Source organism: Polyodon spathula, chromosome 7 (genome assembly GCF_017654505.1).
Source record: "Polyodon spathula isolate WHYD16114869_AA chromosome 7, ASM1765450v1, whole genome shotgun sequence".
In the NCBI taxonomy this organism is placed as follows: Eukaryota; Metazoa; Chordata; class Actinopteri; order Acipenseriformes; family Polyodontidae; genus Polyodon; species Polyodon spathula.
The window spans coordinates 46,259,569-46,331,657 of NC_054540.1; the positions used below are offsets into that span (position 1 = coordinate 46,259,569).

Consider the following 72,089-nt stretch of genomic DNA (forward strand, 5'->3'; position numbering starts at 1 on the left):
CTACCATGGTTTGCAATGTTTGTTAATATGATTTACTCTACCTTTCTGGGCTTTATAATACTTAGCTATGCTTTAACATGCTTCCACTATGTTTTATTAGTTGCTATGCTTTTACTATGGGAAAACTTTTATTAGGGCTGACTATAATTATAATTGGATATAATTTACCATAATACTATAATTGTGTACTAAAGAGGTACTAGCAAATTATTTTTTACACAATTTAACCTAACTATACTATATCTTGTACTGAAACCTAGGAAAACTGAATTATTGTGGGTGCCACTGTATCCTCAAATAATAATTGATACTGTGTGTTTTAAAACTGTCCATTTGCTTAAATGTATGACAGCTTTGCTTCTTTCTGGTTGTCTCATGCTTGTAACAATTTGAATGTTTAAATTGCTTGAATGGTTTCATTGTTTATATACTCAGGTTTTTCAATGGAAAGACAGGATCCAATGTAAATGAATGTTAGTGAATGCAACCAAATTGCTCAGTAGAAAAAGACTCATTTGTTTCCAATAAAAGAGAATGAGCCAGCCCGGCTTTGTTATATTCATCAGATGTTTCATAGCTATGAACAGGTTTCTCTGCTCTGTGGATATTCCTGTGAGAGGTGATGGGGTTAATATAGCCTGGGGCTGTTCATCTGGCCAGTGTTTACCAAGGCCCTGGTCTGCTCAACAGGAAGCAGCATGTTAGGGGTGCATTTAGCTTCAGCTTACTTTGTGAGCTCAGACACACTGGGGCGTTTTATCTGTAACATACTTACAAGACAATTATAATATCTTTTAAACTTATCATTGGGCTATAACATGTCAAGATATGCCAAGGAACATTACAGCAGAATACCAAACCTAAAACAAGTACTGCCCTGACTAAATGATTGGACATCTCAGCTTTCCAGACAGACCTATACAAGTTACAAAGTTACATATCATCCACTTTATAACCTACTTACAAATGAGCCTTGTTTGGAGAAAACAATCATTAGGTAGAGAGAGCTTGTGTGTGTGTGTGTGTGAGGAGGGGAGACAGCGCACAGCCCTTCAACTATTAGAATTGAAATGAAATCTTGGTGTGATGAGTCAAAGGGGTTTCGGTCTGTGATTCAGCCTCCCGACAGTAGATGGCATCAAACCAACTCGGGACTTCCCTTACCAAGATCTCGTGACCATGGCAAAAGTCATCTTTTTGAGGGGCGGCACCTTGGTGAGGGGCGGAAGTACGAGTATGTAAATTCCAGCCACTGGAGTCAAGTGAAGGAGAAGGACACGTGTCGGTTGGGGATTGGTGTTCCACTGACTACAGAGGCGGGACATTACATACTAAAGGGAACGTACTACTGTGTTCGGGGTTGGTCCGAAAGTAAAGTAGGAGGAGTAACGGGTGGAGGGAGAGTCTGGTTTTGTGCAGCGGGATTTTTGAAACACTAACATTTCTTTTGTCTTTTTTTTGTTTATGTATGGTCACCACGAAGACAAATTAAAGACGAGTCATCACAGTTTGTTTTGGATTCCACCCCTGCACTCCTTCCCTCACACCATTTTGTTTTTCTTTTGTTATTTAATCCTTTTGTTGTGTATAGAAAATAAAAATAAATTATTTTATTTCTGTACACATAAATTACTGTCTGGACATTCCATTTAATACACTCTCGCCTCACACGTGGTGTCAGAAGTGAAAATGGATCCAGCTACAGTTTTGACAATGTTTAGGGAGCAGGAGGAGAAGCGAGAGGAGAGAGAGACACGGCACCTGGAACAGCTCGCCCAGTTCTTGGGACAGCTGGTAGAAAAACTATCAATATCAACATCAGAGAGAGCGGTTGCCCGGATGTTTGCAGCTCAGCCTAATCTTCAGAAGATGACCTCGGAAGATGATCCCGAGGCTTTCTTGATTACTTTTGAGAGAGTGGCAGAGGCTGCAGAGTGGCCTAGGGAACACTGGGCCATGAAATTGGCACCCTGCCTGACAGGGGAAGCTCAGGCAGCATATCGAGCCCTGACGGCCACGAATGCAGGGGACTATGTTAAAGTTAAAGAAGCCATTCTCTCACGCCTCGGGATCACGGAGGAAACATACCGGCGCCGTTTTCGGGAATACCAGCTGTCCAAGGGGATGCGGCCCCGGGTTGCGGGACAATATCTTTTAGATCAGTGCACCCGGTGGCTGCGGCCAGAAGAACATACACCCCAAGAACTGGTGCAGAAAATAGTTATAGAACAGTTTGCGTCTATACTACCGCCAGGGAATCGAGAGTGGATTAAGAGGAATAGACCTACCACTCTCGAGGATGCCCTCCTCCTGGCGGAGGCCTACGAAGACGCAAACGAAGGTGCCGGGTCAGACCCCACTCCTGCCCCTAAACTAACTCGGACCAACCAACCAATGAAGCCCAGAGGGGGTAACCGGACCTTCAGACCATGGAGGTCGAGGTTAGCCCCATCCTGGGCGAGAGAGAATCCCCCTAACCTGCCGGTCGCGGACTCGCAGGACAGATTAACTCCGTTGATGCCTCCTAACCAAGTGTGCTACCAATGTAATGAGCCTGGACACATTGCCAGGAATTGTCCAGTAATAAAGGTGGACCTGGCGACAAGATCCTGGTCAGCAGTAACAGGTAGGAACACTGGGGAATGTCGGGAGGGCCCTTATCAGTTAAGAGTACAGGTCGGGGGAAAGAGTACTTACGCATTTGCGGACTCTGGGTGTGCACAAACATTGATTCGGCAAGCTCTCTTGGATGGGGTAGCCTGGGAGCCACAGGGTAAAGTGGCTATCTCCTGTATTCATGGAGAAACTCGGGTTTATCCCACCACTAAAGTTAGACTTATTGTAGGTGATTATTCAGCTTGCGTTAAAGTGGCTGTAGCGCAATGTTTACCATACCCTGTTCTCCTGGGAAGAGACTGGCCGTTTTTTGATCGTATTTTAGGTCGGGAAATGGTCTTAGTTTCTACCAGGGGACAATTAAAGCAACAGGAGAAAACAATTGGCGAGATTTTTCCGTTGCAATCCGACCTGTTTAACCCTAAAATCCGCCCAAGAAAAACAAAAAGAGAGCGTCGGGTGGAAAAATATGAGGGAACTCTGAGACGACAAGGGGAGGGGTCTGACACAAAAGTAAACCAATCGCTTAAACGGCAAGGAAAGGGAGTAGGTATTCAGTGTAACCGGGGCTGCGAGGTTACTGAGGTGGAAGGTCATGTAATAAAAGACACTCCTCTCTGTGTACCTAACCATTGGGACCGAGATATTGACTTGGGATATGAACAACAAAATGATCCCACGTTACAGTATGCTTGGAAACGGGTTAGATATATCGAGGGGAAGGATATGCAGGAAGGACAACCGGTGGTATTTCCGCATTTTTCTGTATCTGGGCACTTATTATATAGAATAACCCGGGCTCCCGGGACGGGACAGCTCGTAAAACAGTTATTGGTTCCTAGGCCTTTTCAGTCAGAAATCATGAGATTGGCGCATGACATTCCATTTTCAGGTCATTTGGGAACTGAAAAGACTCAGGAACGAATTCTGGCCCGGTTTTTTTGGCCTGGGGTTTATGGTCTGGTGCGGAAGTATGTATCGGAGTGTCCTGAATGTCAATTAGCTGCCCCTAAGTCAGTTCGCCCCGCACCTCTGGTTCCACTTCCAATTATTGGGGTACCGTTTGAAAGGATTGGTGTAGATTTAGTAGGCCCTCTGGAGGGAACAGAGTCAGGATATCGGTATATTTTAGTAGTAGTGGACTACGCAACGAGATATCCAGAAGCTGTTCCCTTACGCTCTATGAATGCAATAGCTGTAGCGAATGAATTGGTAAAAATATTCTCTAGGGTGGGAATCCCGAAAGAAATTCTCACTGATCAGGGCACTAATTTTATGTCAGACTGTATTCAGCAACTATATAAATTATTGAAAATTCGTTCAATTAGAACCTCAGTTTTTCATCCACAAACGGATGGGCTTGTTGAACGATTTAATCAGACTTTGAAAAATATGTTGCGCCGCTTTGTAGATCAAGAAAAACGCAATTGGGCTAAACTGCTTCCCTACTTGCTCTTTGCAGTTCGCGAGGTACCACAATCCTCAACGGGGTTTTCCCCGTTTGAGCTCTTGTACGGTCGGCAGCCGCGGGGTATCTTGGATCTCATAAGAGAAGGCTGGGAAGAACAGTCAAAGGAGTCTAAAAATGTAGTAAAATACGTGTTGCAGTTACGCGATCGCTTAGAATTAGTCGGTCGATTGGCACATGACAATCTCAAAGCGGCACAGCAGAAGCAGCAACAAAGCTACAATAAAAATGCAAGAATTCGGAACTTTCGACCTGGAGATAAAGTGTTGTTATTGTTGCCCTCATCGGAATCTAAGTTGTTTGCTAAATGGCAGGGTCCCTTTCAGGTTATTCGAGCAATTGGTAAAGTCAATTATGAGATCCGACAGCCTGGGCGTCGGAAAGAAAGTCAAATTTATCATGTTAATCTCCTGAAACCGTGGAAAGAACGGGAAGTCCATTTTATATCTCCTGTACAGGAGGGAGAGGATTTTGGACCCTCAATTGAGTCAGAGTCAGCAATTGAGGTCCCGATGGGGGAACAATTAACTCCTGATCAGCGTGAAGAGGTAAGCAATCTAATTAAAATGTTCAGTGATGTGTTTTCTAACGTGCCTGGAAGAACGCATTTGATCGAACATGCTATTATCACTCCGCCAGGTCTAAGAGTTAGACAGAGACCGTATCGCATTCCAGAGAGTCGGAGAGATTCTGTTCGAAGGGAGGTGGAGTGTATGTTGAAACTTGGGGTAATTGAACCTTCCCGAAGTGAGTGGTGTAGCCCAATAGTACCAATAGACAAGCCAGATGGGTCACTACGATTATGTATCGATTTTAGGAGGGTGAATGCTATCTCCAAGTTTGATGCATATCCCATGCCTCGAGTAGATGAACTCTTAGACAAACTGGGGCAAGCTCGGTTTATTTCAACTCTGGATCTGACGAAAGGATATTGGCAAATTCCATTAACGAAAGCCTCTCGTGAGAAAACGGCATTTTCAACCCCAGAGGGTCTTTTTCAATTTTGTACTATGCCGTTCGGACTTCATGGAGCGCCTGCTACTTTTCAGAGACTAATGGACAGGGTTTTACAACCTCATCGAGAGTATGCAGCTGCGTATATCGATGATGTAGTCATTTATAGTTCTTCCTGGAGAGAACATTTGACTAGATTAGAAGCCGTCTTACAGTCTCTGAGGAGGGCGGGGCTCACAGCGAACATGGCAAAGTGCGCTATTGGAAAAGAAGAAACTAAATATTTAGGTTTCATAATGGGTAAGGGTAGAGTGAAACCGTTGGTTTCAAAAGTCCAGGCTTTGTTGGATTCACCGGTACCTACCACGAAAACCCAGGTGAGATCACTGTTAGGGTTGGCTGGTTATTACCGCCGCTTTATTCCACACTTTTCCACTATAGCCGCCCCTCTCACTGATCTCACTAAAAAGAACGCTCCAAATAAAATTAAGTGGAGTGCAGAGTGTCAGACAGCCTTTGAATCTATTAAAACTAATTTGAGTCAGGCCCCAGCATTAATAAGCCCGGATTTCAGCCGAGAGTTCGTCCTGCAGACAGATGCATCGCAGACTGGTCTGGGGGCGGTTCTGTCCCAGGAGAGAGATGGTGTAGAACACCCGATACTATACATCAGTCGGAAGTTACTGCCCAGAGAACAGAGGTATTCGGTAGTGGAGAAAGAATGCCTGGCAGTGAAATGGGCAGTGGAATCTTTAAAATACTATCTTCTGGGACGACCCTTTGTACTCATCACAGATCACGCTTCTTTAAAGTGGTTAGACACGATGAAGGATTCAAACGCTAGGATTACGCGGTGGTACCTGGCGCTCCAACCCTTCGCCTTTCAAATAAGGTATCGTGCGGGTAAGTTACATCAAAATGCTGATTTTTTTTCCCGGGAGGGAGGTAAAAGGGAAGGGTTAGAGGTTTCCGAGTGTTCCTTCGGCTCCACTCTGAGGGGTGGGATATGTGATGAGTCAAAGGGGTTTTCGGTCTGTGATTCAGCCTCCCGACAGTAGATGGCATCAAACCAACTCGGGACTTCCCTTACCAAGATCTCGTGACCATGGCAAAAGTCATCTTTTGAGGGGCGGCACCTTGGTGAGGGGCGGAAGTACGAGTATGTAAATTCCAGCCACTGGAGTCAAGTGAAATTAAGGACACGTGTCAGTTGGGGATTGGTGTTCCACTGACTACAGAGGCGGGACATTACATACTAAAGGGAACGTACTACTGTGTTCGGGGTTGGTCCGAAAGTAAAAGTAGGAGGAGTAACGGGTGGAGGGAGAGTCTGGTTTTGTGCAGCGGGATTTTTGAAACACTAACATTTCTTTTGTCTTTTTTTTGTTTATGTATGGTCACCACGAAGACAAATTAAAGACGAGTCATCACAGTTTGTTTTGGATTCCACCCCTGCACTCCTTCCCTCACACCATTTTGTTTTTCGTTTGTTATTTAATCCTTTTTGTTGTGTATAGAAAATAAAAATAAATTATTTTATTTCTGTACACATAAATTACTGTCTGGACATTCCATTTAATACACTCTCGCCTCACAAGTGATCTTGCTAAAAAAGAAATAAATAAGAAACGGGGAAGGTAAAGGCTTTCATATAGTCTTGAAAATCTTTCACTTCACAATACATTCATTTCACTAAACTTACAAAGTAAATGCAAAGCAATGACACAGATTCCCATACAATCCTAGGACTACATTATTTGATTTTGTTGTAATTCAGTGTTTGAAAACTGTAACTGCAGGGTAAGTACTGTGTGTGCACAGTGCAAATACAGGGTAATTAACATGCCTGTATTCTGAGGTGTATTCAACAGTTTTTTAGGGATCGGGGTAATAGAGCAGCCTCTCAGAGTAGAGTGCCCCTCTAACTGCTTCAATAGTAAATCCAAGCACTGGATTTCAAAAGGTATCAAAAGTTCTGATATGTGGCTACCCATACAGGTTACCACAGTAAATTTGCATGGTAGAGTTTGCAGTTTTCCCCATTTGTTATATTATGCAGTTGCCATGGGTAACCATGTTTTATAACATGCTTTACTATGGGAATGTTTTAAAATGAGTATTGATTTTTGAATTAGAATAAACAGAAAGCATGATGGTCTTGTCTTCCCACTCTACTGCTTCATTACCCAAGCAAGCCCGTCATGTTTTCTGTTTATTCTAGTCTGAAATTTATACTCACTTAAAAAAAGACTTTTCTGCTGAAACTGCAGCGGAATTCCACTACCCTCTGACTGGGTGTGGGACTGTACATATTGGACACGGCGAGTCTGCAAGGTGTTTAAATTGTACCAGAGGGATAAGTGACCGTCCTTCAGGGATTGCTTTAGGGAAGCTGGGGTGGAAATCTGCAGCTGCAGTCTGTTCTCCAGAATGGCCAGCTGAGTATCACATTGACCCTGTTCCTTTAGTAATATTAATAATCTGTGCAGACTTGGATACAAAAGCCAGTGCTGAATATCAGCCTTCCCCTTGTAAAACCTGACCATAGTAAAAGCATAGCAAAGTGTAAAGTGAAGTAAAAGCGTGGCAACGCATAGGTAAGCATTATACAGCATGGAGAGGTAAGTATGGTAAATGCATATTATAACGATGGGAAAGAGAGAACTTCAAAATTAGCATGCAAATGTATTGCTGTAAACCTTTATAAGGGTGTGTGGCAGGCTGGCGAGTGGATAGAGGCCCAGAGACAGTCTGCAGTTCAAAAAAATAACAATTTTATTATAAATAAACAAAAATAAAGTGCACAAGGGCAAAATAACAGATACTCAAACACAAATAAAGCAAAAACAAAACTCACAAAAATAAAGTTTCCAGGCTGGGCAATGCCTTCACTGGATTTAGAAAATTCAAAAACCACAAAACAAACACCAACCTGCTTCCTCAGCTCCCTCTCCCCAAATGAGAAGCAGAGGCCTCCTTTTATATCAGGTGGCTGGGCGCTGATTGATCGTTAATCAACCTAATCAACTAATCAACCCCAGCCACCTGAACATAATAAACCCAGACAGGCAGGGGAAGTTAACCCCATCCCTGCCAATTTAAAGGGCAGAGCTTTGCTCTGCCACACACCTCCCCCCATGTACAACGTACACCGGCCGCAATCGGCCAACTCCCCCCTTCCCCCCCCCCCCCCCCAAGAGTCCAATTATGTCCCTTGGGTGGGCTGTTATGGTGGGTGGTGGTGGGCGGGGTTGATGTCGGAGCCCCCAAGCCTTCTTTGGTTGAGGGGGCCCCGAATCTCCAAGGTAGCACGGCGACGGCGGCCCGGCTCCCTCTGGTGGCGGAGGCGGCGACGGCGGCCCGGCTCCCTCTGGTGGCGGAGGCGGCGACGGCGGCCCGGCTCCCTCTGGTGGCGGAGGCGGCGACGGCGGCCCGGCTCCCTCTGGTGGCGGAGGCGGCGACGGCGGCCCGGCTCCCTCTGGTGGCGGAGGCGGCGACGGCGGCCCGGCTCCCTCTGGTGGCGGAGGCGGACGGCGGCCGGCCCGGCTCCCTCTGGTGGCGGAGGCGGCCCCTCCCTCTCGGGCTCTGAGAGCGGCGGCGGCGGCTCCTCCCTCTCGGGCTCTGAGAGCGGCGGCGGCGGCTCCTCCCTCTCGGGCTCTGAGAGCGGCGGCGGCTCCTCCCTCTCGGGCTCTGAGAGCGGCGGCGGCGGCTCCTCCCTCTCGGGCTCTGAGAGCGGCGGCGGCTCCTCACCCCTCTCTGGCTCTGGGGACGACGGCAGATCCTCCTCCCTCTCTGGCTCTGGGAGCGACGGCAGCTCCTCACCCCTCTCTGGCTCTGGGAGCGACGGCAGCTCCTCACCCCTCTCTGGCTCTGGGAGCGACGGCGGCTCCTCCTCCCTCTCTGGCTCTGGGAGCGACGGCAGATCCTCCTCCCTCTCTGGCTCTGGGAGCGACGGCAGATCCTCCTCCCTCTCTGGCTCTGGGAGCGACGGCAGATCCTCCTCCCTCTCTGGCTCTGGGAGCGACGGCAGCTCCTCACCCCTCTCTGGCTCTGGGAGCGACGGCGGCTCCTCCTCCCTCTCTGGCTCTGGGAGCGACGGCAGCTCCTCCTCCCTCTCTGGCTCTGGGAGCGACGGCAGCTCCTCCTCCCTCTCTGGCTCTGGGAGCGACGGCAGCTCCTCCTCCCTCTCTGGCTCTGGGAGCGACGGCAGCTCCTCACCCCTCTCTGGCTCTGGGAGCGACGGCAGCTCCTCACCCCTCTCTGGCTCTGGGAGCGACGGCAGCTCCTCACCCCTCTCTGGCTCTGGGAGCGACGGCAGCTCCTCACCCCTCTCTGGCTCTGGGAGCGACGGCAGCTCCTCACCCCTCTCTGGCTCTGGGGACGACGGCAGATCCTCACCCCTCTCTGGCTCTGGGGACGACGGCAGATCCTCCTCCCTCTCTGGCTCTGGGGACGACGGCAGCTCCTCCTCCCTCTCTGGCTCTGGGGACGACGGCAGCTCCTCACCCCTCTCTGGCTCTGGGGACGACGGCAGCTCCTCACCCCTCTCTTGCTCTGGGGACGACGGCGGCTCCTCACCCCTCTCTGGCTCTCGGGAAGGCGGCTCACCCCTCTTTATTGGAGTGACTGGGGCATCTCCCATGTCTACCGCCAGGTAATTAACCACCATGAGAGCAACCTCTGGGAAGGACATTGGGTGGTGTTGTTCCTCCCACTGTTCCCACCTCTCCCCATCCCGACGCCACAGCGTGTTGATAACTATGGGGAGATCGTGGACGAGGTCTGCCTCAGGGTGCATCAACCAGTCCCAGATCTCCTGGGACGGTGGTGAAGGTGGTGGTGCTGGAGGTAGTGGGGTGGCCCCTGATGCCCGGGGTGAATACTGCACCTCTTCCTGGGCCTGGTTGTACGGGCATCCTGCCCAGTTGTGGCCGTCCTCCTCACACCGGCCACACCAGTTTGCCGGTGGCACATCTGGGCAGGACCGCCAACGATGGTCCTCCTTCCCGCACCAGGAACACCAAGGGAAGAGGCTGGCCGGGTCCTCCAGCGGTGGCTGCAGCAGCTTACATTTCTTCAGCTGCTGCTTGTCCTGCCTTTTCCACTGTCTGCTCTTCTTTCCCATTTTTTAAAAAAAAAAAAAAAAAAAAAAAAATAAATAAATACTGCTCTGAGCCTCTAGGTGGCGCTATCCCACTTCTAACACCAAATGTGGCAGGCTGGCGAGTGGATAGAGGCCCAGAGACAGTCTGCAGTTCAAAAAAATAACAATTTTATTATAAATAAACAAAAATAAAGTTCACAAGGGCAAAATAACAGATACTCAAACACAAATAAAGCAAAAACAAAACTCACAAAAATAAAGTTTCCAGGCTGGGCAATGCCTTCACTGGATTTAGAAAATTCAAAAACCACAAAACAAACACCAACCTGCTTCCTCAGCTCCCTCTCCCCAAATGAAAAGCAGAGGCCTCCTTTTATATCAGGTGGCTGGGCGCTGATTGATGGTTAATCAACCTAATCAACTAATCAACCCCAGCCACCTGAACATAATAAACCCAGGCAGGCAGGGGAAGTTAACCCCATCCCTGCCAATTTTAAAGGGCAGAGCTTTGCTCTGCCACAGGGTGTATCAAATTTGTCACAACTGGGGTTTTGCCTATCATGAGTGAAGCTGCAAGAGGGAGATGCAGCTGTTATATAGCGCAGAATACATGTCAGGAATCGTGTCTGTAAAACAAATGAATCAGTCATGCGAAGGACAGTGTACAGGTAGATACACTAAGTGTGTGCTACAGATATATGTTTTATTTGTTGTATTATTTGTTTTCCAACCCCTGCACATCAGAAATGTAAAATACCACCCCCCCCCCCCCCCCCCCCCCCCCACACACACACACACACACACACAACTGGAATCTAATGATGCAATTATCAGCCTTTTCACTGCAGTAATAAAGTCTCTGTTAATTTTCCTTCCTGCCATTTGTGTGGCATATACTGTAAAAGCCTGCCAGCAACGTGGCCGGCCTTCTCTTTTTTTATGGGGTGATATATCACGTAGAGGCAGCCTTGCTGATTGGAAGAGAAGAGCCAGCAGTCTTCAGGCACAGGGGATCAGAAGGTGAAGGCAGCAGATGAGGGGAACTGAGGTCATTAAAATAGTTTTACTGTGACATCATCAGAGACCTGTTTTATATAAACAAAATAACTAACTAGTATAATTCCTCCTAAGAGTTATTCAAGAATGGAGTACACACTGTATTGTCTGGTACATTGAAAACAATGTAAACAACGTTATTGAACTAAAACAAAGTGCCTAAAAGAGCTTTTTAAAATCACTGCAGTGCTTTGATCACACGTGCTTGGTTAAGAGCCATTCCTTGCTTAACAGTGACATCTGTTGGACAGCATGGATGCTTTACGAGTTTTCAGAGTATTGGCACAGTAAAACAAAATCGGCCAAAAGCAACATGTCACTTTAAATTTGTAGTTCCCAACAGTCTTAGTTGAAATGTAGAAAAAAAAGAGTCAATACCTGTCAGACAGTGACAGAAATCAATCGGCAAAAGTAAAATGTCCATCGCCTTTTTCTCTCAACATATTTCTTTGCAGACCGCAGGCACGTTTCTCCACACATATTACAGGACATCTGAGTTTAATGACAATTAACTTGTTTTTATCAACATGGAAACATACAGGAACGCATTTATTTTGACATCTGTATAATTTATAGTAAACGATGTATTGATATTTTAGAACGGGCTTGTGGCAGGCATTGTAGGCAAAAAAATAAATAAATAAATAAAACACCCCAAGCACTTTTATCCGCGCATATGTATATCTGAAACAAAAACACACTGGAAATGTGAAAAAAAGGCCAAGTTATCAAAGTGTCCAGTCCAATTGTTTCTTCTAACTTGTATCAAAAACACAAGCGAAGTTAGAAGAAACAATTAGGGCAACCTTGGCCCCCATGGGTTTGCCAGCTGTGCCTATTTGCTTTGTGCTGGGCAAGGTCGCCCCAACGGTTTCTTGAATGGCTGGGCACTTTTGATAACTTGATATTTTTTCACATCTCCAATGTGTTTTTGTTTCAGATAACAAGAAACTTGACAGCAATTTATTTACTTGCTTCAGCACTGGGGCAAATATAGTGAACCTTTCCCACCTGTATAGTTGCTTTTTTTATTATATATATATATATATATATATATATATATATATATATATATATATATATATATATATATATATATATATATATATATATATATATTGTTTTTTTTAATTGTGATAGTACTAAATGGAACCAGAATGTACAAATGTTTATAGACTATAATAGTATTCTGAATAATAATCTTCATTATTATTAAAACTTCCATTTGCTCTGTATCACATCACAAGCTGATGTGTGTGCTATCCCAGGAGAATGGCAATCCAGCAGGGTACTCATCAGTCACTAGAAACACTGCATGATTGATAAACCATGCTATCTGAACAAGATGGAAGCCAAAACATTGTAGCTAATAATTTTTTCAGTTTATCAATTATTTTTGTGTGTGTGCGTGTGTGTGCGTGTGTGTGTGTGTGTGTGTGTGTGTGTGTGATTTCCTATTATGACTACATTCATATCATTACTGTAACACACAACCAAATGCTACACTCTCTGACATTATGTGACATTTTGAGAGTATTGTTTTGTACGTTTTGACAACCCAATAATTGATTCACTGGTGCCCTCTAGTGGTATATATGAATATTACAATATGTTCTGAGAGCAGGTGGATTCAAGCAGTCCTTGATATCATGCTCAATTAATCAGAGCCTGTGAATGATTACATGACTAATCACACATCTTATCAGTCCCATAGCACCTGAAATTATAATAATATTATGTCTAAAACATTCAGTTACCTTGCCATTGAAATTAGAGCCTACAATCCAGGTCCATCGCAGCTGTGTCATTAAAATCATTGATATTTCTAAACTAATTATAGGTATTTGATGAAGGATTTACGTTACTTCAGGATATGCAAATATTTCAAATGCTGCTCTACAGATTTATTCTCTCTTTCTCTTTCTTAATTACAAATAGAAAACAGAAAATAATTGATTGCATAAGTATTCACCCCCTTTGCTATGACACGCCTATACAAGCTCTGGTGCAACCAATTGTCTTTAGAAGTCACATAATTAGTTGAATGGAGTCCACCTATGTGCAATTAAGGTGTTTCACATGATTTCAGGTTAAATACACCTGTCTCTGGGAGGACCCACAGTTGGTTAGTACAATTCCTAACAAAAACTACATCATGAAGACGAAGGAACTTTCAAAGCAAATCCGGAATAAGGTTATTCAAAAGCACCAATCAGGTAGGATATAAGAACATCCCAGGCATTGAATATCCTCCGGAGCACAGTAAAGTCCATTGTTAAGAATATGTCTAGAATAGGCTGTCCTCAAAAACAGAGTATCCTGGCGAGAAGGGCACTAGTCAGGGAGGCCACCAAGAGGCCTATGGCAACTCTAAAGGAGTTACAGCCTTCCACGGCTGGGCTGGGAGACACTGTGCTTACGGCAACAATAGCCCAGGTGCTTCACAAAACTGGCCTTTATGGGAGATTGGAAAAAAGAAAACCATTGTTGAAAAAAACTCAGCTCATATCTCGGCTAGAGTTTGCCAGAAGGCATGTGGGAGACTCTGAGACCAAGTGGAAGAAGAGTCTATGGTCTGATTAGACCAAAATAGAGCTTTTTGGCCTCAACGCTAAGCGCTATGTTTGGCGCAAGCCTAACAGCGCACATCATCCTGAGAACACCATCCCTACTATGAAGTGTGGTGGTGGCAGCATCATGCTATAGGGATGCTTTTCTGCGTCAGGGCCTGGAACTCTCGTGAAGATAGAGGGCAAAATGAATGCAGCAAAGTACAGAGAAATCCTGGAAGAAAACCTGTTGAAGTCTACAAGAGACCTGGGACTTGGGAGAAGATTTGTCTTCCAGCAGGACAATGACCACAAACATACAGCCAAAGCCACACTGGAGTGACTTAAAAACAAAAAGGTCAATGTCCCGGAGTGGCCCAGTCAAAGCTGTTCACTAAAGGTCCCCATTCAAGTTGACGGAGCTTGAGTAATTTTGCAAAGAAGAATGGTCAAAAATTGCAGTGTCCAGATATGCAAAGCTGGTAGAGACTTATCCAAAAGGACTCATGGCTGTAATTGCTGGTGGTGAATACTTATGCAATCAATTTTTTTCTGTTTTGTATTTGTAATTAATTTAGAACAATTTGTAGATTTTATTTTACACTTTGACATCATGGACTTTTTTGCGTTGATCAGTGGCAAAAACTAATTAAATCCATTTTGATTCCATGTTGTAGCACAATAAAATGTGGAAAAGTCCAAGGGGGTGGATACTTTTGAGAGCCACTGTGTGTGTGTGTGTGTGTGTGTGTGTGTGTGTGTGTGTGTGTGTGTGTGTGTGTGTGTGTGTGTGTGTGTATATATATATATATATATATATATATATATATATATATTAGTATTAGAACAGCTAAAATTAGACAATGCGACATATAGAAGAATAAAAGAAAGTAAATGGATAAATAGACTGAACACAATTATGCCAGCGGGACTCAACAGAAAAGAATTAACTAATTAATTCCAATAAATATATAAAGGTAAAAAATAATTTAATAAACAAAATTAATTCAAAAGTTATGCATGCTGATGCGCTGGGGAGACCAAATCAAGGCTGATCCTCAGAGCCAGCATTGCATGATAATATAAATATAAGTTTATATAAAATAATGTTAATTAGAATTAATATAGATTTAAAGATATAAGTAAAAATGATGTCACAATATATAGAACACCATTACATCATGTAAGAATAAATCATGGATTTGAATATAAACAATAACAAGTAGTTGTCATGCCGTCAAAAACCTATAAATACCTCCAATGTTTTGATTCAAACACAGGCTCCCTTGAGAAAGATATGTACAACATATCGAACGTTGGGCAGCTGGTTGGGCAGCTGGCTCTCTGAGCTAATATATATATATATATATATATATATATTATATATATATATATATATATATATATATATATATTATATATATATATATATATATATATATATTAAATGCTGTGCTTCGATCTTTGAATGTTGATTATACAGAATTATTGGTAAACCGCATTTTTAGACTATTTCCGACTCTGGTGAAGTTAGGTTGATATTGGATATTCGGGTGGATATTCGACATTCGAGCAAAACACTAATATTTCACCCAAGGAAAGATGTTATGCTAATGAATAATTTAAGTCATGTCTCGTTGATTTGCGAGTAAGCAATCTCTAGTTATGAACATGAAAAAAACGCATTCATATTCACTTTACATTGTACAATAGGTTACGTCATATAATGGTACACAGCTCCTGCATAAAAACTCGGAAATAACTGTTATCTTACCTCATGAAATATGCCATGCTAAGGAATAATTTAAGCCAGATCTCGTTGATTTGCGAGTTAGCATTCTCTAGTTATGTACATGGAAAATAACCATACATAATCACTATACAGTGCCTACAGAAAGTCTCTCATTGCCTCAGAGTTTCATACATTTAAATGAGGATTTTTTTCGACTTATCTACACACCATACTCCACACTGTTAAGGGAAAAAAAGTTTTTACTGAGAAAAAAATTATATATTAAAAATACAAAACTGAAAGTCTCCACCCCCCTGAGTTAATACTTGGTGGAAGCACCTTTGGCAGCAATTACAGCTGTGAGTCTGTTGGGATAGGTCTCTACCAGCATTGCACACCTAGATTTAGCATTTACCTTTTTGTTCCTTAGCCACAGAGTAGCTTTGGCTGTGTGCTTTGGGTCGTTGTCGTGCTGAAAGGTGAATTTCCGTCCCAGTTTCAGCTTTCTTGCAGATGGCAGCAGGTTTTCCTCAAGGACTTCTCTGTACTTTGCTCCATTCATTTTCCCTTCTATCCTGACAAGTGCCCCAGTCCCTGCTGATGAGAAACATCTCCATAACATGATGCAGCCACCACCATGCTTCACAGCAGGGATAGTGTTATTTGGGTGATCTGCTGTGTTGGGTTTGCGCCAAACATAGCGCTTTGCATTTAGGCCAAAAAGTTAAATTTTAGTTTCGTCAGAGCACAAAACTTTTTGCCGCACGGCTACAGAATCTCTCGAGTGTTTTTTTGCATACTTCAAATGGGATTCAAGATGAGTTTTCTTGAGTAATGGCTTCCTTCTTGCCACCCTAACATACAGGCCAGATTTGTGGAGTGCTTGGGATATTGTTGTCACATGCACACTTTGACTAGTCTTGGCCATAAAAGCCTGTAGCTCTTGCAAAGTTGCCATTGGCCTCTTGGTAGCCTCTCTGATCAGTCACCTTCTTGTTCAGTCATCCAGTTTGGAGGGACGGCCTGATCTAGGCAGGGTCTTGGTGGTACCATACACCTTCCACTTCTTAATGATCGTCTTGACCATGCTCCAAGGGATATTCAAGGCCTTTGCTATTTTTTTACACCCATCCTCTGATCTGTGCCTTTCAGCAACTTTGTCCTGGAGTTCTTTTTGAAAGCACCTTGGTGTTCATTGTTGGGTATTTGCTTTGAAATGCACTTCCCAGCAGAGGAAACCTACAGGAACTGCTGAATCTATCCTGAAATCATGTGAACCACTACAATTTAACAAAGATGAAGGCTACTTAACTTGGTGTGTGATTTTGAAGGTGATTGGTTACACCTGAGGTAATTTAGGATTGCTATTACAAGGGGGGTGGACACTTATCCAACCAAGCTATTTCAGTTTTTATTTTTAATTAATTTTCTACAAATTTCTAGAATATTTTTTTTTACTTGGAAGTTGTGGAGTAGGATGTGTAGATAATTTTTTTTTTTTTTAATGCATTTTAATTCCAGGCTATAAGGCAGCAAAAGGTGACAATTTTGATAAGGGGTGTAGACTTTCTATAGGCACTGTACATTGTACAGTAGGTAACGTCATATCATGGTTCATAGCGCCTAAATAAAAACTCGCAATACAATGCCATTTCACCTCATGAAAGATGGCATGCTAAGGAATAATTTAAGCCATGTCTCATTGATTTGCAAGTTAGCTTTCTCTAGTTATGAACACAGAAAATAAACATACATATTCACTTTACATTGTATAGTGTATCAGGTTAGAAATAGGACATAAAATGAATATGTAGCATCAAATGACAAAACAGGATTAGGGTACTATATGTTTTAAATTTTTATACGAAACAAGAATGGGGATAATAACAAGCACAGCAAGAAAAGCATCAACAACAATACTACTACTACTACTAGGACTACAAAGAAGAAGAAGAAGAAGAAGAAGAAGAAGAAGAAGAAGAAGAAGAAGAAGAAGAAGAAGAAGAAGAGCCAGGTTTTGCTTTTAAAAAATATAGGAGCTATTAACTATTATATAAATATGCAGAAAGGAGCAGCAACTGGATATGATTGAGACGGAAAGATTCTGGATGGGGATCTCAAGCATAATAGAAGGAAAGCAACGCTGATGTACAGGTAAATAATCTGGGCTGAGCTGAGTGGGGGATGGAGGGGGGTGATGCTGGGACGCCAGAATCCCTGTTGAGCCCTCTTGGGTGTCATGGGCTAGTCAACGAAACACAGAGGATGGAAGTGCACACTTGAAGACCCCAGAGATGTACCCTACTTAGCTCAATCCAGACGGTTGTCATGCTGATGCACTGGGGAGACCGCACTGGGTTGATCCCCGGAGCCAGCATTGCAGCCATTGTGTGTGCTGATGTGCTGGGGAGGCAAAATGAGCTGATCCCTGGAGTCAGCATTACACTTCAGCAATCAACACCAGACAGATGGATATCAAATATCCACCCGAATATCCAATATCCAATATCAGCTTCACCAGGGTCTGTTTACAGTAGGTTTACAGGATGTATATTACATGAGAGAATTATTATTTAATTTGCTTTTCCTCTGCCAGGTAATGCTGATTTCTTGTTGGGGGTGGGGCACTTTGCAGGGGTCAGGTGAGCACCTCCCGTTTTCTGAGTCTCCACGACACCTCGGGAAGGCGCGACAGTGAGGCCGCTGGTAGTCATTCTCAAGCCTATTTCTTTTCGTTAACTGTGTTATGCAAACTTAAGTCATCAGGATTTCAATTGTGCAATAACCACAGGGCTCACTGAGTTTATAAAGAGTGCGAGTGAGTAAAGCCCAGGACAGAGCTGAGGATGGTATAGTAGCGAGGGAAGCTGTGGTCTCCAAACACACACCCTGGCTGTTGTAAGTGTATGGTCTTTCCTTGTTTTTAGACCCCAGTTTAAGAATCAGTCAGGTGCTGCTTCCGGTGTTCAACATTCTACTTGGCAACAGGTTCCTGTTGCTATGCTGTCAATGGGCTCATTATGAAAATTGTACCCTGATAGGATAACAGGCTTTGAAATCCAAATGAAAGCATTAGAGAGATATAATCAAATAATTTTCTCTACATACAAAAGTGAACATCTCTGAAATGCAGAACAAGCTAAATTAAAATACTGACATCTTGATTTTATTACTCTTTTATTAGGATATACACATACATTTTCAGTTGTATACATCAAGCCATGTTTCACGTCAGGCTGAATATAAACATACCATTGATAGACGTATTTAACACATTAGATATTAAACAGCATGAAGCAGAAAAATTATATTCTGATAGAGCTGTAACAATTCCTCCACCTTTTGTGATTTCTTGTCCTTATCATAGGTCTTGAAGCTATACAGGCATAAGTAAATGTTACTGTGAATGCAGTTTGTGTGTCCAATGTGTGTTTCAAGTTACAGACTAACACAGGACATGCTAAAATCTGTTCCTCACAAAAGGCTGTCGCTAATAATCAACTACACCTTTCCCACACATTTATTGGAGACACGCTTAGTGGATAGCACTGCATGCAAGGCAAGGTTTACTTAACCACAATGTTAGTTTTATGTACATTGAAGGGATATTAATGTAGAGCTCAAAAATGCGGGGTGGAACAGTCTTTTCAGAAGCAATTTTTGTTACAATAGCTATTAAGCCAGGCAAATAGTAATCTAGGCAACACTGGAGAATCATACAGGACACACATGTAAAATTAAACAGGTAAGAACTGAAATATGAATCCTTGCTTAAAGTAAATAAACCAAGAACCAAACATTTCTCTACACAATAAAAAGGGGGTTGGTAATAATGTTAGCAAATTAGAAGTAAGAAAATGATTTTGAAATCATTGGTCAGCACTCTTTTAATGTTACAGAACTAGTTACAAGCCCCTTTGGGCACCACTTTGAGTCTTAGTTTATCATTGGTTTTGTGTTCACAAAGTTTGGAACTGTTACAGAATACCCTGCAGTGTTGGTAAGAAATGCATTACTGTACTGTTGCTGTATCCTGTACCTTGTATTGCAGCGAAATACTGTATTTTTCAGCATAATCCTCTTTGTTTTGATCTTTCTCCTGGTGAACGCTCCAGAGTAGAAGTTGTCAATGGTGTGTCCCAGGTGATTTATATCCCACGATTTATGAATAAAAACATCAGAACAATTGAGATTAAGTAGAGAACTACGTTGCTGCCAGACAAACATAAAGCAAGGTTAAAGAAATGCACTTCTTGTGACGCTGCAGGGTGGACTGTAACACTTTCTATTAATAAAGCACATTTTGATAATAATGGTTTAAACTGCTGCAAGAACAGTTTCATCAATATCAAACTTTGCCTTCTGAGTTACATTTCTTTGAATACGGGCAATTACAGCTGTATTTACCCTCTCACCAAAATGATACAAATTGCACAATGGCATAAAGACCTTGATAAATGTTACATGTATAAAGATGTGTGTTTGTTTAATATATAAAGCCTCACTGTGTACATGAAGGGATACAAGCAGTTCACCCTGCTCAGGGTTACCCAATGATTACATTCTAATTCTGGTGCTCCAGCTTTTGAAAAGTACCAAATAACTGCAGACAGTTAGCGTAGTTGTGTTACTCCAGTACTTAGGTCCTTACACTGATTATCAGTGAGTTACCAAATTGGTTTTAAAGTTGCTGTATTAACTTATAAGGTCCTTCATGGATTACGGCCATTCTGCCTCCAGGAACTATTAACTCCATACCTATTTGGTTGTAGCTGATGTATTGCACATATGATTTGTTTATTTAGTTTTTAACTCTGTACAGTGCTGTAGGATGCCATGGTGTGAAGGGAGCTCCATAACAATGACCTTGTCTTGTCTTGTCTTGTATTTGGTACATTTTAAAAGCTGATACGAAGAAATCAGCGTAATAGTTACAATTGAATCCTAGATCATTAGACAAACCTGCACACATTTATACCACTGTAACCATTTTCACAAAGAATACCAAGATTCAATAAGAAAAAACTTGCATTGTATTGGAACATTCTTTCCTGCATTTCTTTATTATGTGATCCTACTCCTTGGCATAATTAATAATTTGCCAGCAAATCGGAAAAATTATAAAAACAACATGACAAAAAATTCAGCAGCACAGATCATGCCTTCATACCTTCTAAAACTTGTTTCAGTTGTACTAATTATGACCTACTGCATGTGATTTACTAGAGCAGGTGAAATGAAGTGTATGTCATGGCATGGCTATCCCAGTCATCCCAGTCAGCATTGGAAGAGGCATCACAGCATCTTTCCACGGTTCATATTAATCTGTCTCTATTGCCGGATCAGTTTGGGATGATTTCAATCTTGTTAAGAATGACCTCCCTGTCAGTGTCCTTCTTAAGTGATCCAAGGGACAGATAATCCAGGGAGTATTGGGGTCACCGTCTACACCACCTCTCCTCCAGGGGCTGCTGCTGTCTTCTGATATTCTGCACTGGACGAGGAACGGTGGACATTCCTTTGTATATCTCTGCATTATATGTACTGTATGAAAGGGGCTCCTTTAAAACATGCAGGTAAAAGTTGCTTTATATGGTGCAGGGTGATCATGGGCTTCAATGGATGTTTTGTTTTCTACAGTATTGTTCTGGAAGGAAATGTGCCATTTTCATAATAATTACAGCCTCTCATTCTCCAGAGAAGCAATATTGGGTGGAAATCTTCAGCAAAGACTCTAGATCGGCCCGTAGAGAGAGAGAGAGAGAGAGAGTCATCTCTTTTGTTCCTAGTGAAGCATCATTTGTATTATCTTGGATATGGACGCACCTGCCAATTGAACACCTACTGTCAGCCCTCCACTACTTCAGACCCTTATTAAATTTTCCCATAGTAAAAGCATAGCAAAGTGTAATAAAGCACAGTGAAAGCATGGTAAAGCAGAGGTAAGCATTGTAAAGACCAGAGAGGTATGGTAAAGATATATTAGAAAACATGGCAAAGCAATAAAACTATGGTAATTTCATAGTATAACCACTACTATACAAATTTACTGTGGCAAACTTTTGTAAGGGGTATATATCACCAAATGATATATTTTTATTTATATATCACCAAATACAATCTACGTGCCACGGACCTGTTTCATTTTTTTTAAATCTGCTTTATATTACTTTGTAATGGCCCATGGATACAGGATCTACTAGTAAACAGTGGGCTCTATACAATTTAACAGTCACTTGAATTAATAGTGTCTTGAGGTTTAGCAATGGAACAGTATGGCTATGCCTACCGAATATTCACACTCTTGCTGAAGCAGGTCTTTCAAGGGCAGTCTTGGGATGACAAAACAGAAGTCCCCCGTCCCCCGTCCCCCCCTCAGCAGATTCTGAATGACAGGTTTGATCCTTGTTGCGCTTAGCATTGGCTATTTTTAACACCACATTCAACTGCATTTATCAAGGAGCTGTCTAATAAAACCTGTAAGCCCCTAGCGGCCAATACCTGAACTTATTACAACAGAGAAGAGCAGATATGAACTGAGGAATTGACAACCCCAACACGCAAGGTGTCTCTATATTTACAAGTCACACACAGTACTACTGCGGACAAAACATTTTCAAAGTGAAGTAGAGGACAACACTCGTCATGTTGCATGTTCTGTATCTGTCTTTCAATGCCTGCTTCTCCAGTTTTTATAATGTGTTGCCATTAATGTACTACTTTAAAGCACCCACTATGAGTGAGATGGGGGTAGGCCTGTAATCTTCTTGCTCATCCTTTGGGGTCTAGATTCGCCAGGTTTCATTGCTACCCTTAAATAAAAAATATACTCGCTGGATCTGAGACTATAAGGTTTGGCCTGGCCAGCATTGTACTTGGATGGAAGGACTCCATGGAAAATAAGGTGTTGCAGAAAGTGGTGGTAGTATCAGTCTCTTTACTGTAGACCCTGGTGATGTTAGTATTGGTGGGACTCAGTTGTAATAGAGAACATTTTTCACATGAGATGTTGAACTGTCAATGCTTCTATATTCTCATTTTACTTACATTCTATAATTCTTTGGTAAAGTCGGTGTATTACCGTGACACATGCAAACCAGTGACAGGGAAGTGATGTTCAAGCTATGAAAGCAGTCGAAGGCTTGTTGTAAATGCGGTAGTCTTCCTTGGTAGGCTTTGCATAGCAGAAAAGTATTTAGAATCAAAGACAGCTAAAAGCAAGACACTGCTGCTAACCCTGGTCCCCTTCAGACAGTCCTCTTTAATGTTACTGGGCGGTTGGAGATCGTCCGTCCCTCACCAGGCTGGGCGTGTGACAGCTTGTTACAGTGCAACAGTCCTCGTTGGTAGCACATGCTGATGGGGCCCTCTTTATATAGTAGGAGCTACCTGGCGAACGTGACTTATCTTCTTCACTGCATTTTTAAGTAACAGTTTGTAGTCCTTTGCCATCTCAGGTCTGAAATAAGTGAAAACAAACATCAACATGGAAGCCCTATCAAAAAATGGGTATATACTGGTTGAAGGGACTTCATACTGGTTGCTGTAAACCGGTTCACCTGTTATGCAGCACAACTGAGAAATTCCACAATTCCATAATAAATAAATCTTGATATCCAATGATGGAAACAACATTATAAACTAACCAGAACTACTTTAAGCTGTTGCAGTTTTTTTTTTAAATCTACAGAATTCTGTTTTTACTGTAGTAGAAAATAAAATAATCTTTAAAAACATTCACTATCCCATTACTAAACAGCAGTCCAAATAGTCAAACCCGATGGTGTGTGTGTCTTACCTGCAGCCTTAATTCTGCCTCCACAAGCAAGGCTGTGGGTAAGAGTACCATCCACTCTCTAAACTGAGGCTTCTGTCGGCCTGCTGCTTTTTACTGTACTGGCAAGTTACATTTTAAATATTAAATGTGCAGGATATGTGGCCACTACAATATTTTAAACTCTGACAAAAACCCATATACATGCAGGAATAGTTTGATCTGACACAAGGTTGCAGTAACATGTTACAGTGCCTAAACTCTGACAGTCTGATAGTTTTATATTAACAAAGTTAGTACAGTGAAGGGTTAAACATGTTTCTTTACAGTTATGTTGCCTTGCTATTAATAAACATGGTTTAAATAAACTGTCTTTCATTTAACAGCATCTCTGGCTAGTCAGTCTCGCTCCATCGTGCTAGATTTTGGTTTTGGTCAAGAAGCCAGGTGATGTAATGAAGTGAGGCCCACCTCTTATGAATGACGCCCTCTAATGGTTTTCAGAGGCAAATTAATTTTTCTTTTGAACGTAAGTGAAATTATGAAAACATACATTTCATGCTATTCATAAAACGTTAAGGGTCCGATCCTGTAGCTAAATTTGTGCCTCACAAAAAAATAGTGCTTTGGCACAAAATGAGAAATATTCCAAAATGGCACAAAGCATTTGCAAGACATGGGAATATAGCAGTTTTATACTATATAGGTTTCTTTAAAGGCCAGCTAGTCTGACATAGCTGTATGTTTTTGAAGTAAAATAATAAAAAAAAGGCTTTGGATACTATCTTTTTTTTCTGAATGATTTTTTTTTTATATATAAATCGTGCCGTGACGAAGTGTAACTGTGGTAGCATACTGATTTGTAAATGTAACAAGGTCATTCACTTGCAAAGTTAACATCAATCAAGCGGTTTTATATACACAATACACAGAAATGTGTTATGTTATTCATTCTACTAACCCATTTGAACATCATGATTAAGCCCAGTTTGTTGCCGGAATGGATTTTTTTCGTTATGCCATTTTTTGTAAGAATAATAATTAATTCTAAATATGCTCCTAAAATGTTAATTGTAGCCTACTATGACTATATTCTGTACTATTGTACTTTTGTACCATTGTATCCAACTCCAGAGTGGACTGTTACTCCGACACTATTTGAGCCAGCGGTGTGCAGTTATTGGAACTAGCGCATTGCAATTATCACGCAGATATTGATATATTCAGATGAATTAGGGCTTTCGCCCGATTCAAATTTGATTGCGCTATGTGCATATTGACTGTCCACCTAGAATACATTTGCATCACATGTTTTTCTTTAGCGATGCATTAACATTTGCTAATAGGACCATATTAAAGGAACAGAAGGAAGGCAGTGGGCTGGACAGAGGTGAGTGCATGTTTCCACACTTGTCTGTTGGGCATGGGAATATGCTATAAACATCACTATGATATGCATATGTTATAGACACAAAAAAAGAGGCTTATTGCTTGTATGTTTTTGCCGCAAATTGATGACGGTGATGCAGTATACTGGTTTGAATCACCATCAACTGTAGGTAAACTGGACTCACTGTATCATGCAGCATTGAGGTACAATACAAATACAAGAGCCAATACTCATCATTGTATATTATACGATTTGGTAGGCTGGACTTCTTTGGCTTTACGCAGGTTGAAGCACTGTTATATTCTGGTATATAAGGCTATTCAATGTAAATTATATGAATATACTTATTTAAATGAATATCTTATAGCTTCCCATAGTAACCATAGCCTCAGATCTCATTCTTTTTTGCATTTTAAAATCCCAAAAGTACATGCTGAGGCTGGTAAAGGATCCTTTGCTTATTATGCCCCATGGTCCTGGAATGAGTTCCAGTCCAAACTAAAGCTGCAGACCCAGATATCTTTATTGCAATTTAAGAGTAAACTGCATGCATGACTGAGAGTTGTGACTCTTCCGTTCTGCGGCATAGAAATAATATTTTATTATTATAAAAAACGTTTCCGAACAACCCGTGTGTTCGGTAGTTAGATAATATTATATATCTATAATTATTTTTGAAAAGGCTTTGTTGGGCTATTATAGATTATTGACTTGTGTGTCTAAAAAAAAAAAAAAAAAAAGGTTTTCTTATAAGGTGTCTAGAAGGGCTAGTATTCCGATAGTATCCTAATACTAAGTGGGTATTCGGTATCACGTTTTCGGAATACTGGTATCCAGAATACGGACGGATCACATGTTTACATGGCATGGAATAGCTATTCAAATTTCCCACTATTCCGAATACTGGAATCCTGATAGAACAGGACAACTGGAACAGGTACCCGGATAGCAATATGGGTGCAGTCAATTGCACCTACCACACGCGGCAGGTGCGCGACCTCATAAAAACCCTGCATTATCTCCTCACTGTTTGCTCTGGTACTGGGGAATTTAATATGTTCCTCAGCACGTGGTTATGAACCTGTCGAGGTGGCGGGACAGGCTGACTGGGTGATCCCCACTGTATCACCTGCTACCTTCTGGAAGGTCCTGGTAGCCAGGATACACATACAGACAGACACTACCAATTGCTCAGACAAGGCATGACTGCGCAGGTTTGTTCTGGCCAGGTCATCATGCAGCATGTGACATAGATGATACCTGGACACGATTTGCTCATTGCTGAGCTCCTCATATGTGTAGGCCGGTGCACCCTTTCAGCATATCTTCGCCTATGTCGGGGTTGCTGTTGCTGGGTGTGCCTTGCATCATTCACATCCACATGTCGACGGACACGTTGCATGCTACCCACGTTTCCCATTGTTGCCTGTTTGTAGTCAGTGCTGGAATGGTAGTGTGCGCAGAGTTAATGCAGTCCTTTTACAATCCTTATTCTGCATGTCACAAACCTGGTTTTGTGATGCATACATTTTATTTCTGCACAGTGCAGAATGGATTGTGACGCGCAAAAGGACATTTCGAATATGGCAACTTGGCACAATTTCGGCACAACGGCCATTTGCGACGCGCATACCCCTCTGCACGGTGCGCAAACCTTTCGAATATCGGGCCCTAAGTCTCTAAAAGTGGTTCATATGACTTAATCCAGTATACTAAAACATAAAGTGTTTTGTAATAGGGTCCCACAATAAACATAATTCCAAAAACTTGCTTTTTCAGTGGGAAATAGTTTTAAATCTTGCATATTTACAAGTTAGTACTGAACATTTACTACTTATAAAAGTTTTCTTTAAGTAACTATATTGTGTAGTTTACGTGTACCTTACTATAAGCATGGTAAAGCACAGAGAAATGCATGCATGCTAAACGATCTTGGCAAAAGCATAAGCAAGGTTAACTGGAAATTTACCACCTGATAACCCCCTACTTACGTGTAAGTGTGTGTATATCTGTATATATATAATATATCATAATATATATATATATATATATACATATATATATATATATATATATATATATATATATATATAATATATATATATATAATATAGTGGTAGCAATAGTTCTGAGCAATTACCTCTTAAATTGCAAGTTGGGATTGCCTACCTGAAGTGGGTGTGTTCACACTGAAAGTGTGTGCTCCAAAATTGTCATTTCTCACCAGTATTGCATGCTTTACACAACATCTGTTTTGTTGTCCCTGCCCTCTTTTGTTGTGTCTACTCCCACTCATGGTTTTTCCACCTATTTTTAAAAAATATGATGCCACCCATTTCCAAAACTGAACCCTGCATCCGTCTATGATAAAATTTCACTGGGGTGTCCCATAGTAAAATCATAGCAAGGTGTACTAAATCATGGTAAAGCACATCAGCATGGTAAAAATGCAGAAAGACCACTGTAGACTTTTACACATTGTATTATATTTTGTTTTTTCACTGGAGGAAAAATTTTGAGTATCTGTCAAAAACATTGCTCAGGTTAAATACAGGTCTCCTGGTCAGATTAAAGGCACAACTGTATCCACAGCTTTGATTGGTGGAAGGGTTCTATCAAACTTATTCTGCATTCCAGGCAAAGTAGAAACAGTAGCAACACAGGAGTGACTGTCCAGTGAAAACATATCAGTTACAGAGGTCCTTTTCCCATTTTTCACTAACTAAAGAGAAGAATTGGTGAAAAGAGATGTCACAGGATAGTCACCCCCCCTCCGGTAATACAGCAGAGGACTAGTGACACCAACACCTCCTCACAAAGCTTTTAAAGTCTGTTATTATGATGCAATCATAGTTCGTGCAATAACGTGCAGGGAGTATTCTGTTTACATAGCAAGTACAATGTACAGAATATTTAAACTTCATTTTAATGGCCGAATACAGAGAATTGCTTCCAGAATATCAAACTCTGCATCTGCTTAGCGAGCAGCACGTCTTGAATGGGATTTGATGAATTGAAACGAAAGCAAGATTGATTCCAAGATGCAAAAATAAATTCCCTCTGCAACGTTGAATATGTTCAAGTTGTGCAAAGTCAGCTGTCTTGTTCTGTATTACCATTTTATTTAATGCATGAAAAAAAACAACTTTTAAAAATCTATAGAAAACCTAGGGATTTCGGGATTGCATTCCAGATTCATAAAATCTGAATTTGCTGTCACCTCATTCTATACAGAAGTACCTTACTGACAGCTTTATTCATTTTTTCAGTATTTGTGCCTAAGATACCTAAAAGCAACTTTTCCTCTCCTAGTCTTGAATTAGCTTTCATTACCGTTTTTAATTCCCCACTATACCTACACATTTTTATAGGAACAACTGGACTGTTCATAAACTATGTTTATGCACAGCATTTGTGTGACTGGCAGTGCAGCAATGGTAAAATGATTCCTTTCCATGTTTATAAAGGTACATGTGAACTAGAAATGCAGGGAGGGGGACCGACAAAACCATGACATCACTAGACACAAACACGTAATGTTATACATTTTCCATGCATAACATTACCTCAGTTATTCTTCTGTGCAAGCTGCATTTGTGCTTTCCGTCGCTTGGACGCGGTTATTTCCTCCATCTGCAAGCCATGAGCCATTTGCCTGCAAACGACATTAAAGAAGCACCATAATATTCTACTAATTGTCATTCCAACTGAAAGCATTGAGAACTGGGCTGGAACATAATTCTCAGGTTCCTTGGCGGTATGTGGAGAAGGCTTTGATGCTGCCTCACAGGCTACAAGACCTCCTTTTCACTGGCAATATTGATGGGGCCCTATTACAGCTAACTCATTAAGGCCATAGAATAGCATTGACAAATCTAAGGCTGGCCCTTATAAGTGTTATAAAACCTTTTCAATTTTGAACAACTGCCATTTTAACAGGAGGCCAACCCTCTGTTTATCCAGCCTGGCCATCTAGAGGCATTTTTACTTTTTACTTTGGTGACGGAGGACCTCGAGGAGACCTAGTCTCTTCCCTGCTTCTCTTCTTTTATGTGCTCGAGGCTCAGATCAGCAATGCAGGCCAAGGGTGTGCCAAGGGATACAGCTTTGCCTCCTCCTCCTTTGGCAGGTTGGAGCTATCCTACAAGTCCTTCATGGGGGATTGCATCTAATATTTATTGCTAATTAAAAAGCCCCTAGTTGGGCAGTCTGGGTATAATTCCTAATTAGGAGACTGTATGGCTAAATACATTTATGGCTTTTAAAAACTCTGCCCATCAACTAATACATTTTAAACTTATTCATAGTGTTTATGCAACCGCATACAGATTCTTCCAAATGAAAATGCAAGTACCATCTGTAAACTTGGCACACCTGGCACCAGTATACATATGTTCCTGTCCTGGCATTGCCACTTTTTGGAGTTGTGTAGCTTCTGTGTTTCTAAATTGACTGGTTCACAGTTAATAGCTGAACCTTGCTTATTTTTACCTACTGATGACTCACTGTTTAATCTCTTTGATTCAGTGTAGAGCTAACAGCTGCTAAAAAGTCAATTTTGAACCTTTGGATATCACCAGATAAAACTCTGGCCCGCTCTTGTCTCTGCATGTTTAAGGATATGGTTCATTCAGAAGGGACCACAGCCAGGCTGAATGGAACAAGACCAGCTAGGGAAGAGGAGTGGAGATTAATCTCTGCTACCCTGGCTGACCTTATCATGGCAAGACTGGTTTATATAATTTCCTCTGTTATTATTTACATATGTATTTACTGTATGCAAGTTCTGTTTTCTCTGTATTTAGTTTTGTACATCTGTATGATTCCGAATGTTTTCTGTGTGTGCTCAAACAAAAACAATTGATCACAAAAAAAGAAACACCATAAACAAAGAAAATACATAGAGGTAGTCACAAGTCTAAAGATGTGTTCATCAGTCTGCTTACTTTGATTTGATCACTGGAGGAACAGGCAGTGGTTTGCTGAACCCCTCCTTCCCAATCAGCCAGTAAGTCTCCTCCATGCCTTTGCCCTTTAGAACAACACAAACCAGAGATCAGGGGTGTTAACAGTTGAATAGTTGAAATGCAGAAAATATTAGCCTGGTATTAAATGGTAAGAATTCTGACAATATTTTTAAAAAATGTATCCTGCACTGCACTTTAAAGAGTGAGTAGCGGGGTTCTGAAAATATAACGTTACACATCCCCATCTGTTGCTACAACTGTTTGTATAATGCACCTGTAATTTTTATTTCCATTATTAACATCCTGACAACTTTTTACACTTATAACTTTAAAGTGTGTTTCAAAGCTCTTTTCAAAACGGCCACTCTAGCACTGGGGTTTAAGATCTGTCTTCTAAATCACTGCATGAAGAGCAATTTAAAAACAAACAAAAAACAAGTTTTCTGGCTTTTCTGTTGCGTACCGCATCATGGATCATTACTGCTGTGCTACCTGTTTGACAAAGTGGGCAATAATCCTTACACTAGAGCGGCCATTTTGAAAAGAGCTTTGAAACAGACTTAAAAGTTATAAGTGCAAAAAGTTGTCAGGATGTTAACAATGAAGTGAAAAATGACAGTGACGTGTAACGCAATATTTTTCAGAACCCTGTTACTTACTCTTTATGGTACGGTAGGCCCATATTAATGATAATTACAGTCTATGAAACCATCCGATTAAGTTCACCAGGAAATTATAGAAAATATGAACAGCTACAAATCCTTAGAATGTCCTGAGTCAATCACTATCCTTAACCACCATTTTAAACAGATGGTTTTATTGGGAATGGTAAAGTGGAGCATTTAAATATTGGATTTCATATTATAATGCTAGCAGTCACAACACAAAACAATGTGCTTGTTTTTTTTTTTTTTTATCTTTATAGTTGATGGAAAAAACGAAACATAAGTACTTATGCAACCCTAAGAAAATGAAACTATAAGAATAAACAGAACACAGTTTTGTTTTCAAATGAAGATTGTCTTTAGAAGACAAACACATCCAAAAAAAATATCTGCAAAATATTGGTCGCTCACCGGAACACTAAGATAACCATAGGACTGTAGTATTTGTGGGGTTTTTGTATTAAAGTGCCTATAGAAAGCGTACACCCCCTTTCAAAATGTTCAGCTTTTGTTGCCTATAGCCTGGAATTAAAATGCATTAAAATAGCTTTTTTTAAAAAAATATATTTTATTTATTTATTTTATTTATCTACACATCTTACCCCAAAACTTTCAAGTGAAAAAAATATTCTAGAAATTTGTAGAAAATTAATTAAAAATAAAAACTGAATAACTTGGTTGGATAAGTGTCCACCCCCCTTGTAACAGCAATCCTAAATTAGCTCAGGTGTAACCAATCTCCTTCAAAATCACACACCAAGTTAAGTGGCATCCACCTGTGTTAAATTGTAGTGATTCACGTGATTTCAGGATTCAGTAGTTCTTGTAGGTTCCTTCTGCTGGGTAGTGCATTTCAAAGCAAAGACTGAACCATGACCATGAGCACCAAGGCGCTTTCAAAGAACTCAGGGACAAAGTTGTTGAAAGGCACAGATCAGAGGATGGGTATAAAAAAAATATCAAAGGCCTTGAATATCCCTTGGAGCACAGTCAAGATGATTATTAAGAAGTGAAAGGTGTATGTCACCACCAAGACCCTGCCTAGATCAGGCCGTCCCTCCAAACTGGATGACTGAGCAAGAAGGAGACTGATGAGAAAGGCTACCAAGAGGCCAATGGCAACTTTGCAAGAGCTACAGGCTTTTATGGCCAAGACTAGTCAAAGTGTGCATGTGACAACAATATCCCAAGCACTGCACAAATCTGGGACGGAAGTTTACCTTTCAGCAACCCAAAGCACACAGCCAAAGCTATACTGGAGTAGCTAAGGAACAAAAAGTTAAATGTCCTTGAGTGTCCCAGTCAGAGCCCCGACCTAAATCCAATTGAAAATTTGTGGCATGACTTGAAGATTGCTGTCCATCAAACCAAGGAACTTGACCGAGCTTGAACAGTTTTGTAAAGAAGAATGGTCAAATATTGCCAAATCTAGGTGTGCAATGTTGGTAGAGACCTATCCCAACAGACTCACAGCTGTAATTGCTGCCAAAGGTGCTTCCACCAAATATTAACTCAGGGGGGTAGAGACTTATCCAAATATGAACATTCAGTTTGTATTTTTAATATATAATTTTTTTCTCAATAAAAACTTTTTTCCCCTTAACAGTGTGGAGTATGGTGTGTAGATAAATGGAAAGAAATCCTCATTTAAATGCAAGAAACTCTGCATGAAAGTTCAAGGGGGTGTAGACTTTCTATAGGCACTGTATATGCCACCTTCTTGACCAGGTCTCCCTTGAAAAGGAATTTTTAATCTAAAAACAGAGGCTGTGTTTTTGCAAAGAGGACACCCTACAGGCCATACAAAAAAACAGTCAAATCAATATTAAAAAACACCTTTTTAGAAGGACCAACAATTTATAGTTTTGGACTCCAATTTCAGGGTGGCCTTTGTACCAAGGTGATGGTTAATCAAGGTGTCACTGCAAAGCATAACACAATAATACATTCTAAGAAAACCACATGGTAGTGATTTGACGTGTCACTACCTGGAATCTTGTGCTCAATTATGTCACGCACACTGAATGATTCTGGTTAGATTTCACAATTAAGAATCCAGGGAGTAATCTCTGTATAAGTGAAATATCATTAGAATGGCAATACAGATCCAGATTATGATGTCTCAGGACGGAACCAGTGGAATCATATCGTGAGACCTTAGATATCCTTCAGACATTAAGAATAGCATTATCACTCAAACCCATGCGTGTCACAGACTGTGTGTGGCTTGTAAGTGTGGTTCCACCTATTAGAAGATGTAATTCTCATGGAGCTGGTGTGTTTTTAATGAACGTTGTCTAAAGAAACCGCAGAGAGTGACACATACCTCCAGTTCTGTTCTTCCTCTTAGCTCTACCTTATATCCTTCTTTTAAGCCCACTAGAATTTTAACAGTACTGCTACTGACATGAATGCGGTAGGCTGTAAAACAGAAGGAGGTGGACAGGAACATTGTGCTTGTTATACATTCATATGTACTGTTTATATCCCTGAAGAAAAAGGGGAAACCTAGAAAATGGAAAGCAGTTGATACATTTATACTAAGCAGTTTTTACCGTGCAGGAATGTCTGTGGATGCTTTCTGGTGTCATACCCATTTTAATTGAACAGTTTTGGTATCTGTGTGCAAAATCTGCTTAATCCCTCCCAAGTGTACCACACAGCAAGATAGTACAAATATTTCTGTAAGCTTGAGTGGTACCAGATATCATTTTTTCTTATTAAAATGCACATTTGAGATCTACATATCTACACATGGAAGTCCACAGCCGGTAGCTACACCCCCTGAGAGAGTTACTCACGCATCCCAGTGGCCTCCATGCGTGAGGCTGTATTCACCGTGCCTCCAAACAGACAGTACCGTGGCATAGTGAGGCCTACCACTCCTGCAACCACAGGCCCTGAAAAACAGCAGAGAAATACTGTGCCCAGGGACCAGCATATAAACACATATTATATCCCCAGCGCTAAGACTGCCAAAGACACCTTGAATTATATTATCTGGTTATGTAAATCAAAATCTGACTATTGGAACACTATATACACTACTTTCACTAACAATTAATAATGGGTATAGTCAACATGTTGCATGTTTTCAGGCTGTTTCTGGGTGAGGTATTGACTTGGTCCCAGATGCCTCTCCTGTCTGGGCTGCTGTGCGTCTTACCCGAGTGCAGTCCGATTCGGATCCGGACTGGTACATCTGGCATGTGTCTCATCTTGAAGGTCCCCACGGCGCTGAGGATGTCCAGAGACATGTTGGCGATCTCTGCCGTGTGACGATTCCCATTGCGCTTGGGCAGGCCGGACACCACCATGTAAGCATCTCCTATAGTCTCCACCTGAGTCGGGAACAGAGTGTTTTTTTAATAGAACATTTTTTACCCTTCAGACGGCTGGCTCAGGCGCAGGAAAGCCTGTCACAATGTGGTAAGAAACAAGGTGAGCTCCAGCAGTGTGACATCGTCAGTGCTCTCTTCTGCTGGGGATTTCCGGGCAGAGGCTTTGGCTTGTGGAGGAAAGAGTTTGCAGGAGGCAAACATGCTATGGAGCGCATTACACTGTTCTGTTGTGCAAACATGATTACAAAGAGCAAGAGCTCTCGCTGTTTCCCCAAAGATCACTCGAAGCTGCCTGTGATCTACAGGAACTCAGCTGAAGCCTGGATGATGAGTTCATTGTTACTGTTGTTGCTGAAGAATTGGATCATGGAGCTGCACCCACAAGACTGTCACAGCAGGGGAATTTGTTTAGCATCTTTATTTCCGTTTAAACCATTACAGCATTACTGAAAAGGTATGTGGTAGGGAAGCTCACCTTATAAACATCGTGGTTCTCTATTATAGCATCAAATATTGTGTAGAGGTCATTGAGAAGGTCCACCACCTCAATGGGCTCGCTCATCGCCGATATTGTGGTGAACCCGACGATGTCACTGAAATACAAGGTGACCTCTTCGAAATGTTCTGGTTGTACAGTGCAACCCATCTTCAGGGCCTCTGCCACAGACCTGGAACAGAAATCAGGGGTTTATCTAAACTCAGTGTAGGAGAGACAAAGCAAGTCACTCTGCACAATTTGTGTTCTGATTACAGTTGTGGTTTTATTCATTATTCACTGGTACAACAGTGAAGCAATTTGATTGATTATTGCAAAGCAGACTTTACAGTATTATAATTCTTGTATCTTTGCACATATTTTTGTCATCTGTTTGTATGTATCTGAAAATATTATGTTAAAACACAGTAAATTCATCATGAAAAAAATGACAACCTATTGAGTGGTTCAGTCGTAAGGGTAAAACTGGCAATAACTGCCCCTCAAACCAGTGCCACAAGCCAGCACAGGTTGGGAATTATTCAGAAGGGGAAGGTATTTTATGTTTTATCAATGCAAAAGCAAAGCAATGTGCTTTGTTATAAAAACAAAAAACAATAAAATGATGAATAATCTATGAAGGAAGCAGACTTTGACCAGATTCCTACTCACGGAGGTAACATCTGTGTCAGCAGCTTCTCTGTCTTCTGCTTCTCTATCTCCAGCTCCTCGGTCCGCTCTCGTATCAGGTCCTCCAGGTTGCTAGAGTACTGCTCCAGCATTCGCAGCATCGAGTCGATGATGTTCGTCTTCTTTCCCTTGTTAATGTTCTTAAACTAAAATAAAAGTGGAAAAGATAAACCCAAAGTATGGAAAACAAGTCTAGATAACAGACAGGTAGAAATTCTGTACAGTTTTATTTATTATTTTTACATATAGTACCTACAGAAATTATGGAAACAACAAATGATTTACAGGGCGAGAATAATATTCTACTTTTTCTAGGAAAGCAGTAAAACTGTGATTCTGCCAGATGACCTCACTTAGACTACTTGCCCACTAAATATCTTGGCATCCCTGAATAGATAATTGTGTTTTTTAATTTTAATGAGCAGTACACCCTCAACTGTTCTGTAAAGCATTTGTCATTTCCATAATGTGTTCCACTGGTTTGTAAAAAGTTTTGGAATGAGGTAAATTCAGAATGTCATGTGTAACTTAAAAATAAAGTCTTCTTTTATATATCAAAACAGGCCCTGGACAACATTGCTTCTTTATGAACGCCCCTGAGCAGACACCTGGTTGAATATCTCGTCAAAGGTGGGTCGTCTGTCTGGCTGCTCATTCCAGCACTGTTTCATCAGCTGGATGCACTCCATGGGGGCCTGGTCTGGAGACACAAGGGGCCGGCACAAAGGAGGGGGCTTCTTCAACCTCACAATGATATCTGTGACACAAGAGGCCAAAACAACATCAGAAAACAAAAGAAAAGCATACAATTAGAAACCTGCCCGAACACAGCAGGAAGCAAAACTGGGCAAAGACCACATCCCATGAACTTTGAAAAGAAAAGGATGAATGCCTACAAACACACCCATATGATGTTTATAAACACACCGACAAGATGTTCCAGAGTGTTTATAAACACACCCACACGATGTTCCAGAGTGGTTATAAACACACCCACACGATGTTCCAGAGTGGTTATAAACACACCCACACGATGTTCCAGGCTGTTTATAAATACACCCACACAGTGTTCCAGAGTGCTCATAAACACACCCACACAGTGTTCCAGAGTGCTTATAAACACACCCACACCATGTTCCAGAGTGCTTATAAACACACCCACACCATGTTCCAGGTTGGTTATAAACGTACCCACACGATGTTCCAGAGTATTTATAAATACACCCACATGATGTTCCAGAGTGTTTATAAACACACCCACATGATGTTCCAGGGTGTTTATAAACACACCCACATGATGTTCCAGGGTGTTTATAAACACACCCACATGATGTTCCAGGGTGTTTATAAACATACCCACACAATGTTCCAGTATTTATAAACACACCCACACAATGTTCCAGAGTGCTTTTAAACACATCCACATGATGTTCCAGAGTGTTTATAAACACACCCACACGATGTTCCAGAGTTATTTTAAACACACCCACACGATGTTTCAGAGTGTTTATAAACACACCCACACGATGTTCCAGAGTGTTTATAAACACACCCACACAATGTTCCAGAGTGCTTATAAACAGTTTTCAGTTCCATTTTCCAGAAGGTAGAAGACATACTGTACCTTCTGCTGACTGATCCAGCATGCAGTATGGTGGGCCCCTTGCCACCACTTCCTGCATAATGATGGCAAAGCTGTACACATCCCCCTTGGAAGAGCTGTTCAGTGGTGCATGAGGCAGCCGAAGGATTTCTGGGGCTGTCCAAAATAACTCTGAAATGGAGGCAAGAGCAACTTAGAAATAGATTGTATACATGTTATTCAGTTATATAAGGAAGACGTTAACATTAATTCATTCTCTTTTGTGCTGTCTGCTGGTGGTGGGATTTATAAGTTTTGGCAACATATTGGTGCTGATGCCTGTATGTGGCTGTACAATAAACTTGACTGTTTGTTGATTGAAAATTCAGTGTCCTGAACTTATGCCTTTGGATTTTGCTGACAACTATACTATTGTTGATTCCCTGTTCATTACAACGCTTGAACAGTGACCGGACCAACTTATTTCATCTCCTATAGTTCCTATAATCAACCTAATCTAATGTAGTCAAGCCTTGATCCAATACTTTTCAATGGGCCATTACACCCTCTTGAGAGAGGCATTTATTCACAGTTCAGGGGCTCTGAACCCATCTCACTTTGTCTAGTTTAATATCAATGTGGCAGGCTGGTGAGTGGATAGAGGCCCAGAGACAGTCTGGAGTTCAAAAAAAATAACTATTTTATTATAAACACAAAAATGAAAGGGCACATGGGCCAAAACAAAGCAATTTAAACACAAATAAAGCAAAAATACACTCACAAAAATAAAGGTTTCCAGGCTGGGCAATGCCTTCACTGGATTCAAAACATTCAAAAATCACAAACACCAAAACACCAACCTGCTTCCTCAGCTCCCTCCTCCTAAATGAAAAGCAGAGGCCTCCTTTTATGTCAGGTGGCTGGGCGCTGATTGGTCGTTAATTAAACTAATCATCTAACCAACCCCAGCCACCTGAACACAATGAACCAAGGCAGGTAGGGGAATTTAACCCCATCCCTGCCAATTTCTAAAGAGCAGAGCTGTGCTCTGCCACAATCCCCCTCTTTAATTCAGCTGGTGGTTGGTCCCGGTTTGTGGTATACATGCACATATTTAGAGGTGAACTGTTGACTGCACACAGTGCCATTTTCCAGTAGGATTCTGGGAAGGAGAAGAAAGCAGCTCCTACTCCTGGCAGGGAGCAAAGATTATGGGATGTACAGGCGTTTACACTGGAAACGGGAGCAGCACCGGTAACCAGGAGAGCAGAATGAAGATAAGATAAACATTTACATGATACGTCCCCTTTAAGGTCAGTCATGGGATAAACTAAATGGGTCCATAATAGGGGAGTAGCCTCAAATGATTTCTAAAATAGGAGGCTTTGAATCTTTGGAGGCTGCAATTTTTTTAAATAAATGGCTCAAAAACATAGCATTTTCTTACACATTAACAATGATTGAACTTGACCAAAAGAATCACATAATACAGTACAGCTGTTTACCAAGCATGGGCAATATTTAGAAAGCGTTGGTTAGGTCTTCACCAAAAAGTCACATTATGGCAGCAATTTTAAGTCACAGATCAAAGTTAAGGGTGCCTTTACATTTTCACAACACTGCAAATATGAAGTTGCCAGCTGAAAAAGCAGGTGTAACAGTGGCAGTGGATTTGCAAACTCATACCAGCCCTTCTCACAGGGATGCTTATTAATACAACTATTATCATGGTCTTGAGGTTACATAGGGCTAAGCAGTGCCATTAAAACCAAAAGAAAAAAGAAAAGCACTACCTTCAGCAGCAGGTTCTTTATATGTGATCTTCTGAGACTCCAGCACCTCATTGTATCCATAGTCAGTTATTTTCAGTACAAATCGCCCGTCTACCACACAGTTCCGGGATTTCAGCCTCCCATGGATGAAGTCCCGATGGTGAAAATACTTCATACCCTGTAGACAGAAAAGCATTTCATTTATGTATACTGTACAAAGGTAATACTCCCCCAGTTTACATGTGTGGCTTTGCCCAAACACACGTGTTATTGAGGATAATCTGCATGTTAGCCACTTCTTCAGTTCTGTCAGCGTATTTGTTTTATCTGCTCACGTTTCCACCTTCACTGAATCAGAACAGCAATACCGCACCAGAGCAATCCCACTAGATTAACTGCTAGTGTCTATCAATGTTTTTTTTTATTGATTGGCTAAAATATATGGTACATTTAAATAATTTTACTGTAAGGTCTTGATACCCCACAACTCCACACCAAAAAACATCTAAATGTTGTACCAGCCTAAACTGCATATTAGTGTATTGCGGACCCCCCTTACCTTGAATTTTCCCCCCTGTTTTTCTACCCAAATTGGAATTTCCTCACCACTGCCACCCACTTTCCAATCGGTAGATCTAGAGATCAATCAGCTTTCAATATAATCTTATACCTAAGCAGTGAATGTTACCAAGCTGCTGAACCTGGCCTCATTGGTAATATGACCAGCAGGAGGCACACAAGAAAACTTTCCCCAGCTGATTTTTCTCTGTTATCAAGCACAAGCTCAAAAGGCCAAAGCAGTACTGCCCGTGGTTCCGCATACACCTGGCACGATGAGGACTGGAACCGAACTCACAAAGCTCGCCCTGGACATCCACAAGGTGGTGCTTTTACCAGGTGACCCTACCTTGATGAGGTCGAGAAGCAGGGAAGACTTAAACATCCAGTCCAGCTTTACATCATCATTCCGGAGAAGGTCTTCTAGGCTCCCTCGGGAACAGAACTCCGTCACGATGGCAAACACTCCACAGTCAAGAAAAAAACCCAGGAAAGGATTCACATTCTCATGCCGCATGTCCTTCATCTGATGACAACAGCAATGAAAACAAAATCTTCAACCCAGACAGCCTTATCAAGCACTCCAAAATACCACTGGTTTCTGCGACTGAAACCTGGCAGAACTGCAACAATGCAAAATATACGGTTTTTAAAAAACATGTGGAAAGCTAAAATAAATCTAAATTTAGGTGTAAACTAGAAAACAGATTTAAATCTGGAGGACCTGTGTGATTTTGTACAATGTTGAGATAAATCTTGCACAATGACTCTGGCTAATGATGATTTATAAAACAAATGCAAAGCTGGAATTATAAAATCACAGGCAAAACTAAGACTGAGGGGTTGACTCGATTTAGCGATACCCCACAGGTATAAACCACAGCTGGGTTTTACCAGAGCATTTTACAGCACTGGACATCATCCTGGATTGCATCAGATACTTTTCTGTGGTCATCCTGAGATTAACCATAAAGGTAAGCGGCTGATACAGTCCAAGTAGATTTTCTGGTACTGTAAAATGCTCTATAAATCCAGCTGTGACTTATCCTGTGGGGGCAGAGGTCGATGAAATCAACCTGTAAGTCAGTAAGGGAAACCTTTTGGCCAATGGCTTAGTCACTTCATTGTCTGAATAGTCTTTGGTGGCAGACAACTATAGTGCCCTGCCTGGTGCCCTGTGATACTGTATCAATTAATGTAGGTTCCAGCTCATATCTGTAACCTAGGGATGACTCATCCAGTTATATGTAGACTATAAATTGTAGAAGACACACTTACCATCTGAAAAACAACACTGGTGCTCGGTGATATTTTTCCAAAATCTCCACTTGGTAATTTCTTCATCCAAACCCAATCCCCCTGAGAAATTCAAATGAAAATATTATTGGATCATATCACAGCAGATTATATCAAAGAACACAAGTGTATGAAAGTACTCCCAGCATAGTTTGTCTGGCACTTCATGAGTTGAATACAGAATTATTTCTAGTAGTTCCAGTTCACACCATCAAGACTATGCCCTTCAATCTTGAATAGATGGAGTGAAGTGTGAGTCACATGACCAGCAGCTCAAATCCAGGTTGAGTGGAGTTGCCCATCTTGGCTGTGGGCCCACATAGAGCACTGCATTGGCCTTTGTCCCCCGGCGGGTTGGGACTTGTCTGGGGATAGTTCACCTCATTGTGCTTCAACAACCCCAACTGGTCAGAAACCCCAAGAGTCCAGGTAGAGACTTCCCAGGCTGGGTCTTTCCCTCAAGGGTTCTGAAGCCATTGCTTTGGTTCTGCAGTTGAAAAAGCGATTAGCTTGACAGTAGGAATGGAGGTCATCCGTTGATCTTCAGTCCTGCTTGTCAGTAGGTGGGTGGCTGTGGTATCATGTCTCTCACCTCGTAAATGGCCACATTTGAGTTCTCATAAGTGGCGGGAGTCATGCTGGATGCATTGGACCTCACATGGGACTTCTGGCTTTGATATGTCTCCGAGAGGCTTTTTGCTCCATCACTAGCATCAGTACTCAGTTTCTGCAAAACGGTTAACAGAGAAACATCTTATTTGTATTTCAAATACATATCTAGAAAGTGAATTACAACATTCTCAGCAGTGGAGACGACATGCTTTATGATTTTTACCCTATTCATAATGTCATCACTTCTTGGAAGCAAATGGTATTCACTTGGTTTTAACATGTGTTAATCATGCATCTTTTGGGCAGTGTGGATAGGGTACCTGTCACCAGATGACAATTATAACTAGGGTTTGAAATCAAGTTAATTTTTAATGAGTGCTCAACATACCATAATAAAATCTTTTAAAGAAACATTTTTGTTTTAAACCAACTCTTCACTGAAACTTTATAAAATCATGCAATGAGTTTCAGAAGCTTTCCAACTTTCCAACAAGATCAGCTGCATACAACTCTGTGCCTGACTGAGATGGCAGGGGTTAACCAAGCTGAGATCACCCGCTCAATTCTCCAGTAATGACGTCGGGAGCTCATGTCCTCTGACCAATCAGTCAGCCACAGTGTTTAATGCAGAGGATTGGAAAACAACCAGACATTTTAAGATCTCACATTAGGTGTCAAAGACAATGAAAATTGTGATTGTAGACAAATCATGATGTTTCAATGAAAAATCAACTCAAATACTTTCCTCTAAAAGGGGAGAGACTATTTATGGCATTTCTTGGACACTCGTTAAGACTGAAAAGTTCCAATTCCTGTCACTGGAAAAAATGAGTAGTGTTTTCACTGTAGAAAAAGCATCAAAAAATAACCTCCAACCTATCAGTTTTAGATATCAGTGGCAGTTCTGGTTGACTTGTTCACCAATAAACGTTTCACCTGCTTGAGCTTTTTTTGTGTGGGTCACATTAATTATATTGTTCTATTAAATGTATAATCTGACTTCAGCAAGGGGGTTTATGATTCTTACCTTCATGCTTAGCTGGGGATTGATAAACGTCACATCAGCCAAGGTAAGCAGAATTTTGTTAGGTCCTCTAAGTAGTTTAATTAGGTTTATTCGACGCCTTGAATGGAAAAAAAGGAAACACAAGTTATATTACCCAGTGTGTATGTGGACTGCTGCTCACAGATGCTGTGACAAGGCAAGGGGCCTACTGTGGCACTTTTATTGATTTGTTTTATTTTGTTGTAGTTTGGCTGGGAGAGGGTTAAAAAAAGATTGCTGGCTCCCTCCATTCTGGCAACGTGAGAATGTACCTGGAATCGGGGAAACTGGAAACCGTGATTGGTTGGCTAATCAGCCAATCAAATATTAATTTTGGCAAATTAATCCGGTTGGATATAAAAAGCTGCAAGGCCCAGTTAGGGCCGGTAGGAACAGTTTGGGTTGTAAACTGTTTTTAGTTAAACAAAAGATGTGAATGTTAAACATGTGTATATAGGCAGTTGTCAACACACTCAAAAAATAGTTTTTTATAGCAACTCCATGGCTCCCATCGATTCCAAAAATGGAATAACTAAGAAAATGTTTTTTGCTTTTCACAGAGTAACATCATTGCCTAACATCATTTTCCAGGCTGTTTGTCACTCAGATGAAACCTATTTACTATATCCTGCTGCAACTACACAAGTTTGGTGGAAGTCCTCTCACCATTCATTTCCTGTGTTATAGGCAATAGGACATCCTGTGAAAAAAGGGACCTCAAGTGTAAGACTCAGGTAGGGGGTCCAATTGCTTGTGATATCAGAAAAGAACAGAAATGATTATCAGCAACCCAAAAAGGGATTTCTAAGATTTTTTGCGAAAGAAAAACAAACATTGTTTTAATTTAAAAGAAAGTAACTTTTTAGTTTGCATTTTTTTTAAACCATCTTTACTTATTAGTGACATTGTTCAGGGTGTTTTGAGTTGTGTAATTCCAAATTAATATTTTTCTTGCCATCTTGATTTTAGGAGTTATCGGGGGCTGGAATGTTCGAAAAGCACACACAAGTGAAACTGAGAAAACAGAGAAAAAAAAGAGATACTGTAGGCATACTGTTTAAAAATCAAGCAAATGACATGTTTGTGTCGCTTGCTCTTTAAAAGGGAAGCAAGGACTGGTAAAAAAAGACAGAAGACATGAACAAAAATAAAAATAAAGTGAGAAATAAATACATCTCCACTTTATTTTAAGGTTTTCGTACTTCATTTTAAGGTTTCAGTTTTCTTTCCTTTTAAAAACATATGACTGCCCTCCCCTCCCTCTGCAAAGCAGGCTCATTCAGGTCTCAGTGTGGAGAATGGATAGTAAAGCAATGTGCTGTTCCAATGACTGCCCTCCCCTCACTCTGCAAGCAGGTTCATTCAGGTCTCGGTGTGGTGAACAGGTAGTAAATCCTAGTGCTGTTCCAATGACTGCTCTCCCTGCATGCACTTTTTTTTTTTTTTTATAGTGTGCTCAATTATTTTACCCCTGATTTTCTCCCTAATTTGGAATGTCCAAAAAAAAATTCCCCACACAACTCAGGAGAACTGAAGGTTCAGTGGGAATCCTCCGATTCCACTACTGAACCAGCTTCCTCTTTTACACCCAGGAACTTGAGAGCAGATATCAGCAAGCTACTGACCTCTGGAGGACAAAGGCCAGCCCTGCAGGAATCTACTTTTGAGGAGAAACAGTCCCTGCCAGTTTTGCCTCCCTAACCCACTGTCTCTTATATTAATATGGAAGTGGCTGCAAATGTAAGTGCCAGAAATAAAGTGTTTATGGGTACCTTACTACATGCAGGAAAGAATATGACCTTTTCTCTAGTTTCTAATTGCCCTTCTAAAACTGTTAGTGCAATTTCTAGTGAAACCTTGCAATGAAGCAGTACCATTTGTTATACCTTATTAAATAAGAAAGCCCCACAAAGCAGATAATGGTGAAGAAGACAGAGAGACAAACCATTAGAGCAAAGAAGGGATCAACACCTAAAACAAACAAAAAAAAGGAAAATACAACAAAGCAATACAATGATCAGAACATCAAATGTGTGCATACAGAATGACATAGCATTCAAGGTTTCGATCAAGATATTAAGTCACATGGCTGGGCTTGGCTTATACCAGAATTTGTTTAATGTAACGCACAGCCTTTTACATTTTTCAGAAGCACAGTAGCTTAATATTAATATTAATATTCCATAATATATAATGGAATTTTTACTCAAGGGTTACATTTGAAAATTGATAAGATATTTCCATTCAACTCATTCTCTTTCCTATTGCTTACATGGATACACCAGTAGGTGTCAAAACCTGACAATGAACAGGGGAACGAGGAACCTGAGTCTGCACAAAATAGATATATTCAAAGCTTTGTGTTTATTACAGTGTTACGTGAGCTCCTCCCAAATAAACACTGAAAATTAAGGGCCCTGTAAATAATATCTAATAATACAATATCTGTAGTATGCCTTTACCTCCGGTACAAATTTTTCCATGAGTGAACCAGCATCTCGAATCTGACTTTGGTGACACGCCCCGGGGGTAATGAATACTTCGGGCCAGGAAACGCACCATGTCGGTTTCCATGTCGACCATGTGTGTGCGGTAGATCTCCCAGGACCTCCCGTCCGTGTCCAGGATGACGTAGTCCATGAAGCCGGCCCCGCTGCCGTTCGTCTTGATCTTGTGGTTGAAGCCGGGGAACTCAATGTTCCGGGAGGACTGTGCTATGTGGGTGCCTGACACCCAGCCTCCGTTCCTTCTGTTGATATTCAGTGCATGAGCAAGGAAGTAGATAGCATTGTATATGGTTCCAAATAAGGGGGATACCTGTCAAGCAAACCAATTCATACACATATCAAACACAAGCTAATAAATAAACAGAGACAGACAAATAGATAGACAGATGAGTAGATAGCGATATTGTACTGTACATTTTAGAAATATTGGACACCATTTTTATTAATGTAATTTTATCAACAAGGAAGCTCTCTACAGAGTAGGCCAGTGCAGTGCCTGTGCTGGTAGTTTATGATTAGAATCTGGGTAGAATTGGTTTGGTATTTTATACCATACCAGTAAATATGTGATCTATCAGTAAACCGATTTGATTATTCGGATCGAGCTCTCCGCAGGTAAGGGGCATCGGCGTTGATTGGGTTAATTTACCATTCAAAGTGAAACAGGAGAAGAAACAGCTGCTTAGATTGTTGTTCTCCAGAGAGTCTAGAAAAGCAGCAATCATCTCATATAGTCAAATAATGCTTTTGTGAGGCTCTCGCTATCAGTTACAAGAAAAATCATTATGACCTATATTCCCATGTAAAAATGTAAGTTTGACATTCAGACAGAGGCCCTTATATAATTCCTGATTCTGATACCCTCACTAGCTTGTGCTGAAGTCTGTCAAGATCAAGCTTCATCATACTTGGATAAGCACCTCTCTGGATAAATGTAAACATGGAAGAGTGGTAACTGTATAAACACTGTTCTCTATTATTATTGTCACACTGAAGCCCCCTTTAAAATCAACTCTGTATTATTTCATTATTATTTATCTTTATGACTATTATTATTATTTGTCTTTATAAACTAGGTATTGTTTTAAAGTAGGGGTATTAGTTTCTGTTTACACTTTATCTGTACATGTCTACAGCATTTAACAGTATATGAAAAAGACTGAGAAGAAATACTGAAATAAAATGGCCCATGCTGTAAGACTACCACCTATTTTTCACAATGGTGAAAGGCTCAGGCAGAACTCCTAATGTGTAACACAATGGTTTAAATGTTATAACTGTATTCCCAGCCCTCCGTCAAAGCTCTTTCCAGTGCTGGTATTGTGCTCTAATTGTACCTGCTCTGGCTTGGCTGGGTCTGCTAGTTCCCTCCTGTCCACAGCCTCCTGGTAGGCCTGGTGGAAGGTGGCTTCTTCAGACTCTACTGTGATGGTGAGCACTGCATCGTAGGCCTCGCGCAGTTTGCTGCTGGTCCTCAGGGCCGGGTAGAGGACACGCTCGTAGGGGAGGCTGTACAGGAGGGTGTCGTAGGGGACGAACACCAAGGAGCCATCTGTCATCTGCAGGTCATGGGCCGCCTCCAGCAGTCTCCCCTGTGCCTTTCCCCCGATCAGCACCGAGTGCATGCACATGATCACCACTGAACACAGACAACACAAGAAGCACACTGCGTTACTGAGCATGCCCTGGGAAGAGCATAGTGAAAGCATGGTAATGCAAAGGTAGGTATTATAAAAGCCCAGGGAGGTATATTAATAGTAATCACGGTAAACCATGAAAATTATTGTGCATATCCTTATAAAAGTTTAGCATGATATTTTTGCATTGTACTTTTGCAGTTTTCTCCATGCTTTCTCCATGGTTATGTTATGCATTTACAATAGTTTACCTTGGTTTTCCAAGTTTATAAATATACTTTACCGCACCTGGAAGGAGTTTACAATGCTTACCTATGCTTTACCTTGCTTTCAATATGCTTTATTACACTTTGCTATGCTTTTAGTATGGGAAACTTTTATAAAGATATTAATCATGGTAAGCATTTATAAGGGTGTCCCGGATGTTGTGTCTATCAGTAAATAATTTAAAGAATATTTTATACCCCCTGAATTTGCATGATATTTGTATTGTTTTATATGCCAGGATATGAGTTATTGATCATATTAACTATTTCTACACACATGGATATTTGGTATAATACCATCAGTATATTTTACCTCTGGTGCAGGCTCAAGCATGAGAAAGGTATAAATGGCCAGGAGTGATAGGGGTTGTCCACCGGTAATTTCTTCTCCCCTGAAACAGTGTGTTTGTCTCTATTGTAAACACTGCTCAGACTTGCTCAGAAGGGAAGAAGTGAAGAAGTGCACCTCTAGTGGTCATTTTTATACTGTCTTAATTACAGAAACGCCAGCTTTCTGAAGCTTGCTGACAGACAGGTAATATTTAGTGGAGATTTTATGGCACTATTCAGAAGTGCTGAAATCCTAATTAAACCATGATGATTAATAATCATATCTATCTATCTATCTATCTATCTATCTATCTATCTATCTATCTATCTATCTATCTATCTATCTATCTATCTATCTATCTATCTATCTATCTATCTATCTATCTATCTATCTATCTATCTATCTATCTATCTATCTATCTATCTATCTATCTATCTATCCTCACATAGGCTAATACACAAATTACCAAATTATATTATCCCTAAAGCTAACTGCTCAAATACTTAAAAGAAATACATAGTGGAACAAATAAGTCAAGTCACTTGTTTCTTTGTATAACATTCTTTCATTGGTCATAATCAAGACTTCAGACCCCTGCAAAATAAAGTTCTTGCAAGCTGCAGATCATACAGCTTTATTTAGCAGGAATTTACTTAAGATCTCTACATTCATTTAATTAATAAAGAAATATCTCTACATTCCTTTAACTAATAAAGAAAGATCTATACATTCCTTTAACTAATAAAGAGCTCTACAGTTCCCTTTCAATGGAATGACAACCATTACCGAATGGGAAGAGCCCTCTCTGACCGTCAGTCACTGAGCCTATATAAAAAAGCTGCCCTATCAGGGCCCTACTGTGAGGGGGAAGTCTCTCCCCCCTCCTGCCGAAGAGGGATATCCTCACAGTAGCATATCACCATTTTCTCTCTCACTTCACTGAGACAGGTCGCAGATTGCTTTGTCCGAATTTGGCTGATTTGTTGGTTTAATACTGTCAAATTTAATTTATCCACGGTAGAATCACGCTTTCGAGTTTTTTTGAGAGTGCTCCTTTACTGACTAGAACTGGTTTTGACCCCTCTTGAGATTGGTAAGCGGCCATTACTCTCTTTCACTGCACAAGGCTTCGTGTAGTTTTCAGATACCGTGTGGAGAGCTGTTCTGGTGCTGTAAGGAGACCCCGCGGGCTCGTGGCATTGTCCTCTACACCGATTTAATCGGCCACGATCAGCCACCATTGCCCCTCTCAAGCCTCAGGCTCACCTAGCACGGCTGCGCTTGCCCTCGGCGACCACGTCGACTGAATCGGCTGCATACCCCAGCATCAACCGTGGTTTTCCTTCTGACCTTCAGGCTTGGAAAAACAGCGCCTACCTGGCCCCGATTGACTCCACACCAGGTAACCACCTTTGGCGCCACCTACAGCCCGGCGCCGACCCCGCCTACCATCTGCACTGACCTCAGCACCGTTTGACTCGGCACTGACAGCGCTTTCCTTGGCGCCAATCCCGGCACCGGTGACTAGCTTCAGAGCCGTCTACAGCCCGGCACCCACTGCGCTACACCGCGGCACCAATTGGCTCGGCACCGACCACTCAGCACCGACAGTGCTCCCCTTGATGCTGATCCCGGCACCAACTGATTCAACACTGGTGAACAGCTTCAGAGCCGTCTACAGCCCGGCACTGACCGCGCTACTATCGGAACTGACCTCGGCGCAGATTGACTTGACACGGACCACTCGATCTTGGCACTGAGCGCAGCAGCCCCGCCTAAGACGCCATGTCAGTGCAGTCAACTGGGTCCTCCACTTGCTTTCACCAGTGCGACCAGTGTGTGGTGAAGCTGCCTAGACAGGATGAGCACTTGTCCTGTACCAGATGCTTGGGGCCAGACCACGCAGCCAAAGCACTGGCGGGTGAGTTGGACTGCTCTCCATGCAGAAAGTTCTCCAATAGAACTAAGCACAGGAGAGCAGCCCTATCTCCAACAGAGTCTCCTTCTCCGAGCCAGGGAAGAATGAGATTCGTGGTCCAAGATCCTCTGCACAGGTCCTCTAGGAGCCCCCCCCCCACAACCATAGTGACCAGGGAGCTCCCCTGCACGCGTGGGTCACCCTCCTCTTCTCTACCACCGGTGCAGAGGCGCAGGCATTTTCGGGAGCTGGTATAGACTGTGACGGCTCAGCAGACAATGCTGGAGACCCTGCTTAAATTTCAGAGCACATTGCCCCCTATCACTGGGCAGCTCCAACTTCCCCAGTCTCACTCCCCATCCCCAGTGCATAGACCTCTTAGCCCAGGCGAGTTGTCTTTTACAGCGTCGAAGTCAGACGTTTCTGACCCAGCCACATTCATTGGGCAAGCCACAGCGGAGGGCTCCTTACCGCCCCTGCAGCCACGGACGTTCTCTGGCTGGCAGAACAGGAGGGAAAGGGGAATCGCTTCCTGCAGAAGAAAGGGTACCACAGCATGCCCTCCCCTTGTACCAGGATTTCCTCAACCTAGTTCGCTCATCCTGGAGTAACCCAGCCTCCGCCCCCTCAGCCTCTAGAACAGCAGAGGCCCTGCTACACACTGCTGGATCAGAAGAAGTGGGCTTATGCATGTTCCCCACCATCGGGGACACAGTCACAGTACTGGTGCAGGGGTCTACCTTCACCAGAGGGAACAAAGACCCGACCTACCCATCCAAGCCGTGCAGAACAGCTGACACCATGCTAAAAAAGGCATATGCATCAGCGGCACTATCAGCCAGGGCGGCCAAAGCGATGGCTATACTGGTCCAGTACCAGACACAGCTGGCTGAGAGGTTGCAGGAGCGGGCAACGGAGGCGGACACAGGGGAGTTACTGGCGGTAACAAGAGCGATGACTGACCTAATGGAGGAGTTAGGTCAGGTATCAGGCAGGTCTCTAGCGGTGCTGGTAGCCGCACACAGACACCTCTGGCTAACACAGGCCAAGGTTGTCGAGACCAAGAAGGCAGCACCATTGCACCAAGGCAGACGTTCGGAGCCACCATTGACGTGTGCCTTGAGAGGTTCCACAAGGCCACGGAGGTCGCTTCAAAGTTCGAGCGCCTTCCTGCCTACCGCCAGTGTCCAAGGTGGCCTCCCCAAAACAGACAAGCAGGCAGAGGCAGAGCCGGTGGCAAGGGACCACCGCCGGCCAGGCGTGACCGGTTCTCCAGCTGGAGACCGAGGCCGGGGCATAAGAGGACCCGCCCCCTCCAAAGCCCAAGGTAGACCGCCCCCGAGGGGCCCCGGCTGCCACCAACCTCCCTCACAACCAGACAGACCAAAGGCAATGACCCATGGCAAGGCTGCACCCAGGACTCCTGGGTGCTATCGACAATGAGACACGGATACACTCTACAATTCAGCTTAGGTCCACCACCCTTCAAGGGTGTGCTCCTCACCACCATCAAACCAGCAAGCGTGATTCTCCTTCGGCAGGAGATCACCAATAATCAACAGAAGAACGCTGTGTGCTTGGTAGATCCAAGCAATGCCCTCAATGGCTTTTACTCCAGGTATTTCCTGGTGCCCAAGAGGGACAGCGGTTTCAGACCTATTCTGAGCCTCAGGGTCCTCAATTTGTTCCTTAAACAGAGGAAGTTCAACATGTTGACAGCACAGTGTATCCTCCAGTCCGTTTAACCGGGCGACTGGTTTACATCGATCGACCTGCAAGACGCCTACTTCCATGTCCCGATCCGTCCCGCGCACAGAAAGTATCTGCGCTTTGCCTTTCAAGGCAATGCGTACAAATTCTGGGTGCTGCCATTTGGCCTCTCATTGGTGCGCCACACATTTTCAAAGTGCATGGATGCAGCACTGGCTCCACTGCGGGGTATTCAGTATTCAGGGTCTGCGGGGTATTCAGATCCTGAACTATTTGGACGATTGGCTAGTTTACGCACATTCTAAAAGACGAGCCGAAGCGCACACAAAACAGGTCATCGATCATGTGACGAAGGTAAGGCTCTCAATACATCATTTGAAGAGCAACTCCGTACCATCTCAGTCCACAGTGTTCCTGGGGATGAAACTGAACTCTGTGAGCATGCTTGCCCCACTGTCGGAAGACAGGATTCGTCTTTTGAGGCCACACTCTCCCTATTGCGAGAGGACACTCTCTAACAGGTCAGAATATATCAAAGGTTGTTGGGGCTAATGGCATCCACCATGAGAATCCTTCCACTAGGGCTGCTGAGAATGCAACCGCTTCAAGCCTGGGTAAATATGCTTAAAGTGCACCCGGACCGAGATTGGTACCGGCTGGTGCATGTGTTCAGACACTGGAGTGGTGGCTCCGTCCTAGCAATCTGTGCCTCGGATCTCCCCTCGGATCCCCTCACGGAAGGGAAGTGATCACTACAGACATCTCTAGCCTGGGCTGGGGAGCGGTCTGGAATGGGAGAGGAATAAGAGGTCAGTGGAAGGGACATTGATAGCAAGCACACATAAATGCCCAAGAGCTGCAAGCAGTGAACCTGCCGTTATCTCATTTTCGCCAGCAGTTAGTGCACAAACAAGGCGACCTGCACTCGCCAGGCCTTCACTACACAGCGCACAGACTCCTGTCCTGGATGAATGTAAACTTGCATTCCATCAGGGCAGTTCACCTCCACGGTGTGGACAACAAGGCAGCAGACCTCCTGTCCAGAAGAGCTCCAGACAGCTCGGAATGGAGACTGCATCCTCAAGTGGTGTAACAGATTTGGGAGAGGTTTCGTACTGCCCCCTATGGTTCTCCATGGAGAGATGGGGGCCCCCTGGGAGTAGACGCGCTAGCTTACCCCTGGCCACAGGGGCTCTTGTATGCGTTCCCTCCGCTACCATTATTACCCCTGACACTAGAGAGGATCAGGGTGGAGAGAGCACAGGTTTTGCTGGTTGCACCCAGATTGCCAAGACTGCCCTGGTTTGCTCTCCTCTTCGACATGTTGTCGGGTCAGCCATGGCAGCTCCCGCTGTGCAAGGACCTCCTGTACCAAGCAGAGGGGTTATTATGGCACCTAACCCCAGCCCAGCTCCACCTCTGGGTCTGGCCATTGAACGGAGCAGTCTATTCAGATGAGGCTTGCCAGATGCAGTAGTAGAAACACTGGTGCCTTGCCAAAGATCACGATCCTGTGACCTGCCCTATTGAGATGATAGTAACCTTCTTACAACACTTGTTTGACACAGGAAAATCAGCATCCACTTTGAAGGTATACCTGGCAGCAATATCAGTGTGCCACGACAAAATTGACTCGGTGTACCCTGGGGCACCTTTCCTGGCAGTGCAATTTCTTAAAGGGGTGCGGAGGCTTCGTCCTTCTATGAAAAGTATGGTCCCTAAGTGGGATCTAGAACTAGTACTGTTCTAGTCCATTCGAGCCCATGGCATCAGCAGAACTGCGCCCTGTTTGATTGAAGGTGGCATTTTTAATAGCCATTATGTCTGCCAGACAAGTAAATGAACTTCATGAGCTGTCCATCGATGACACATATATGGTTTTCACTGGAAATGACTCGCGGGTGACATTAGGAACAAATCCAGCCTTTTTGCCAAAGGTGGTATCTCCATTCCATATTAACCAACCAGTGGTTTTGGAAACTTTCAGACCTCCCCTGCCTTAGTCAGAGGAGGACCATAGACAGCACACGCTATGCTCGGTTTGGGCTCTGCGCTGTACCTAGATAGGACGGTGTCCCGGCGACAGTCCAACCAGCTGTTTCTCTGCTATGGGTCCCGCTCTAGAGGTCAGGCCCTATTGAAGCAACGTCTAGAGCACTGGGTGGCAGACGCGATATGCTTGCCGTAAGAACAGACGGACTCCCCGTTACCTGGGAACATTACGGCCCAGTCTACCAGGAGCCGGGCAACTTCGTGGGCTTTCTTTCATGGCGCCTCCTTAGATGAGTTATGCAATGCTGCTACATGGACAGGTAGTCAGACATTTGCTCCTTTTTACCGCCTTGATGTTGCAAACCGAGTGAGACCCTCTGTGGGCTCTAGGGTGTTGCAGGCAGCATGTCCTTAGGCATCATGTGAGCTCGGAGGCTATCGCCGTGAGGCTGTGCTGTCTGTAATCTGGAGCCATGACAGCTTTGGTACAGCTTCCCATTCGTTAATGGTTGTCATTCCTTGAAAGGGAACATTAGGTTATAACCTTGGTTCCCTGAAAGAGAATGACAACCATTACCCTTCAAGGTTGTGTCCCCAGCTAACCTCTGTTTTCGAAAGAAAATGGCAATATGCTACTGAGAGGACATCCCTCTTCATCAAGAGGGTGGAGGAACTTCCCCCTCACAGCAGGGCCCTGATAGGGCAGCTTTTTTATATGCTCAGTGATTGACAGCCAGAGAGGGCTCTTCCCATTCGGTAATGGTTGTCATTCTCTTTCAGGGAACCAGTGTTATTTAACTAATAAAGAAAGATCTCTACATTCCTTTAACTAAAAAAGAAATAGCTCTACATTCATTCAACTAATAAAGAGCTCTAAAGTCAGTTAACTAATAAAGAAATATATCTAATCCTTTAACTAATAAAGAGCTCTACAGTCAGTTAACTAATAAAGTAAGATCTCTACATTTATTTAACTAATAAAAAAGGTCACATGCTGAGAGAGGTGCTCGGTCTGGGGATACCTATCTCACAATAACACCTCCACCGGAACAAATGCATACTTGAACAACAGTATTTCTAATCAATAAGGACTCACTGTGGGTTTCCAGAGACATTAAGACTAAAAACCATGACTCCATCAATCATATTAGCTCAGAGTTATAATCTTCTAAGATTGCTTTAACCCTGAAGTGAGAAGAGAACAATGAAAGGCTGCTCCACTCAACAAGGCCTGAAGCAGTTACTCTGGCTGGCAGTTTAGTAGATAATCTTGCAGTCATTCTGTGTTAGGACAGATGTTACAACCAGTCAGATATTTTTCTGGAACTAAAGCAGCTGATTTCACAGCTGCCAGTAGCTGCACCAAACAAACACTCTTTGTCTAAACTTAAGGCCAATGAAATATGCATCTTTCTTGAGATGCGATATTAAACAGCTGGCAGCAATCTTATCATGCATTGAACAATACAAGGTGCACTTACTGCGCAGGTTCTCCACCTTTTTCACTTTTTGCAGTGCTTCCTTGATGCTTGGAACATCTCGGCCAATGGAGATGACGATGCCAACAGGGAGCCCACGGTTCCGAAGAGCACTGGCCACTTTGCCAGCCGTGTCCACCCAAATATCCTCCTCAGATGAGACAATGCCAACGTGCGCCCACCGGAAGTGTTTCATGACGCTGAGGAGAACGGTTGCAGGCGAGGGCAAGGTCCTTGCGAATGTTGGATAGCTCCTAACATTATCCAGCCCAGTATTGATACAGGACCAAGAGAAAACAGCCTTGTTCCAGTTTTTACCCAAAAGGGCAGCGGCGTCACAGTACCCAGGATTGGCGGGACCAACGAACCCAGATGCCTGTCTGTGGTACCCAAGGAATCCAGTTAAGGCCTTGGATGTTTGGCAATCTTCGTCGAGTATAACATAGTCAAAGGTGTCCACTTGGTCTAATGAAGCATCTTTGTTGATGCGATCAACAGCTAACTGAGCTGCCTCTCTCGGGCGTGCTTTAGAAAAGAGGGGATCACAAGTCCAAGGTCCCACCACCCCCACTTTATAAACTGATGCATGAACCAAATAAGGAAGAGACAGAACCGCGAATAGAGACCAGAATAGCAGCGAGTTTAATGACTGGATTGGGAATCTCTGGTGCTTAGACTTACTCCATCGCGGGCTGCTCTTCATCCATCCCAGTGCAAAGCTATGAAAAGGACAAAGCTGATGCAGCATCGCAGCCCAGCAGTATAATACAGTGTATGATTTCACAATTCACTGTTCTTCAAATGGTCTTACACCGGCTGTACCAAGTCCCTGGCAAAAAGAAGAAAACTGGTTACTGTAGGCTAAATTAATCAATGTTAAAATACACATTATTGTGTGTGAGCCATGGAATGGGTGAATGGGGGGACTCTGGTTATGCTGAATACTAAAGGAGCTGGACTATAACCAATGCAGAGGGCATCGGGATAGAGTTTTAAAACTCCTTACATTCTAGCGCTGGCATTTACCTGGACATAACCAGGCCTTGTGTCATATTACCTTATTTTACCTTGGTCTTTTTTATTTTTCTTTCTTATTTTTTGAAATTTGGAGATTTCATAATGAGTCTATCCATACCATGATCATTTGTAGTTTGAAATAATCGAAAAGTTCAGCATGGTCTTCAAAACCTCGGGCTTGGCATGTTCATCGAGATACATATACTACAAGTAAGGGATTATTATTATTATTATGAATAATATTATTTATTATTATTATTATTATTATTATTATTATTATTATTAATATTAATAATAATAATAATAATAATAATAATAATAATAATAATAATAAAATGCCTTATTAACTACTAATGCACTGATGTGAAAGGCTTAACTACAATGAATCGTGCTTAAAACAAATTTAGCATCATATTTACTGGAATTGTGATAATCTTTTGAACACAGAGTATAGGATACTGTTTATATCCAAAATAATATTTTAATAGAGACGGTTTTTAATGTATTTTGTATATATTTTTTTTTATAATGCAACACCCCCCCCCCCCCCCCCCCTATCCCCCCCCCCCCCCCCCCCCCCCCCCCCCCCCCCCCCCCCCCCCCCCCCCCCCCCCCCCCCCCCCCCCATAGCTGTGAGTTAATTTATTACAAAATATTCCTTGTATAGTCGTTGAAATGCCAAGGTATGCTATGCAGCACACATTGTTAACATTTGTGAATACATTTAAGCATTATGATTAAAAAAAAGTTTTTGTTTCAGCATTTACTAAGGAAACAAATATAATGTTTTACTTACCATGTTGAGTCGAGAGAGACACGCAATTCGCTTGCTCTTTCTTACTTTAATGACGTCTTGGGTCTCAGGAAATAATCTCCGAAAATCTCATAATATAATCAAGGTTGTTACCAAAGAACTCGTCCAACTCCCAAAAATGAGAATGCAAAAAAAAAATCTGTACACTTCACGTTCAAACGTACCAGAGTTTTTTTTTTTTTTTTTTTAAAAAAACGTGTTTTCAGAAAATAAATTGTATAATTGTATTAAAACTGGGGGAAGGTATGATAAACCGTTAAAGGAAAGATTCTGGACAGCAACTCGATCAGATTCTAATCCTGCAGTGACGTGAGAAATCCTTTAAACTGATACCAGATGGGTGACAGAATTTACTAGCGACCTACACTGTGACCTGTAGATTATACTAATCCCATCCACTGCACGGTGTTCCTCGGCATATCACATTTTATTTTTTTACGACACCAACCAATAAACACACACAGACACTACATCAATGGCGGAGGGCGGTGTGTTAGAATAAAGAGATGACAGTTTCTCTCAAAATCTGAAGGTGCTTTATCAAAAATAATGTTGTAATCAATCTACGACCTGTTTTGCGCAATACTGCAATCTGAGATATAGTTAAACTCAGTATCAGAGATTTCAGATTTAATTATGTAAGTGACACTTTAAATACAAAATTAGTCCACAGCTCTAACTACAAAATTAGCGCCATTAACATGAAAAGTAGATCACTTCCATGGTATGCACATGTAATGTCAACGTATTTTTGCATTAAATATGGTTTTCTCACAAAAGATGTGCGTCTCTTAAGATACACATTTCATTTGTTTCAAAGATGCGTGGGTGACCAGGGATCGATTTTATCAACCAAAGTTGGATGGATTTTATCTGAACATTTTATAGCACTGGCTTTTATTACTGCTTATTAAAGATTGATACACCACTGTCCCTTTCTGTGCTTGAAGATCATATGTCTGTCACACTGCACCAGCAGAGATGCAGATTCTCTCAGAAACATGAAGGAATGACTATATTATGAACAATAAATAGCTCAAACAAGCTGAAAATGTTTGCAGGTACACCACTTGATTACTTCATATATTTGCTTGTAGTGTTTTTGGGTTATTCACAAGCTGGCCGGTTGAAGGATTTGTTGGTGCTAGCTCAGAAAAATAATAATGAAATGCATTTTCTAAAGTATTAAAAAAAGTAATCAATGGGATTGTATTGATTATAAATGAAACATTGTTTAGGCCAGTTGTGTATGAATTAGTAAGCAGATAGAATTTTGCAAAATAAAACAGGACTGAATATAAAAAAACTCCCTCTTCCTCTTGCAACAGAGAGAAACTGGTTAGGAAAGAGTGTGTTCCTTTGTCAAGCACTGGCACAGATTTAAAAGTGATGTGTCATAAAGATGTGCAGCTTTAAAAAAAGAAAAAAATACTTTAATATTCTGTTATCCACACACATGTCCACACACATACACCATTAAAAGTTCACAATAACTATCACCATATCAAATTGATAAGTTGACTGTTGTGCAAAAATAAATCCATGATGTTTTTTCAGTGAGTTTTGCACAAGATAGGTCAGAGGTGGTATAACAAAGTATCTCACAGATACCTGCTGTGTTCAATACAATGCATCTCAGAAGATTTAAAAATTCATACAAATACAGGAACCCCTTGAGGTACACAAGGAATTGAACACTTGTTCAAATGGTTTCTTCTTAAAATATATTTGAGAGCGACTCAAGTATCACGAGGAAACTGACAACTTGGGTGAGCAGATCCAACCTGTCAGTACATTGTAAACCCAGTTTTGTGTACCCCATTGCAAAAATAAGAAAGTCTGCATCATTTTACTTGTGGGGCACACCTTGTACCTTAAAGGGTTACAAGTCAATGAAGCTACATCAAGGAGCATAGTGGTTATATTTCATACAACTCAACTGAAGCCTCTGTATGTGAAAAGAGGAGCACCCTGTGATCACTGCACCACACCAGCAGTGAGCCTTTCTCTGAGCTGAGAACACAGCAGTATTCTGATGGGTTATACAGTAGTTATCATTACCTGGTGACAATTGAGGATGTGAAGGCCATAAATCACAAACAAATACATCTTCGATAGTGCTTTCTCATGTGACTTTACATGCACACCTTTGGATGATATAAGCAAACAAGGGTGTGTGTGTGTGTGTGTGTGTGTGTGTGTGGTGTGTGTGTGTGTGTGTGTGTGTGTGTGTGTGTGTGTGTGTGTGTGTGTGTGTGTGTGTGTGTGTGTGAGAGAGAGAGAGAGAGAGAGAGAGAGAGTTTCCCAATAAAGGCGCTCCACTTGGAGTGCAGGATGCCACCTATAGCCTGGAGATCGCTAGTTCGTATCTAGGCTATGTCATTTGCCGACCTTGACCGTGAGTTTCAAGGTCACCCGTGGGTGTTAACCGTGGCTCGCGCTGGCCCATCCGTCCCATGAGGCAGGTTATGGGGCCATTCAGATCTGTGTTGTCCTCCGGCACTATAGGTTTGATGGCTTTGCTGTGGACCTGCAGTGCAAAAAAGATGGCCTAGCAGGGGTAAAACAAATCCATTGGAGAGGACTAAATAAAAATAAAAAAATAAAAATAGCAACAAACAAAGGGTTATCAATAATAACAAAATTAAAATGTGCCATTCAATACCAAAGACTGAGGGACTGAATATTTTACTTGACATGCTTTGCCTTTAATTCTGTAATATTTAACGAGAACATAATGAATAAAAAAGAAAATCTCTCCATTTACAGTAAAAACAATGAGTGCAAGTCTTGGGGAAACGGCACACTGGGAATTGGAACACAGTGCATTACGACACATCGTGTGCAGTTGGAGCACAGGCTGGATCAGAGGTTTTCAGCTTCGTACTAAGTAAACTGGAGAACAAGGTGAAATGATCACAGTGGAGAGTGCAGATGAAAATATTATTTGTAACCACTGGGTGGCACTGTTTCACCATGTAAACAGCACTATTTTACAGTTACTATTTGTTAGGGTGGTTGGCCCACAGAAGTGGCCCAGCGAGCTGTTGAAATAAATTAAGTCTAAAAGCCACCATGCTAGGAGGGTACTTTCAGATACTGTTCAGTTTTCTGAACTGTTCAAGTTCCTCATGCAACATGTATACGGTAGGCAAGAAAGTAAGGTATTTTTTTTAATTGGTTGCGTTTGCAGACACGTATCTAAATACAATACAAAATAAGTCTTATTAATTCAGCGTCAAAGCATAGTCTGTTAAAAATGAAAGCAAAAATAACCACCAGGTAAAATATTACCTGAATTAACTGGTTTAATATAAAACAGTTACAAATGTTATGCTTATGGCATAAACAGAATACATAAAGATCCTTCGTGGTATACGGTTTTTATTCGCTTTAGGAGGATGGCCTCGGGGCTCGTGGTACTGAAACGTTCTCCTGCGGCGAATACAAGCCATATACCACGAACGATCATTCAGTATGTTAAGTACAGTCCGCATGTATTCTTTTGCGTTTAGACATTAAAGTGGGTTCAAAAAACAGAGAAACAAAAAGTAAAACGAAATAGACTTAAGGCTGGGCCTCCACAAACGCCAGTGCCCGCGCTTAGTTGCGTCCTTGCCTTGACTAAAATAATATTAGACGATATTTTGTTGGACCCCCCTCCCCCCCAAAAAAAAAACAAAAAAAAAAAAAAAAAAACGTTTTTTTAACTGATTCAAATTTTGCAGCTGATGTATTTCTTTTAATAAGGTTTTAGGTTAATGCGGCAGAAAATGGTCTCCCCAGCCTAATTTTCTTCGATCAGCCTATGAAAAATTGCCAACCCTTAATCATAGTACAATTGATAATATTACTATTATGGAAAAGCTGCCAATTTGGGCTGGTTTAAGCTACATACATGTTTTTCATAATTGAACACATCCCGACTTAGGCCAGGTCACACACTTTTACAAAGTGAGAACAATGGTAGTCACTTCTATTTATTCGTTCATATAGAATATCCTAAATGGTCTAGATTCATCAGCAGGGGCTCATCAGCTCGTTGATGTGCCTTTGGGGAGGAAGATTCCTGCAAACCCCTGCTCCAGTGCCATGTTCTATACAACAAACCTCTGCGAAAAGGTAAAGTTTTAGATTCATTTTATATTATTGCCTTGCTTATCAAACAACTAAAATAGTGCATGAAAAGCCTTGCTGCAACCACAGGGTGTTGTAGTGGAGTATTCTGTTTATATAAGAAGTACAATTTAAGGAAACATGTTTCAACCTAATTTGGAGCAGTGCCATTTGCCTGTTTCTAAAATGAGTGTGTGTATGTGTGTGTGTATATATATATATATATATATAATGTCATATATATGATATATATATGTAGTATGTATATATCTATATATATGTATATATTATATAATACTACATACATATATATACATACATACATACATATATATATATATACTAATTATTATCTGACTATATATTATACATCATAGGAATGTACATGTATCTGTTGTAATGTAATCTATTACATATATATACATGGTATATATATATACTGATAAAATAACAAATTCTATATATATATATATATATATCATATACATACATATACTATATATATATAGATACATATATATCATACATATATATATATATATTTATATATACATTGTATTATACACATAATTATATTATATATATTTGTGGGTATATATATATATATATATATATATACATATACATACATATAATATATATACATATACATATCACACATATACGTATATATATTAATATATATATATATATATATAGGTTATATCACCGTCAGTAGCAGACACTCGCAGTGATCAAGATATATTTAAATATATAGTTATGCACACACTCTCACCCATAGTGAATTTAAAGAAGAATTAAGCAACCTTGTATGCTTACATCTTATTTTGTCAATTAAACGTTCCATAGCTAATTCTGTACCGTTTTCATCTGCTATAAGAAAACTTCCTGTGATGTTTTTGCAGTACTGTACCTTTTTGGCAATCCCATTGGCAACATGGTCTCATTTACAAGGGGGTCCTAGATAATAATCAAGACACAAACGGCATAAAACAAATCAACTGCTTAGCATAAATAATAACCATGTAAAATGTCAACATTTTAAAAGTATGTTGTGTTAAAATTGTAAAAGTATGTTATGCAGCTGTTCATAGTTCATAGTTCATCTATACCCTCCTAGCTTCTCAGCTATTCTTAGGTCATTGTTGATATTTGTGTTAATTTAACTATTGAGCAAAGTCTTTTGTACTGTTGCTGAAATAACATATTATATATTTTGATTTTACTTTTAAATTTTCTAGACATGCATATAGAATAGGTTATTAACAAGTTCTACTTTAACATACTTACACAACATCATATGTCAACTCTTGGATGGCAGACTTATATAAAAAAAAAACAACAAAAAAAACAAAAACATGACAACCTTTTGAGGAAGATTACTTTTTGTTATAGATGCATGCCATAATACAAGTAGCAATAACTTGATATAGCAAGGTTAACTACCATGCTGTGGTTTACTTTACATAATTATTAATATATTAAAAATAAACATAGATTCAAATAGTTACTGCCATCAAGATCCCATAAGTGCTTCCTCTGATTGTTTTCAAGTACATGCTCCCCTGACAAAGATGAAACATGCAGAAGCATTGTGCAGCAGGCTCTTTTGAGTTTTAAAATAAGCAACAATAAGAAAGTCCAGTCCTGTAATTTACAACACATGAAATTATAATTTTAAATGATATTGACTTTTGCCGTTATCCTCTAAAACAGGAATATAGTGGAGGCACCTGTAGGTCTAGTTGTATGTGTTACATAAGCCCTTAGACCAAGAAACATGGAGGCACCTTTAATGTAACTTTCTCTAGCAAATGCAAGAGAAACATTTTTAAACAATTTACAATAAGTTGCTCAATTGAAAACTAGCCTTATTTTTCAAACTGTGTATCTAACTGTAATAAAACTTGAAACTTCATTCCTTAGCATACATTTTTGAATGTACAATAGATCCCTTATGATTATCTGTTATTTTAGGATGTCTTTGCTTGCTCGGCTTAAAGGATTCATACTTATTCAAATTAAGTTTTTATTTTTATTTTAGAACTTTGTCCCTTGGACTAAATTAATTAATACACTGTTTATCTTCTTTATAATTGTATTTTAATATTGATATATTGTTTACAGATTATCTGCAATTTTAAAGATTTTAATGAGTACAGACAATACCTCACCACCATCAGACTGGACTTTGAAAAGAACTGTATGAGGGAGCAAGTAAGTTCCAACTAACTGTACAGGATAACATAATAATACACACATGTCTATCTGTGTTGGGACTGGCCTAAACGATCTTGTTGTATAACTAGCCATCTAACTGTATTATTGTTATTATTGTTTAGCAGACGCCTTTATCAAAGGCAACTTACAGAGACTAGGGTGCGTGCAACAACATTGAAAGACAGAGCACAAGGAGGTTAAGTGACTTGCTGAGGGTCACACAGTTAGTCAATAAGTGAGCCGGAATTTGAACCGGGGACCTCCTGGTTACAAGCCCTTTAACCACTGGCTTTTGGAGGAAGGCTGCAAACATCTCAAAGACATGGAGAGGATTGGGAGAAACATGTATATTTTCTGCAAATCTTATCCCTTTTATTATCCTTCATAGGGGTGTATATTTAGAGATGTGGATATAATGGAGGTGCAGTCTCACTTTATCTACGATCAGATTGTGATGAAACACAAGTTTGGCTAATGATGATTTATTTCTTTAATTTATTAGTTCTGGCTTGTTACTGGTTAGTCTAGTGAAAACTATATAGGAACCGGTTGCAACACTTTCATGAAACTTTGTACATTTTTTTACAAAAATAAATGTTCACTGCCTGACCACTTTATTAATATGGGGTCGGTCACCATTTGTTCTGATCACACCCTTGAGATGACATGGAATAGAGTCCGCCTAGGGGGCATTGTCTTGAAACTAGTGATCGCCATCAGGGTACAAGTGCAGGATAGCTAAAATAAAAAAAACAAAAAAAAACAAATAAAAGCCGAACAGTCTACAGAAGATAAAGAAAAATAGAAAAGCCATATACGTATAACTGATTTTAAGTAGGAAAGTGTTTTCCTTGCAACAAAGAAAGATGTTTTTCCTTTTTAGTTTTTCCAGTTTTAGATGTTGCAGGGGACCAACTCATAATCTGATAAAAATTTAAAAGACAGTAAAAAGAAAAATTGATACAGTAGTTTTTCCTGCAAAATATAATTCATGTAAGCGAACCATTTTTAAAAATTATTTATGGATGTAGAAATAGTTTATATTTATATATAATTTCTTTATTTATAAATGTTGTAAAAACATGAATATTAAAACACATGAAACAGAATAAATGTTCTAATATAATTATATGTCAAATACATCAGATTTACAGTGTTTCCCCTTTTTTATTAGCTCTAAACAAGTTCCTGTGATGTTTTGTTTTTGCTCCCAGTGACGTCACACACACAAACTATCAGGAAGTGAACGTCGATCCCTCACCTATCCATTGATATGTGTTGCCTGTACTGCAAAGTACGGTGGCCCTGTAAATCATCAAAACAACGTGCTCTTTTTAAGTCGTGTCCCAGAAGCCCACTTCAGTATGATCGTTTTAACACGATCCTGGTACTTAAAGGGTTAAGAGACACCCTTATCTAGAAAAGCAGCACAATTTGGAAGAGTCTGATTTCCCCAGTCATTCACTTGTTGGATTTCAATGAATGCAAGATTCCAAAATGAGATAAAAAAAAAAAAAAGAAGTTATATATGTGTGACAAAGTGCCCGCCCCTGTGTCTATTTTTCTGTTATATGTTGTGTGTGGTGTGTTATATGTTGGTGTATAGGCATTGGTACACAGGATATAAACGGGTCTGTATTTCACGTGTGTTTAAAAATGTATAATTGTATTTAGACACGAGATTGTACTTCACGTGCATTTAAAGTAGTTAATATGTGAGCACGAGGTTGCACATAATTAATTCACGTGCTGGGATTCAAGTGAATAATTAATTGGTAATTGAATCCCAGCACAACAGTATATGTAGATGCACATTTTACTCACTCGGGGTTGGGTGTTCGGTGAGTAGGGAACGGGAGAGGAGGAGGAATAGTTTGTTTGTGTGACGATCTGCTCACCGTTTGTGTTAGTCCGTTTTTTGTTTGTCTTTTTTGTTTTGGCGTAAAGTGCCGTGTCCTGCCTCTTTGTCTGTTTAAACCTGTTTATTTGCAATAAACCGGCACAAGCAAGCACCTCATTTCACTTCATTTGTTTTGTCTCAGTGTATTCCCTTCCTGGTTCCCACTCCGGCCATCTTTGTGACACGTGGTGTCCTGCGTGGGATTAACAGCGCCTCCAAGCGTCAGACCAGGAGAGGTGTTTTTTTTTTTTTTGTGGATTACAAAAAAAAAAAAGAAATGGATAAAGTGGAGGAGTACATGAAGGGGTGGCATGAGCACCAGAGGGAGTTGAAGGAAGGAGGGGCCATAGGGTGCCTCGACCTGTCTGGAGTATGGGCACCTCCGTGACGTGTGCCCATATGAAGACCCCCTTTTTGTGAAGGCCTTCGATCGGGGTGAGAGAGAGACTGCGGAGGAATGGATCCACCTGAAGGCCGTGACATCGCCGCAGGTGGATCAAGAAACCTTCCGCACCTGCCTCAAAGGAGAGGTGTTGTGCTTTGCCGTCGGCGAGGTCGGGCACAAAGCACCCGACCGACCCCCTCCGTAGCAGGAGATGGAACTGGCCCAGGAGAGGAAGGTGAGGAGGAGGAAGAGAAGGGGAAAGGGGAAGAGGAAGGCAGAGCGTCCACCACCCAAGTCTCCACCAGCAGAGGAAGAATGCCTGCTGGTTTCGCCTCCAGAGCCGGAGGGAGAGGAGCCGTTGCTGCCGTTCCCAGCGCCAGAGAGAGAGGTCCCAACACTGTCTCCAGAGCAGCTGGAGCTGCCTCTGCCTCCACCAACACAACACAGCCAGCAGAGGAAGAATGTCTGCTGGTTTCCCCTGCAAGAGAGGCAGAGCCGCACCAGTCCCCTGCAAGAGAGGCAGAGCCGCACCAGTCCCCTGTAATAAGGGTAGACTACACGCCGCTCCTGCCTCCGTCTCCAGGAGACTACACGCCGCTCCCACCTCCGTCGCCAGGAGACTACACGCCGCTCCCAACTCGGCCGCCAGCAGACTACATGCCTCCGCCACTTCCATCGGCAGGAGCAGAGCAGCAGGAGCTGCCACAGCCTCCGCCACCTCCACCGCCAGGATCAGAGCAGCAGTAGCTGCAGCTGCCTCCTCCACCAGCAGAGGGTGAATGCCTGCTGGGTCCCCGTCCACCAGCAGAGGGTGAATGCCTGCTGGGTCCCCGTCCACCAGCTGAGGGTGAATGCCTGCTGGTATCACTTCCCTCACCAGCAGAGGGTGAATGCCTGCTGGTATCACTTCCCCCACCAGCAGAGGGTGAATGCCTGCTGGTATCACTTTCCCCACCCTCACGAGGAGAGGAGCTGTCTCTGCCTCCATCACCATCAGGGGGAGAGGAGCAGGAGCTACCTCTCCCTGTACAAGAAACAGTACCAGGACTTGATGCTGACATTCCTCAACAATCGCTGCATAGTCTTCTGAGGGGAGCACAGCAGAAAACAGCCTGGCTGCAGCGGCTACGAAGAGGGCCAGCACCGCCGCAGCCACTGCCACAGTGGCCAACTTCCGTACACCAGCTTGTCTCGACTGCCTGCCTCGCTTCGCCCAAGGATGCCTGCCTCGCTTCGCCCAAGGATGCCTGCCTGGCATCGCCTGGGGTTGCCCGTCGCTCCGCATTGCCTGGGGTTGCCAGCCGCTCCGCATCGCCTGGGGCTGCCTGTTGCTCCGCATCGCAGCAGGAAGTACTGTGGCCGGAACCCCACCAAGGGGAGCTGCCGGCCACAAAGAAGGGGGAGGAGGTCTGGAGACCACCAACCCCAGCAGCAGTTTCGCTGCCGGAGATCGTGGGGGAGGTCAGGAGACCTGCTCCCGCTGCAGCACTTTCGCTGCCGGAAGTACTGTGGTCGGAGCCCCACCAAGGGGAGCTGCCGGCTACGAAGAAGGGGGGAGGTCAGGAGACCACCCCCCAAGCAGCCTTTCCGCTGCCAGGACTACCCCGGCTGGAGGAGCCAGACTGGGGACTATTAATGTCTCTGTTGACAGCATTTCCACTGTCAGCTGGGAAGCTGCTGGCATTGCCACCAGCAGCAGAAGAGTGGCAGGAGTATGCCACCCCGCTGTCAGCATTGAGGCTGACAGCCTTACAACCTGTGGGCCCCTTGAAGCCTCGGTTGTGGCCCAGGACTTTGTGCTGGACTTTTGGGCTTTTAAGGGGGGAGGTGGCCGTTGAGGCCATGTGTGCTTTGCACGGGGGGGGGGGGGGGGGGTATATGTGATCAATATTTTCTGTTATATGTTGCGTGTGGTGTGTTGAATCCCAGCACAACAGTGAGTAGGGAGCGGGAGAGAGAGGAGGAGGAAGCACGATACTTGTTTATTTAAAACCCACCGTGTTTGTTTGTGTGTCGATCTGCTCACAGTTTGTTAAGTGTTAGTCCGTTTTTTGTTTGTCTTTTTTGTTTTGGCGTAAAGTGCCGTGCCCTGCCTCTTTGCCTGTTTAAACTGTTTATTTGCAATAAATTTCGTTCTGTTCGATATTTTATTTTAAAACACTTAACCTCAGAATTAATTATTGTAAGGTGACATTGGTTTTATGTTGGGAAATATTTTTAAGAAAAATAAAAAACTGAAATATCTTGCTTGCATAAGTATTCAACCCCTGTGCTGTGGAAGCTCCCAGTTTGCACCGATGAAAGAAATTGCCCTAATGAAGACACAGTTACCTTACCATTGGCCTCCACCTGTGAACCATAAAAGTTGCAGTCACATTTTCTGGATAAAAACCCCACTGTTGAAGGATCATTGGTAAGGCTGTGAATCTGATGGAAAATGAAGACCAAAGAGCATTCTACAGAAGTTAGAGATAAAGTAATACAAATGCATAGATTAGGGAAAGGGTACACAATAATATCCAAGTGTTTGGATATACCAGTGAGCACAGTTGGATCAATAATCTATATCCAAGTGTTTGGATATACCAGTGAGCACAGTTGGATCAATAATCTATATCCAAGTGTTTGGATATACCAGTGAGCACAGTTGGATCAATAATCAGGAAGTGGAAGCACCATTTGTAATTCAGTAATATGAGAGAATTGGTCAGGGGTCTGAATACTTTTGCAAGGCACTGTTTTTTTGGATAATGATAATACAAAAAATAGCATCAGTAATAAAACACACTTAAATGAGATGGGAGCAGCAGTTGCAGTAGTAGGGAACAGAAAACAAGACATGAAGTCCAAGATGGAAGGTGTAATAATAGAATTTTTATTATCAAAACAACCAAAAAAAAAAAGGATAAACGGTGGAAAAATAAAATACAGTACCTCATGACATTTCATACAGCATTGTCTGTTCCTACAATGCATTGAGAAAGCAACACGTTTGGAATCGGAATAAAGGAAATGATTATGTAATACAGTTCAGGTGCAGTCATCTGTTGGCAAGTTGCATTTTCAGAATCATTATGTACAGTATTACAACACCATATGTTCAAGTATTGCTCTCTTAATCCACAAAACCAACAAAATTCATCCTGTGTAGCCTATATTTGACATTTTATTTGTAGTGTTCTGTGGAACACGGGCAGTTGTTTATCCTGGAAAAAATTAAATACAGTTGAGTACCTCAAAGCAGATATCCGCGTTTATTATGGTTCCCACATGGCACTACTTGTGGTCTGCTCTATTTATATTGTGATTTAGACAGACACCATCTGGTTTCAATAAGCGGTAAACTTAATACGCGCTGAGATACTTAGAATAGTTAGCACCTTTAAGTAAATATGGTTTTTATATCAAGTCCCTCCCTCGTGGCATTAGGGAAGAATATTTTAATACATTTCCATGGATTACCATTAATTGTATATAAATGACTCGCACGCGGTATCTTTTTCCACGCAATTCATTTTACATGCAAAGTCATTTGCCGTTGGTTAGTGAATATAGCAGGTGTACAAAGCACGCAGTAACAGGCTTACTGCGTGGTAAACCGGTTACCGCTGTTTAGTGCATTAGCCCTTAGTCTTTCAATCTGTGTTGGGGTAAAATTCCATCTAAATGCTCTCTGTGCATAGCCATTTGTCTCTACTCTTTTTTGGTATCTAGGGAGCAGTACTTCTGCTGAATGTGCTTGTATTGGGTCAGTGTGTCTTTTAGTAGCTGTGCGAGCATTATTTGCTTTTTGTACTTCACCTGTGGTTTGTTGTATGCAAATAATTGCAGTGTGTAACAGGGCGAGGAGCACTGTACATGTATTTGTTTATTTTAGAACGGGGTACCCCTCTGCCCCTGTGCAATTTATTGTTTTGTATTTGTTTTGTAATTATTATGATTTATTTATATGTATTATGATTATATATGATGACAAGAAGCCGTAGGTTTTGTTTGGCAGCGTGTATGGGAAGCCCCATCCACATTAAAACTACCTTGTGTGAACACGTGACTGTCAGCTAGTAATTATTGAATTGGCAGTCACGCATTGTAAATCTACCCGTGCAGACTGTAGCCGAGTGGTAATGAGAGAATTAATTTTAATTTTTCTTCCTGCATTCTGACCTGACATCACCACTCGGCTACCTTGTCACACAGTGACTAAACTTATTGTGGTGCAAAGCAGGAATACCAGCAGTACCCTCATGCAGGCCAACTGACAACCACCATATTTGCATAATTTAAGGATTAGCCACTTCCCTTCTATTCCTTATTTGTTTGCTGTTGCTCTTTGCCATGGCATTCCCACCTTCTTGAGCTGTGAAAAAGAAACAGTTTTATTGGTACCTGTGGAAGGTGTGGGTATTCACTGACACGAGAAACAGAAAGATGTATTTGGAAACACCCCACAGGTGCCCAGCTTTATTTCTTTTCTTTTTTTTATTCTTATTTTTAGCCCGCAAAGGGTGCTGTTGTATGTGGCTTGAGTACCGGCAACGGTAAACAAGTCCACGGTCGTACCAATCCAGGTACACAGTCCACTGCAGGTGCACTCGCAGGTGCTCTGTAAATAATAGTAATAAAGAACAAAAAGCAAAAGAAAAAGGGAAAATAAAACACATTAATAAAACTACAAAATAAAGGTGCTGCACTCTGCAGCGTTTATCCCGACTGACACTACCCACACGGCCCGGGTCTCCGTCCTATGCTCATGCTTTCCCTCACTACCCTATACAATTATTGTGGTCTGCCAAAGTTCTTTCCCCACTGCAAAAATAATCTTTTCTTTCTTTTGTCTTTTTATGCTGTGGTTTTCTCCAGCCGCGCTTGGTTTACCCATAGCACTTTCGCTTGCTTGTGTTCATCTAGTGGGGGCAGCCTGAGGGAACACCAAGTGTAATCTTTATAGGGCCAGCAATCCACCAAGGCCCGCATCTCAGCCACTCAGAGAGGGAAAGTTCACACACACCCTTTTCCCACCACTCCATGTCACTGCCATGCCTGACAGGCGGGTCTATGAGACTGCTGCCCCCACCTGCAGTACCATGCATTCGCCAAACAATCAGCACAGGTCTCCCCTGTTACAGTACCTTTATGCTGTATAACAGCAGTATTTCTATTTAACATCTTAACTATTTGAGTAGGTGGGTGCCAAATAAATGCCGGTGGCTTTGAATCTATGTGGTATCTGCGCCAGCAGACCCAGTCTTCTTCTTTCAATTTAGCAGGTAATTGATTTGGTTCTGGAGTCGCTAATTCCTTCCAGATTTCCTATACTACAGGATCAGTAGGGTTTAGCTGTGGATTTATTGGAACGTTCATTTCTCATCCCATCATTAGAAGGAATGCTGAATAGCCATCGCTTTTTAAATAGTTATTGATACCCAGGATATGGAACTATCCCATCTCTTATTGTTAGGGTCGGTTATACATTTTTTAATTGCATTTTTAACAACTGCATTCTTGCGCTCACACAAACCTCTTCTCTCGCCGTGAAACGGAACAATTAGCCGTTTATCTACTCCCAGGGTTGTCTTAATTTGCTCACAGACGTCTCCGATAAAACTAGTACCTCGGTCAGAATATAAGGTCCCGGAGAGCCCTAAAATTGGAAACACCTGTTTCATCAGTATGCTTGTGACGGTGGCTGCTTTGCTGTCCTCGGTAGCAATAATTAAAGTGTAACCTGTGAAAGTACGTACTATCACAAAAATGTATTTGTTTCCAGTACTAGATTGAGGAAAAGGGCCCATAAAATCCATCATTAATTTATCCCATGGGTACTGTCTATTAATAGATAACGCCTTGAGTGCCTTGGGTTTTCTGGTGCACTTTTAAGCACTCTAAACAGCCTCTGCAGTGCCTCCATACATCGGCATGAAGCCCTGGCCACCAGTATTGTTGCAGAAAATGAAGGGTCCCCCTGGTTGCACTGTGCAAACCACCGGGTCCTGCGTGCGCTTGAGCCACTAGAGCTGGGTTTGTCTATACAGGGGAGATTATTTTATTTCCTTTTTAAAAACCCTATTGAGAACTATTCAAGTGGATATTCTTGTAACAATTCATCTTGTAAAATCAAGGTTTGTACAGTATTAACCTGATATTTCACCAAAGGCATGCCTTTAACTACACCCTGAGCCAATTCATCTGCTCTATTGTTTCCCTCTATCATCACACCCTCACCCCTTTGGTGGCCTGGCATATGACATAATGTGACACTGTTTTGCCTGAGTGGTGCGATTTCCTTTCAGACCAATGCATTTGCAATAGGTTTACCCCTGTGGTCTGTGAAATCATTTTCTAACCATGCATGCAGGTGTAGACTGTATGCCAAACAGCAGTAACTGGAATCAGTATCGACACATATCAGTAGGGTCTACCTAAATTGCAATTTTGCAGATTTTGCGGAAATCGTGAAATTGAGGGGTCACCATGAATTCACCTCTTTTAGGGGCAAATGCATACCGAACAAGTACGGACAGGAAAAATAAAAGAAACCTTGTGTAAATGAACTACTGCACAACGCAAACTACTTATCTTCCTTCTGTAGATAGCCCTTTTTTATTCCTTCGCCGTCCTGTGTGCATTGCACTTAAGCAAAAAACAAACAAACAAAAAAAGTCTACAAATAACATTTACAAAAAAAATTATCATCCTTGTTTATTATCGAAATGACAACTGAGTTTTAATCAGCCTATCAGTGTGTCTATATTGCTTTTCTGTGACCTGTACTGTGCAGTAGTGGGTGGGACAAAGTTGGTGCTGCATTGTTTTCATTTAGGTTGCTAAATCTAGTTTTCAGCATAGGAGGTAAAATAGTAGAAATGGTTGACAAAGCAAAAAAAGCAAAGTATATTTCGGTGATTGATCGTGCCAAGATATTTCCCAAAGAAACTGTACATGCAGATTGTACATAGGTTCTTATCTTAAAAACTGCCTTCCTGTGACATGTGCAGTATATTTATATATTAAGAGTTTTAGTGGGAGTTATTCTTGGCTCACTCTGATAAGACCAAATCTCACAGATAATCATGAATAAACTAACATAAAAGAGGATAGATAGCGTCTTGTTTTGTTTCAATTTGGCAAATTTGTCAACACTACTCTGTTTTAGAAATTGCTCGTCTCTAGTACAATTATTCAGAGAAAGTGGATTTGTAATTAAATCTACTACAGTGTTTCCCTTGTCTGGTGAAATAAAATAAAAAAAACTATAGAGAATTAAATTCTAAATACTGAAATGTATTATTTTTCTCAATAACAGTGGGTGAAATGATTGGACAGCTGTCAGATCTTTCACTTTCCCATTGGCTACTCACTCGCCTTCAATTTTCATGCAGAATACCGTGAACGGCCACTGCTTGTTTATGATTGGACAGCTGTGTAAAACTTGGACAGCTGTGTAAAAACCAGATATTTGACTCTCCTATTGGTTAAATTTACTGTCAGTACCTGCAACTGAAACAGACACAGTTTATCCCACCCAGCTAACTTATGATTGGGCTACCACAGACAAAATGCAGATATTCAATTGGTTGATCATATCGCAGAGGTCTTTCAGGAAAAAAAAAAAAAAAAAAAGTCGAGTAGGTAGGTACAAGCACAGCATAAGCGAGCAGCACTGTCAACAGACTGCTGTGACACTTTTGTTGGAAAATGTGTTTAAAGCTTTATTTATTTTCCCATGCTATGACCTGCCACAACCCATAATTTAAGAACAGCTGCCGTGGGCACGGTGGCCTGGCTTTGCGAGCACGAATTTGCCTGCAGACACCACTTTGAAGACCACTGATCTAGCACAACCACCTTGCCTCAACCTGCTGCTTACTTTTTTGCAATTGGAATTTAGACCTGAATAGCCATGTTTTCTTTGTTTTTACTCTACTAATAAAATAAACGATTGGATGGGACAAATAACAAGACAACGGACATGCTGCATACGTTGCCTTAATTAACCAAGGTAACAGAGTTTTGGGGCTGTTTCTAATCAATTTCCTCATCTGAATAACTTGGCAAAGCTTTTCCTTAACACCAATTCAGTGGATGCAGAACGTGCAGTCTCAATGTATGGGCAAGTCAACTGCAGGGGGATGCTGCATGCTTGCCTGTAACA

General features: G+C 41.8%; 1 protein-coding gene across 1 annotated transcript; it reads right to left on the minus strand.

Annotated features, from left to right (window-relative positions):
• Positions 1 to 28,210: 28,210 nt before the first annotated feature.
• On the minus strand, positions 28,211 to 54,233 carry gc2 (guanylyl cyclase 2). Its single transcript, XM_041253995.1, has 18 exons — positions 53,489 to 54,233; positions 45,491 to 45,792; positions 44,109 to 44,463; positions 43,533 to 43,617; positions 41,629 to 41,725; positions 40,582 to 40,716; positions 39,972 to 40,052; positions 39,043 to 39,219; positions 38,157 to 38,313; positions 36,406 to 36,555; positions 35,390 to 35,538; positions 34,764 to 34,927; positions 34,092 to 34,284; positions 33,442 to 33,616; positions 33,077 to 33,175; positions 32,602 to 32,696; positions 29,590 to 29,675; positions 28,211 to 28,298 (listed from the first exon to the last, which is right to left on the minus strand). The coding sequence occupies exons 1-18, from the start codon at positions 54,231 to 54,233 to the stop codon at positions 28,211 to 28,213; spliced, it is 3,333 nt and encodes a 1,110-aa protein (XP_041109929.1).
• Between the last annotated feature and the right edge of the window lie 17,856 nt (positions 54,234 to 72,089).

Bases quoted from the DNA above. Each gene is read 5' to 3' on its own strand.
- gc2 (XM_041253995.1), bottom strand. From the start codon at position 54,233: ATGCTGCATCAGCTTTGTCCTTTTCATAGCTTTGCACTGGGATGGATG. The intron at 32,697-33,076 runs GTGAGTAACTCT...TCTGTTTTACAG, and splicing joins CATGGAGGCCACTGGGATGC to CCTACCGCATTCATGTCAGT. The intron at 29,676-32,601 runs GTATGTGTCACT...GTTGTTCTAAAG, and splicing joins GAGGAAGAACAGAACTGGAG to GGCAAAGGCATGGAGGAGAC.